The sequence below is a fragment of the Trachemys scripta genome, chromosome 24 (assembly GCF_013100865.1).
Source record: "Trachemys scripta elegans isolate TJP31775 chromosome 24, CAS_Tse_1.0, whole genome shotgun sequence".
In the NCBI taxonomy this organism is placed as follows: Eukaryota; Metazoa; Chordata; order Testudines; family Emydidae; genus Trachemys; species Trachemys scripta.
In genome coordinates, this window is record NC_048321.1 from 4,899,446 (window position 1) to 4,967,983 (window position 68,538).

A 68,538-nucleotide genomic window follows, 5' to 3' on the forward strand; every position below is an offset into this window, starting at 1 on the left:
CCCTGACCCTTCAAGATCAAGTATTCTCCATCCTCCCACACATCAATTCTATATGCTAAGGGTAGGTCTATGCTTAAAACCCTGCAGCAGCCGCACTTCAGTGTAAATACTCACTATAGCGCTGGGAGGGGTTCTCTCGACACTGGAGATAATCCACCTCCCCGAGAGGCGGTAGCTCGGTCAACAGAAGAATTCTTCCAGCCGTCTAGCTCTGTCTGCACTGGGGCTTAGGTTGGCATAGCTACATCTCTGGAGTGGGGGGGAGCGGGGGTGGCGCAGTGGATTTTTCACACAGCACATGCCGCCCCCCCAAAGAGACCTAGTTTTGCCAATGCAAGTTCTGCATGCAGACCAGCCCTAAGCATGGTCAGAAATGAGACATTTTTTTATTGTTATTGGGGAGGTTGTGCAATTTTTTTAATGTGAATAAGGGCTCACCCAGTGAAGAGGCTCAGAAACACCGATCCGTACAAAGACTTGTTTAGTATAATATGAAACCTGGCTGACCCTGAGCAAATTCCACTCTTGCCTTGCTGCCATCACAGACGTCCCACCCCTTATCAGTACGCCCTGTACTACATCGGAGGAAATGCTAGAGAGCTCTCTTTTCCAGGAGTGGCTGCAGAGAAAATCCCCCGTGCAGAGGTGGCTGAGGGGCACCCAGTATGTTACAGAAATAGCAGGCTACAGCTGGAAGCGTCAGATTCAGCTGGAGAATGAGGTGGGGTAGCAAAATGACCATCAAATCTACCTCCTTGAGAGCTGAAGAGCAAATGGATGGGGTCCCAGATTCCCAGGGGAGGTGGGGGAGATGGAGTGAATGGGGGAGTGCAGATATTTCCCCACCCCGAATAAAGTGCCTGAACCCCCCTGCTGCTATCGGGGGCAGGGGGAGTGACTACATTTGGAGCAGGTGAGACACTGGGCTGGAAGGTGAGACAGAAAGTAGAGTGGCAGCTTCTCAGACAGGTGCGTTAGCCAAGAGCTCCCCCAGGGCCCAGAGCGTTTCCATCCCAGCACCGGGCGTCAGCAGCAATGGGGCGACGTTGCAGCAAGGAAGCGAAGGAAGAATCCTCAGGGCAAAGCCAGCTGCTGGGCGTGGAGGGACAGACACCAGCCCTCGCGGAGTCATTCCCATTTCACTTCCCTTCCTTCTCAGACCATTCCTTGTAGCCGCCTGCGTAGTTACGGGCCCTGCAGAGACAGGAAGTGACATGTGGGTCAGAATGAGAGATGGGAGGGACTGCCTCTGAAGTGGAAGAGAGAGACCCAGCCCAGCTGTGACTGCCAAGGGGCCAGAAACCCAAGTTGGACCAGAACATCAGAGGCGGAGCTGTGCCCAGAACTTTGAGAAATAACTTGCCCCCAGCACAGGGTCATATGGATGAAATTGAAGTACCCTGAGGAACCAAGGTAGCTGTGGGAACATCCCCTATGGGGTTAGCTAGGAATTACTCTGTCCTCTCTCTCAGTAGCTAACCAAGTCTTTGTCTCTGTGGCCCTGGTGAGAATGTGGAGGATCACCATCCCCTCCAGTGGGTTTACTTCAGAATACACCAGTATAAGCAAGATCGGTGCTGAGGGATATCTGAGCCCTCTCCTCCTCCACCAGACCCAATGATTTCTCCATTAATAACCCTATACATGAGAGCTTAGGGGGGCACTCAGAAGGGCTGGAGTCCATAAGACCCAGGGCATTTTAAGCACCTACAGCCCTTGCCTCCAAACCCACAGAGCCTGTGGTACATTCACAATCTCCCTGAGGGTCTGGTGGCCCATGGTACAAGAGCCCGGGGGGAGGGGAGGGGCAGGCTCACTTGGCATAGCCGAGGGTCATGGCGATCTCTGTGGCTTGAGCCCCTCTCCTGCCCATCTGACAGTGGAAGATCAAGTTGTCGTCATCCATCCGTGGCTTGTCCACGCCATACTTCATCTTAAAAGTCTCAGGGTCCATCTTCAGGGCTTCCTCGACTTCTGTCACTGGGTGTGGGAAAGAGAGAGATGATCGCGATCAGCAGTGCTGGTGTATCACCCTGGGGAAAGGTGTGTCACATCCGCACTAGGTGGGGATGTGACACTGGGGATGTGACACTAGCTGGTCCACTAGAGGATAGAAGCCTACTGCTGCTACTAGCTAATGGAGTTACTCCTTTAGCTCAAGTGGTAAAGGTCTCTATCTTGATGCTGAAGTTGTGGAGCTAAATCCTGATGATGATGATTGTGGGCGATTGCTACACTGCTCCATAAATACAGGCGATGATGCTCTTATGTTTATGCACGCAAGTCCCACGTGCTTTACAAAGGGACACAAGCTACCACTTTTTCCACTCCTGAAATGCAGCACCCTCTGTGGTAGAACACTGCAAATGAGTGAGACACGGAAACTCTTCACATCCATTTAGGACAGGAAGTGAAGTAGAAGCCTGCATCCATTTAAAACCACCAAGGTAGTTTAAGGAAGAAGAGACAATTCCCCGAGCTGGAATTTGGCCAGGGTTACACTCTGTTAGGAGTGATAATAATAATGCAGAATTCAGGCCTGTATTTTTGCCTGAGATAGAATTTTAGGTCTTATTTGCTCATTTAATTTTTGATACATTTATATTCGTACTAATATGTGTAAACAAAGGACAGACACTGTGCATATTGCTTCTGCCTAGCCAGATACGTTTGTTAGTATAATGGGAACAGTTAAGAACAGTTAAAGTGTTACTGGGTATAATGAAAGTATACTATAGGAGTGCACATGTTAACACTGCCTCAACCTCTATCTTAAGGGAAGGTCAAAGAACCCATTGGGAAGGGCAGGAGGGGATTGAGGGGAAGATATAAAACACTGAACGGCAAAAAAAAAAAAAAAAAGGGCCCGTCCCTGACCATAGCACAACCTCACTCCTTACCCCTCCCATGGGATACAAAAGAGGTGGGACAAAACCCCCAGACTCATGACCCCCAAAACGGAACATGACCATCAATTGTAAGGGGGGGACCCCAAGTGTGCATTGCAGGTATAATTCTGCCTGCTAAAGTGGGGAGAGAACGGAACACTGGGGAACAAGGCTCTGCAGTGTCAGAGTTATTGACATGTTGCCTTAAAACCAACCCCAATAAACATCGCATTGCCTGCACTTCGGACTTCTGGTCTTCTGCTTTCTGTCTGCGTGACAAGAACCAGGGGAGGGGGTGAAGGGAAAGCCCTCTACACACCCATCTGCTTGTGCACACCTTGGGTCTTTAATGATCCAGCTTTGGTCTCACATCACTTCCCCAGCACACTGGAGAGCAGGGAAAAAAGAGCGCCCCCTGCTGAGTTACTAATTCCACTTTCTCCAGGGCTCTAGTGCTACGTATCAGGAACGATGGGCCTGGAGTCCTTGCAGCTGACCTGGGGTTGGCTGGCTCAGCTCTCAGGCAGGCTAATGAGCCCAGCTGGGCTGTGGCAGAATCGCCTGATTGGCTCTTCCATTGGCTGCAAGGAGACTACGGATCTGCACTTAAACTCAGTGGCAGGTCGCTGACCCCTCCATGCTTCTGCCCGCAGCTGCAATCACTCCTGTGCCCGCCTTGTTTCCAGTCCTGCTCCAGCCCTGCTCAGTTCCTGACTCCAGCTTTGACCTTTGGCCCTGACCGCTCATGCCCTGGTCTGTGACACTACATGTTGCCCTCTGCAGTGGGGGGGGGGGGACGCTCGCTCTACGTGCAATCGAAGCCCTGGTTGCTGGCACCCACAGCAACCCCTCACCTGGAATATTGACCGAGTTGGCGATATGGCCATTCGCCACCTCCCCCGGCAACCGCACATCGATAATCTGAGCCTTCCCGCTGTCGACCAGCGCTTTCATGTCCTTGTGGGAAATGACGTTTCCTTTGTGGAAAGCAGAAACCAGCAGTCACTTCTTCCGCTCCCCTCACAAGCCTCCTCCCCCAGTAACCAGGGGCAAACCCCTCTGCTCCCCCCCATCACAGGGACAGAGAATCGGGGGGTCATCCACAGCTGCAGCAGATCAGGTCTTGCAGCCCCTCACATGGTCTAGTCTCCTCCCCGTGTGAGGCCCTGTACACTGCTCTCAGTGAGTCACTGCACTTCACACCACCAGGGCCAGAGCCGTATAAAAGGGTCTTTGTGTAAATCAGAATTGTGACAGATATGATAATCTCTTGGGCAAATCTGGAATTAAGTTAAACCCGACTGACTGAAGTTTAAGTATTTTGGGAGTCCAGGGTATTGACAATGCCAGTGTTTGTGTTCTATTATGGGATTGTACAGCACTTCTCGGGGAGGATGGCCTTGACTAATCCAATTTCTGGACGATATTAGAAACTTCAGGGGATGTTTTGGGACAATACATGGGAAGTGGATTTCCCAGGGAATACTTGGAGTCTGAGTCCACCTCCATCTATCCTTTAGAAGCTGCACTTGGAGCAGAGATCCTGTTGTCTGGCGGGTTACCTGTTCAAGGTCACTTCAAAGAACCCAACTGGATAAAGGAGTGACTCTTAGTGTTCTCTTCTGAACAGAGAGCGGGATGAACTTGACACCGCAGGGAAACCCCTGGGCAAGGCTGGGAAGGGCTGCTCCTACCAGAGCCTACATTGGAGGGGGTGATCTCTGGTAAGCTTATTAGCAGGCGTGTAGGTTTTTAAATTGTTTTTTCATTTTTTCTCTGCAACGCTGTTACCTTAATCAATAGGCTCGTGTAGGAAGAACTGCAGTGCCTAATTCGTGCCAGGGCTTGCCGGGGCTGAGCCCCGGCACCTGTGGGCATTGGCTGTTCATAGCCCCAGCACCTCGGGGCTTGCTGCATTAGTTCTGAAAGTAAAAAAATTGCTTGGGGTCTGGTATCTAATTGCTTGAGCCCCGGCACCTCTTGCATTACAAATTAAGCACTGAAGAACCATGCGGTAACTTATAATTGTAGCAATTCCACTGTTATTAGTCTCTGAGGGGAAAGCCAGCAGGCCTGCTTGGGCAGACTAACCCAACACAGGGAAGGCAGGGAGCTGCAGCAGTCTGGAGAGACTCCAGCCAGCAAGGAGAGAGACCCATGTCTCCACCCTAGAGAGATGAGAACCGGGGGAGCTGGAAGTCAGAGCGGGGGCCCTTGCTGGGCCAGTGAGGTGCAGGTGCCCTGAACTGTGACAAGAATCAGGCCCCTTGTCTTTAGTCAGAGTCACTCGTAGGCAAAATCTGGCCCCTATAAGGCAACGGCTGAGCCGGGTTGTTCCTTTAGCCATTGATTTTCCAGACACAGGATTCATTTGCTCCTGACATGCTGGAGCAGGGTTCAGGCTGTGCAAGACACTGGGGGGGGGGGTGAGGGAGGTGCGCCAAATTCTGCTCTCGTTCACACACTGTAAAGTTGGGTGCAACCCCTCTGACTGCTGCGGGCTGTATTCAAGGGCACACACACACACAGAGACCTGGATACAGAGCGTGAAGGTGAATTTTCCCCACAGCCGGCCCTGGGCCTGTAGACACGGCCGAGTCCAGCACTGAGGTTATTGGGGGGAGATCTCCCAGCATTGCTCCAGTACCTGCAGCTTTGTCTAGACGAGGGGGAAAGGTTTAAAAAAGGCACGGGGGTAACTCAGCCCATTTGAAACCCCACCCAGTGTGGATGCAGCTTACCACCTCCACAGTCACATCAGCAAGTCGTGCTGTAGTGTAGCCCTTGTCTAGCCAAGGGGCTCTGTCTACACACAAGCGTTGTCCCAGGATAACGATGTCAGTACAGGAAAGGGAATAAGTCACCCCAGTCTGAGGCACCCTCACACCAGTATAACTGCATCCACAACTGGAACTGTGGCAGAATGACTATCTGTAAAAATAAAAATCACACCTCCACTCCCACACCGCCTCACAGCAGTTATACCAGGACGGACGCTGTGTAGATAGGAAAAAAACCCACTGTTTTCCCTATTGAGTTTAACCCAACTGAAAACCCCATTTAGCACCAGTGTAGACACAGTCTAAAGCCTTCAGCTCAGTTTGAATAGGTCAAGTTACAGCCTCAGCTTTAACCCAACCAGTTCTGCATGTGCTACAGGTCAATTGCTTTGGCCTGGCTAGACCGTTAGACAGAGTTAGTTCGACTGAGCCAAGTAACTCAATCCAACATCCCATCTGGATACGGCCACGGGGGGATCCACCACGGAACGCAGCCCTGCAGTCCCACCCTACACACGGTTGTGATAAGCTTTGTACAAAATGCCGTGCGAGGTTTCATTGGAAAACTGATAACTCGCTGCTTAATGACATGGTGAAATGTGTGTGGCAACATTATCATGAAATCCCCCCAAGGAGATTATTAGCACACTTTCAAAACCAGCCAGCCCTGCCTAGGCAACGGTTGTTGAACAGGTTTGTCCTCAGAGGAATGAATGTTTACCTCAACTTACCTATAAGTGTGGGGAGGGATAGCTCAGTGGTTTGAGCATTGGCCTGCTAAACCCAGGGTTGTGAGCTCAGTCCTTGAGGGGGCCACTTAGGGATCTGGGGCAAAATCAGTACTTGGTCCTGCTAGTGAAGGCAGGGGGCTGGACTCGATGACCTTTCAAGGTTCCTTCCAGTTCTAGGAGATGGGATATCTCCATTAATTTATAAGTAATCAACAGGGTCCTTGAGACAGCATGGGGGGAAGGGGCAGGAGACTAAGCAAATTTAAATCTCAGCAAACAGAGATGAGTAGAAAGGGCTCAGAACCTCCTTCGCCCTCAGACTCCAGGTCGCCACCTTTACTGTTTGAAAAAACTTTGCTTGGAGGAGTAGTCATCAGAAGATTGATGGGACTATAAAAGAAAGGGGCAGAGAACCCCAAGTTCTCTCTCTTTCTCTTTCCACTAAGACAAAGGCACCAGCACCTTCTGGCCTGGGGGAAGAGATCCTGGCCAAGGAAAGGGTCAGTCACCATCTGGCTGGAAGACTGGGGGTGAGAGAGGCCATCTTAACACAGCCTTGAACCAAAACTTAATCTAGTAAATTTCAGGGAGACAAGGTGGGTGAGGTATTGGACAAGCCAGACCTGAAGAAGACGCTTGTAAGCTCGTCTCTCTCACCAACAGAAGTTGGTCCAATAAAAGCTATTACCTCCCCCACCTTGTCTTTCTAATACCCAGGGACCGACCCGGCTCCAACACCGCTGCATACACCAATGGAAGATGAAGTTTTAGATTGGATGTGCGTTTTCACTTTTATTTCCTTGTCACCATCTCCAGCTTTATCGCCTGTCTTTGAATTCACTTACAATCCTATCTTCTTTTGTGACCAGACTGGTTTTATTTTTTAATCTCAACCAACCCAGTTGGCTTAGTTTAAACTGAACTCTTTGGCAAGTCCGGTGAAAGTAGCACACTGTTGAATATTGACTGTACAGGAACAACGCAGTGTTAATATCTGAACTGTCCAGGAGAGGGCTTCGCGGTGCAGAAGACAGGCTTTTGGGGGAAATTCAGGACTGGGAGTGTGCTGGGGGCACCCATGGCGTACTAAACCAAGGCTGATGGAAGCCAGAGGGTGACGGGTGTGTTGCTGGCAGGCTCTTGGAGCAGGGCTGCAACTATACACACACTCAGGGTATGACTTGTAGGCTGGTAGGGAGCAGCCCAGGCTGGGAGCTACAACATCAAAGCATTGTGAGGCAACCCCAGGTTGCACAGCAGGTGGGTAACACAACCCCTGACCGGTCTGGATTGCATCCCAGGATCATAGGGATACTAGGGGCAAAACTGCATCTACACTGGTGTTAGATGGTGTTTCAAATTGAGCTGGTTACCCCAAGGCAGCCAGCCCCATTTATAAAAGTGCCTTTTCCCCTAGTCTGGACAGGTGCAGGTATAGCCCTCACAAGTATTTTACAACTGGGTCATGAAGCCCGGCTTTGCACAGGGTTAGATGAGGTGACCGTCTACACTCACGCCCCCCACCCCCATGGCAATGCACTTCTCCTTATCCCTGGAAAGCACCCAAGGAATGTTATTGTTTCATTTCAAAAGCCAAATAACCCAGAGCTAATTACTAGTTACAGAAGAAAACAGCAATTCCCAGCCGTGGGTGACGCAGGTGACCACTCAGTGCCTCTGATTTTCCATGGTCATTACTTACCGGCGGGATCTCCCGGCTGGAACATATAGCACACGTGTGTGTGTGTGTGTGTGTGTATTTGGGTCCCAAATTAATGAGCCCGCTCCAGCCCTGTGCCTGCCATGAGTACACTCACCAGCAGAGCCTGACAACTGGACCCAAACCCGACGGGACCTGACTACCAGGGTTGGGTCTGAAAACAATCTGACCCCGTGGGGCTCAGGTCAGGCAGTCTCTGATCACCTCCTCCCGCCTGTGGAGTCAGCACAGTGGCGCCCGCATGCCCCACTCCTCTGCCACTTGGCTGTGCTGTGTGCATGCTGATGAGTCAAAACGTCTCTCACTCCACCACACCCACAGCGCAGCAAGGCAATGGTGGCCGGCCGCAGCAGGGAATGTAGCCACAGCTGTGCAAAGTCCACAGACAGGAGATGGGAGACAGATCACAGGCATGGGAAGCAGGAAGTCCCCACCAGACCAACCCGCAAGGACAAGGTGGACATGATGCTGCCAGAGGTTTGGGGAGAAGCATCAGGTTCAGGTTAGGTGGAGTCTGAAAATGACTCAAGTCAGGTTCGGGTCAGCTGAGCTTAGAAGCTATGCCCTTATCTGGGCTAGGACCTAAAGGGGTGATGTTAGCACATTAACTATTATGTTTTAGAAGTCTAGTCTAGACGAGGCAGTGTGCTGGCTTTAACACGTGTTAGCCTGATTGCATTCAAGTTTAGGAGGGAGGCTAGGGTTAGAATCAACCGGCTAACACGTGTTAAAAATACAGCTTGCCTTGTCAACACTAACATGCGTTAGTTGGCCGATATAGCTTAAGTAACACACTTTCTCTCCTAGTGAAGACAAGGCCTAACTCGGCCAGTTTCACACACACACTGCTCTGTCTAGAAAAGACGTTTTAAACGTGCTAGCGAATACCATGCCTGTCGACTCTAGTCTAGACAACACCTGTCTTGCATTAAAAAAAAGAGCAGGAAATTTGCACTCAAAATGTAATTAAACGGTTTACAAAGCTTCATTTTAACAGAAGAGTTTTTTAAAAAAATTACGTCTATGAAAGTGGCGAGGAGGGAGTGTGTTTGGGAGAGCAGAGAGCACGAGCAAAGGGCTAGCTTCTGAGAGAGCCCCACATCAGAGTGCCCCACAGTTCAAGCATCCCCATGAGAAGTTTAAATCCCGTCTCCCCCTCAGGTGGAGGGGGGACTTGAACCAAGGGTCTCCCGCATCCCAGATGGGTACCCTAACCGCCAGGTCAAGAGTCATGAGGGAAGTCATTCTCCTCCTCCTCCAGCCCTTAGCTCACCTAGAGGGGCCCAATCCGGCAGGCAAGGTCTGAGCACACATGGGATTGGGCCCTGCGGGTGAGTTAGGTGTAAGACATCTCTTGTGCATAAAGGCAGAAATGTAGGCACCTAGGGAACATTTACTGCAAACATTTCTGTGCTAAGGGCGTCTAGGCACCTACAAGGTTCAGAGACGTCTGAGTGGGGGGGGTTATGAATCCCAGCCTGGCTTGACTCTGGGATTTAGGCACCTGAAGTGGCAGTTTGGTGCCTAAGTACTTTGGTGAATCTAGCCCCACCGCTATGGGGAATGAAAAAGGCCCTGAGGTCAGGGGGATGAAGCAAATGTGCAGATTCTCCTCCCTCACAAAGCCTTGGGCTGCCCCCTGTAAATAACACAACGGATCCCGGGTGAGCGGCTGGGCAGGAGTTTGCAAGGTCGTTACAGACGGTCCAGCCCAGCCCAGCCCAGCCCCGTGGGGGTGGAACCACGGGGCCGGGGTCCCCGCCAGGACCGTGCACACGCGATTCCCTACCCATGTGCTATGGGGCAGCTGCCTCCAGGGCTCTGCCCCCCTCCAGGCCCAGCTCCGGGGGGGGAGCCTCTGGCGGCCAATGGGGGGGCTCCCTTACCTCTGTCCATGCTGCCCGGCGCTGGGGTGCTGCTGACTCGTGCCAGCCCCAGGGACCTGCCCGCCTGTCCTAGGAGCTTCTGCAGCTGAAACACGGGCCGGCTCAGCGGCATTGCTCCATTCACCTGGCAGGCGGGGCTGCCCGGCAGGCACCGTCCACAAACTCCTCTGCCGCCACCACCACCCTGCAGCGTTGGTGGCTGCCCAGGTTCGATGCCGCGCCAGGGACAAACCTCGTCCCAGCCCCCCACGGACCCGATCCTGCTCCCCCCACGGGACGGGAGGCCGTGCCGGGCTGGGCCCCTCTGGGAGGCTCTCAGGTGCTGTGGCCAGGAAGAGAACAGAGCATCATGGAGCAGAGCCCTGCTGGGGCTAATAATGAGACCACAGGGGCTGATCCCTACCGCCCCCCCCCACACACACACACACACGCTGCCCCCCACCCTGGGTTCTCCCCCAGCCACGCAAGGCGGAATGATGGGCACCATCGCCCTCCTGGCACCATCATTTACACGAGCATAACGCCAGTGTAGTCCCGCTTCGCGATGTGCTGAGACAGGGAACAGGGACTCCGGCCCTGAGCCAAGGTGGAAATCCTGACTGGGATTTTCAACCGAGCCAAAGGGAGTTAGGCACTAAAACCTCTTTGAATCGGGGCTCTTTACTGCCCAGGGGATGGTTCGTTATGTAGACTGTAAGCTTTTTGGTGCAGGGATTGTCTGCTGCCCCCTGGTAATATAGTGATTGGCACAATGGGGAGCCAGATCTCAGTGCGGGTGTCTGTGGTGACTAGCACTGTGGGGGCCCAGATCTTGGTTGAGGTCTGTGCGGCGTCCGGCACAATGGGGGCCCGGATCTCAGTGCGGGTCTCTGTGGCGACCAGCACTATGGGGGCCCGGACAGAGCTGGCCTTACCATGAGGCGAACTGAGGCGGCCGCCTCAAATGCCAGACTGGGGGAGGGGGGGCGCCACTATGACCCAGAATTGAGACCTTTCAAAGTTTTGGCCCAAGCAAGGGGCCATCATTTGAGCTCCCCGCCTCAGGTGCCAAAATGTTGTGGGCTGGCCCTAAGCCTGGTTCTCGGTTGGGGTCTGTGTGGCATCCGGCACTCTGGGGGCCGGGATCTCGGTCGGGGCCCGCGTGGCGTCCGGCACTATGGAGGCCCGGAGCTTGGTCTGGATCTGCGTGGCGTCCGGCACTATGGGGGCCAGGATCTCGGTCGGGGCCCGCATGGCGTCCGGCACTCTTGGGGCCGGGATCTTGGTCAGGGCCCGTGTGGCGTCCGGCACTATGGGGGCCGGGATCTCGGTCGGGGCCCGCGTGGCGTCCGGCACTATGGGGGCCGGGATCTCGGTTGGGGCCCGTGTGGCATCCGGCACTATGGGGGCCGGGATCTCGGTCGGGGTCTGCATGGCGTCCGGCACTATGGGGGCCGGGATCTCGGTCAGGGCGCGCGTGGCATCCGGCACTATGGGGGCCTGCATGAATGAATGCTGAACAATTATTAGGCACTTTAGAAAATCCCAGCTTAGACCCACCCCTCAATGCCCCTTGGCACCGTTATCAGGGGGTGTAAAGTGAGTGACCCGGGCCGGGTGAGCGCTCAGCACTACCAGCCCCCCAGCCCTGCAGGGGAGGGGGAAGTCGTGTCAATCCCTCCCCACCGGGGCTGGATCATCCAAGGTCGCCTTTGCCGTCTACGTTTGCAGAAGGGGTTTGGAATTTTACCCCGGTCCCTGAGGGCTCCTCCCCTTGTCCGTCCCAGGAGGCCGGGGCTGCGCGAGGCGGGACACGGCTGATGAGCCGGTTCCTCCCGGGTGATCAGGGCGGCGCCACCAGGGCTGGGCGGCCCCTGGCCCGGGCGGCCCGCAGGCTGCTTTGCCCACCCTCCGAGGGGGTTGCCCGAGTCTAAAGCAGCAGGGGACCGGTATTACCCGAGCCGGGGAGCTTGGCACAGGAGAGCTTGTCCCGGGATACGAGCCAGCGCCTGCTAACCCCTTCCTGCATCGCTTTAACTGAGCTGCTGCCAGCAACAGCTAAAGAAGGAGCGTGGGCTGGTCCTCAGGACTCCTGGGTTCTAGTCCCAGCTCCGCTGTGTGACCGGGATAAGGCCCTTCCTCTCTTTGTGCCTCAGTTTACCATCTCACCCTGTATCAATTTCAATTGAGTTCTTTGGGGGCATGGACTGTCTGTGCAGCGCCAGGTACCAGGGGTCCCCCTCTCACTGAAGCCCAGACCTGCTCCTGATATACAAATAATAATCCTGGCTCTAATCAGTAGATCTCAAAGTGCTTTACAAAGGCAGTAAGTATACGTATCCCCATTTCACAGATGGGGAAACTGAGGCATAGAGTGGGGCAGCAACTCACTGAAGGTCACCCAAGCAGGCAGTGGCAGCGTTGGGAATAGAACTCAAGTGTCCTGCTTCCCTGTGTTTTAGTTATGGTCAGTGCATGGAAATCTGAGAACCCCAGCTGGGCCCTAACCTCCCTTGTAGAAACAAGAGAGCTGGGTTAAAAAATGAACACCGCCTTCGCATCAAAGCCAGGCATGTTAGGGAAGGGCTGGCCCTTTAAATGGGCAACAAGAACATTGACAAGTGGTAGAATAGAGAACTGGACAGCTAATGGGTTCCAGATACACATCAACAGTATCTATCTATCCCCATACACCCCCTCTATCTATCTATCCATCCCCTTACCCCCATCTCTCTCTCTCTCTCGCTGTCTCTCAGTGGTTCTCAACCAGGGTACACGTGCCCTTGGGAGTACGCAGAGATCTTCCAGGGGGCACATCAACTCATCTAGATATTTGCATAGTTTTACAACAGACTACGGACTAGCGAAGTCAGTACAAACTACAATTTCATACAGACAATGACTTGTTTATACTGCTCGATATACTATACACTGAAATGTAAGTATAATATGTATATTCCAATTGGTTTATAATTATATGGTAAAAATGAGAAAGTCAGCAATGTTTCAGTAATAGTAGCTGTGACACTTTTGTATTTTATGTGTGATTTTGTAAGCAAGTCATTTTTAAATGAGATGAAACTTGGCAGTCAGCAAGACAAATCAGACTCCTGAAAGGGGTACAGTAGTCTGGAAAGGTTGAGAGCCACTGATCAATCAATCGATCTATCTACCTTCCTATGTAAAGCATTCATAAGGGCTGAGGTTTTCTGATAATTGGTCTTTCATTATAAATACTGTGGAATTATTTACCATGCACACCAGAGGAGGGTAAATGAGACTCAGGCTCTAATGTTACCAGTTTTGCTCGTTACTTTGGGGTACGCTCATTTATTAGGGTTACTCTTCTGGGTGTGGGGGGGGGTCTGTATTTCTATCCATGTACTGCTTGTGTCACTTGTGTTCTCATACGGAGCTCTACTCCTCCCTTCTGCAAGTCCCCTCCCAATGGCGCTATCCTGCAGGCCCTAGGTTCCCCAGGGCTCCGTTCTTCCAGCCCCTGAATCAGCTGAACACCCACACACACACTAACAGAGCATCCGAAGAAGTGGGCTGTAGTCCACGAAAGCTTATGCTCTAATAAATTTGTTAGTCTCTAAGGTGCCACAAGTACTCCTGTTCTTTTTGCGGATACAGACTAACATGGCTTCTACTCTGAAAACTAACAGAGCGTGGCTGAGAGGACCGGGTTAATCAGCACTCCCAAGCTGGCCCCTTATATGTCCCTGGACTCAGCAGGCTGGCTCGAGCAGCACTTCCAAGCTGTCACCCTCATATGCCACGGGCACCGCAATAGCGTACGTCTGAGCAGACTGGGTCGAGCAGCACTTTCAATCTGCCGCCCTCCTATGCCCCAGGTTCAGCACGTCCCTATCCCCACTTTCACGTTCCAATTGTTCTGGTCGTAACTCACTTGATGAGCAAACCCCACAGGATTTTTGGGTGCTGCAGGGATCTTTACCTTAGGTACGAGGAGTGTTGCTGCTAAGGTGACCAGATGTCCCATTTTTATAGGGACAGTCCTGTTTTTTGGTACTTTTTCTTATATAGGTGCCTATTACTCCCCACCCCCTGTCCCGTTTTTTCACAGTTGCTATGTGGTCACTCTAGTTGCTGCAGAGCAAATGGGGAAGCCAAAAAACACCTGGGAGAGAGAGAAGCAACCAGCTTAACCATGAAAGTGATTTACTGCCAGGTAATAACCACAGGGGAGCCAAACAAACAAAACAGTTATAATATTAAATCTAACTTAAACTTGATTATAAAAGTCAGGTTTAGAAAACTGTAAGTGATCACACAAGTCAGGGTCAGAAGGCTACACCTAGAGAGAGAGAGAGAGAGAGAGATGGGTTCTCACCACTCCATGAAGCTTGAATCAATCGGGGTTACCACGTGGTGGTGGTAGCAGAGAGTCCAGAGTGCTGGAGACAGGCAGAGCCCCCAGCACGATCAGTCAGGAGAAGATGAAGTCCCAGTGGAACTGATGCAGCTGTTGGATCCAGGCATCAGATCATTGACTTGAACATGGGTAGGGGTTTTTTGTAGGGAAACAACAATGGTTCAAGGGAGAACACTAGATTTGTTTATGTGCAAACAAGGGAGTATACCAAAGTTGTTTTGTTCAGGCTAGACAATAGAAACTGCTCATTCCTGGCTATGGGCGGTGTTCCTTCCAGGGAGCTCACAATGCAACTAGGCAGCTTCAGTGCGACGTTATTGACATGAACTGTGACCATATAGATCATTGTTGCAACCAACGTCCTATAGTTGCACCAGATCTTGTACAAAGGAGGTCCAGTAAGGTGTCTATGGAAAGGTTATGATTTGCTGGTTATGATTATGCTGTCTGTAAGTGTGTGTCATTTTTGTAGATGAAGTTATGAATATTGGCTATGTACTTATGTATCAATGTGTTTTGATTCTACCTAGCCTCAGTGAAGCATTTGGTCAGCTTCTTGAGAGAGGACTATTCTCAGTAAGTGCCCAATCAAGAAACACTTAACTGACAATGAACTTCGGGAGATGCCAATCCATATCTGAGCTTTCCTGGGAACTAATATGTAAACAATGGCTTCGGCCTGTAAAGAATTGAGTCATGCATGGACATGTGACTTGCCCATGTGACTCCAAACTCCATCTTGTTGCTGTGATTTTGCACAGGAGAACCAAGGGGTTTCTGCCCACAAGAGAGAGAATATAAAAGGCCCTGGAAACTCCTCCATTTGGTCTTCAATCCTGCTTCTTACTTCTGGAGGAACCTTGCTGCAAAGTGAAGCTCTGAACGACCCATCCCAGCTGTGGATGTATGCCAGAGACTTGATTTGAATTGGTCTCATAACTGCTGAGCTGGGGGCGTGCAGGCATGGGTTCATTAACATCTGGAGCAGAGATCCCCCATCATGCAGTGCTTCCCTGCTTTTCTGGTCCCAGAGTTCAGTGTGGTTCTTGCCTTGGAATCTCTGTTCTCCAATCTGTCTGCTAATGGGGATGCCTCCCTGTCCCATCCTTGATGCAAATGCGGCTAGGGGAGTTGCCTTAATCCTGTCACCCTTGTCCGGAGGGGTTTAGGTGTGTCTCCCACGGCCTTTTCATTGCTTTTTCTAAGTCTTTCTTCTGATCGGCTTTGGTTCAAGCGGAGGCTGTGGGTGTGGGGGAAGATCCTTCGTGAGTCAGCCAGGCTGGGTACTGCACCCTGGTTCCCCAAGCGCACAGAGCTGACAGGTAACACTAAAGTTAGGCATACACCAGAATTTTTACTCCAGTGTTTGCTAAATGCTAATCCAGACACTTGTAAACATTGGGCCAAATCACAGTTAGGCCTTGTCTGTACCCAAACATTTAACTACTTTAACGGTAGCAGACGCTGACTCTGTGGCAGCAGTAGAAAGCTGTTATCCTGCATATGGAACTAGAGGGGGACATGACACATGCTTTACAGCTGTGTGTTCCACCACACACAGCAGAGAAGCGGGCCTTGTACCACTTTAACTACCTTGCTACCACAGGTGCTGACTTTCCAGTGTGCTGGGGGGGTACTCAACCCCCGGCTCCGCTCCAGCCCCGGAGCACCCATGCGGAAAAAATGGGGCAACCTCCCTATCAGAACCTCCCCCTCCCCCCAGCTCCTCCTGCCCGCCAGTGGGACCCGCCAGTCAGCACCTCACTGCACCTCTCACCCACCACAATCAGCTGTTTTGCGGCATGCAGGAGGCTCTGGGGAGGGAGGGGGAGGAGTGAGGACACTGTGTGCTTGGGGGAGGGGTGAAACGGGGCAGGAAGAAGCGGGGCAGGGCAGGGGTGGGAAGAAGTGGGTGGGGCCTGGGGGGAAGACATGGAGTGGGGGGGGGCTTGGGCAGAGCCGGGGGTTGAGTACCCCCCCAGCACACTGGAAAGTCAGCACCTGTGGTAGCAAGGTAGTTAAAGTGGTACAAGGCCCGCTTCTCTGCTGTGTGTGGTGGAACACACAGCTGTAAAGCATGTGTCATGTCCCCCTCTAGTTCCATATGCAGGATAACAGCTTTCTACTGCTGCCAGCAAAAAAACTCGAGTGGGAGAGGCATGTGCAGCCATGCTGAAGGGCGCAGGGGTTCAAATGCTACTGCTGACCCCGGGGGAGTCATCACACACATACGACAGGGGTGGGGCCTGGAGAATTGGGAATGGGAGCCGAGCCTTTCACTTCCACGTCAGAGGAGCTCCCCCCCCCCCCCGACAAAAACCCCCCCCGCAGCTGGCATGAAGGGTCACCCACACTGGCAGCCTCAGTGGGGGGGTCAGGAACGGCTTGAGCTAAGGAAAGTCATCTCTAGGGGGGGTTCCCTTAGGTCCAGGGGGACAGGTGGGATGGTCTGAAGAACCCTGGTGCTGGCACCTTAAATCCATGTCGGCAGGGCCCTGGGTCTGATAGGGAGGGACTCATGAGATGGCTGCTACAGGGGGAGGGTCAGGAGGAAACTTCCCTGGCGGCAGGGTATCCTGGGGTCTCTTCCATGCTGGCGATGGCCTGGAGGCAGGATACCGGGCTAGATGGGCCCCTGCTGTGCTCCACTCTGGCAGTAACTGTCCCTATTCTCTTTCCGTAAGGTGTTAGTGACTCCCCATTAAAACGGGGAGTGGGGGGAACTGGGCCCTGGCAGCTTGTGCTGAGAAGGGGGGTGGGCACCGTCGATTGTGCTTGTTTCCATTGAGCCGTGCCCTGGATTCGGGAGAGGGAGGGGACTAAAGGCGAGTTCAGAAGGGAACAGACAGAGCGAGGCGGGGAGCTGAGCACAGCATGGGATGGACGCGCTGATCTAAGTGCCACAGCCATGGCCCCGAGGGAGAGGTCCAGACCCCGCGGCCACCCCATCGCCCCCGCCAGCCTGTGGCTTCTCCACTGCTACCTGTCAGGTACCCTGGGGGCACAAGGGGAACCAGATGGGGCAAGGGAGAGGGGACAATTCCTCCCGTGGGCGGGATGGTGACCCCACGCATTCGCCTCCAGCCCCTTCTGGGCCTGATCGCTACTCAGGTCAAAGCCCCTGCAGATTGCGATCAGCGGGGTGAGCAGGGCAGCCTGGGGGCTGGAGGGAGGAGGTTTTGCCCAGCATGGGGCAGGGGTCAGTCTCGGGAGCTGGGCGCCGGGAGGAGAGATGGACTGGAAGTCCCTGAGCTAGGTGCCAATCCCAGATCTTTCACCACCACCCCCCCCCATGCCCATGGCCAGGGATCCCTGCAGCACCTTGCACGGAGCTCTGTCTCATCCCCTCGGGCTCCTGGTGATGCAACCAGCTGCAAGGGAGCTCTGGCGTAATGCTTCCAAGGGGTGTGAGTAGGGGTGGCACAGGGTGCCCCCGGGGAGGCAGAGAGGTGACACACACTGGCATCCTGGATGAGGGGCTGGTTATGCCCGGCTGGCCCAGCTGGGTGCTAGTCCCTGCTTTGCCACAGACTCCTTGTGTGACCTGGGGTAAGTTGCTTAGCTTCCCGTGCCTCAGTTTCCCCTGTGTACAATGGGGATAGTCTGGGCAGGGTGACACTGCTATTTGCCCTGCAACATTCGTCCAGGGCCTGCTAATACTTCTCAGAGGGGGCAGCAAGTCTAGTGGTTAGAGCAGCAGCGGGGGAGGGGCTGGGAGTCAGGATTCCTGGGTTTGATTCCCAGCTCTGGGAGGGGAGTTACCTAGTGGTTAGAGCAGCAGCAGGGGAGGACTGAGCACCTGGACTCCTGGGTTCTATTCCCAGCTGGGGGAGGGGAGGGGAGTCTGAGAGCGGGGCAAACTACAAATCTGAACTCCCGAGTTGTATTCTCACCTCTTTCTTACCCCCTTGAGTTACCGTGGGCAATTCACATAATCACCGTGTGCCTCAGTTTCCCACCTATCAGTTACCCCTTGAGCCCTCCAAGTGGCAGATCTGCCATAACTGCCTTGCGTTACCAGGCTAAATCACGGTCCATCCATGACGCCTGCCTGGCGCCTTAGAGCTGCCGCGGTGCAGTGGCCTTTCCTAGCCTGAGAGGCTTCTTTGTTCTGGGTCGCTGACACGGGGAGGGAGGGGGGTGTTGATGACACCCCACGGGTCCAACCACAAACCCATCCCCCAGCAACACACCAAGGAGCTGGAGACGACCCATGGGCTGGGGAGAGGCGGGAGCCCAGCTGACTGGAAGCCCAGCGGAGCGGCCTTTATGGACGCTGGTGTGGAGGGAAGTGTGGACTAGTGGTTAAGACACAGCCGGGGCACTCAGGATGCCTGGATTCTAGTCCCGCCTTGTGGGCGAGTTGCTTTCCCTTCTCTAAGCCTCAGCTTCCCCATCTGTCACATGGGGCCAGCAAGCTTCCCCATGTGCACAGCTGTCTGGGAAGTGCTTGGAGATACTAAGGGCTATGAGGCAGCACAGTCTTTCTCATGGGGGCCTCTATCGCCCCCACCTGGAATGGACAGGAACCTCTCACGGGGGGCCACTCTTTCCAGGCCGCCTTTGGGGGCCCATTACTGGTGTTTGCTGCACTGTGCTGGGGAGGGGCTGTCTTAGCCGGTGGGCACCTTAGTGACCAGGCCAGGGCCCCTCAGACATGGCATTAGCGCGGCTGCCGGTCCCATGGCCCCTTGCACAGCGCTTCCTAATTAGTGCCAATTACCCTGAGGAGTTGTCATGCCCCCCCCCCCCCCCCCCCATGCCTCCGTTAATTATCTAGCATGGGAATAGGGCAGGCAGATGGTTCCCACTTTGTGCAGTTCCCTGGAGCAAGTGTCCACAACAATCCCCTCCCCGCCTCTGCAGGACAGTGCCCCATTGTTCAGCCCCCCACATCTCCTGCATCCAGCTGAGATCCCGGGGAGGGGGGGTGAGGTGGCGTCCCAGCCTGGAAAGGGTTAAACAGGCTGGAGCTGATGTGTGACAGCTCCTAATCGCTCCTCCGGCCCCGAAGGGGTTAACCCAGCCAAGCTGGGATCGAGGCAGGACAGGAGACAAATCCATGTTAATTACCGAGTGGGACTAATTACTATTGATGGTTCTTTGGCAAAATGAATTGGCAAAACATAGTTGCCCGGTGCAAGCCAGACAGACACACTGGCTGCTGCTCCAGACTTATTCCAACTCCTCAGTCCAGAAATCACGCCCCAAATCTCTTGTGCGCTGGCTGCCCCTGGCGTGTGGCTTCGGGCCAGCCTGGTCGCTCTGGCTTGGGAATCCCCCAGCCAGCCTTGGGCTAGTTCGGTTTCCCCGCAGTCGGCCCAGCCTCAGCCCTGACTTTTTCCTCCTCACGGTTTCTCCAGGGTTCCTCAGGTTGGAGCAAAGATTCAGCCAGGGTGAAATTCCCCTCGGCAACCAGGGATAGGCCCCACGTACCGCTAGGCCCCGTGTAATGCCCAGCTCTGCCTGGGGGACCCTGCGCGGGTGAGGGCTGCGTCTCTGGGAAGCTGGGTGGCTAATGCGGGCCAGTGGGGAATGCAGCTTTACGTGGACTCTTTGTTCCTGGATCACTTTGACAGTCCCCACGGTAACAACCACTGGGCTGGCACAGGCCGGATGCTAGAATTGTTCTGGCCCAGCATGGTCAGGAACCGTTCCTGTGCCCAGCTCTAGGCCGTGCCAGTGTCACCCCACTGCCTGGGGGTGTCAGGTGCCCTCACACCGGAGGGTGGAGGCTGTTTCAGCCACACAGGCCCTTAGCTCTGGTTGTCCCTTGTCAGTCCCTGCATTGGCTGCTGGCAGCCATCGCGGCTGGGGGAGCTTGTCTGTTTTTCACTCCTCTGGCTCTGAATCTTGGCCAGGCGTCCAGCTTTCATTGCCAGGATCCTCCGTGCTGACTCCACCCGTTGTGCCTTTTCCAGCAGTGGGCGCGGTGAAGGTGTCGGTGGGCGCTGCCAGCATCCAGGTGGCGAGGGGAGGGAACGCGCTTCTGCCTTGTAACTTCCACACCACGGCCTCGCTGAGTCGCCTCAACATCATCTGGACGGTCACCCCGCTGGCGGAGCCAAACCGGCCCCAGCAGGTAGGTGGAGCGTGGCCCTTTTCCTTCCCGTCTGTTGCTGGAGGGCGGTTAGCTTTGGTACAGTCAGGGATTGAGGTCCCAGTCAGGGATCAGGGCCCTCGGAGGCTGCGCACTGTCCCTACCCAGAAACCTCACAGCCTAGGATGGTGGCCAGACAAAACAGGTGGGAGAAAGCAACGGAAGAGAGGGGGCGCGAAAGCAACAGCTGGGGGGGAGGGGGAATCAACGCACGAGGACAAATTAACTTGTGATGCCCAGTAAACAGCCATCCCGGTTCACCAACTGCTGTCAGATGTCAGAGTCTTGCAGGCATCGCAAGAGAGAGGCACTGTTGTGAGCACGCTGTGCAATTTCTCAAAACTGGGGCACCATTAACCTGTGGAACTCCTTGCTGCAGGATACTAGTGAGGCTAACAGTTTAGCAAGGTGTTGACACACAGGAATAATAGCAGCAGCTGCAGGCATGCTGTCTGGATAAAACAAGAAGGGGCAGATTTCAGGGTGGAGCTCGCTAAGGAGTCATGGAGGAGTTCTGCTCTCCCACACCCCGCTCTGCCCTGCCCTGCCCCCATGGGGTACTGCTACATTGCTGCTTAGGAGCATTGTATGGAGAGGGCAATGAGCCACCTGCCCCTCTCTCACATTGCAGATCACAGCCTGGCCTCGCCTTTCAGGCCACCAACCTAAACAGTGACTTTAAAAGCAGCCTCCTCTCCCTGTCACGAGGGGGAAGGCAGTGCTGGGGCGAAGGGTGCTGCCTGGAAGCACCACCCTAGGATGCACCCTTGAACAGACCCCTGTTGGGCTTCATCCTCCTTTTCAATAGGCCCAGCCCTGCTCCTGCTGACACTGGGCTTGGCACTAGCCCCTCCAGGTATAAGAACATACAAACGGCCACTCTGGGTCAGACCAATGGTCCAGCTAGCCCGGTATCCTGTGTTCTGACAGTGGCTACTGCCAGGTGCTTCAGAGGGAATGAACAGAACAGGGCACTTATCGAGTGAGCCCCAGAGCATGAGGTTGTGTCCCTGACTATCTTGGCTAATAGCCATCGATGGACCTAGCCCAGCTAGTTGGTGGCAGAAGTGGGATTTGACGTAGGCACTCCTGGCTCCCAGCCCAATGCTTTGCCCACTGGCCCACACTGTCTCTGCGAGTGCAATGGAAGTGCCCTGTGCTCAATGAGGGAACAAGGGGAGGCGTCTCTGGCTCATGGCTGGGTTCTTCCCTCCCTTCCCCTCCACCCCAGGTCCTGGCTTATGAGCAGGGAGAGGTGGTGGAGAGTCTGTCCCAGTACACGGGCCGCGTGGGCTTCGCCTTCCCACCCGCCCAGAGTGCCACCATCTTCCTCAACAAGACGCGCAGCTCGGATAGCGGGACGTACCAGTGCAGCGTCATGAACCCACCCGACCGGGACACGCCCAACATCGGGGTCATCCAGCTCTCCGTGCTCGGTACGTCCCACCCTCATGGGGAAGAAGCCCTGCCCCCCCCCCATCCCTGCCTTTACACTGTCTACTGGGTGCTTGGCTCAATATGTGTGTGTGTGTGTGTGTGTGTGTGTGTGTGTGTGTGTGCAGGTCTTGGGGTGGATCTGTCTGTCTCTGTGTGTAGCTCTTGGTGTGTGTGTCTGAGTGTGTGTGTGTGAGTCTTGGGGGGCCTGGTTGTGTGAGTAGGTCTGCCAGAGTGTGTGCAGTTCTTGGTATGTGTGCGTCTGTATGTCTGTGCAGGTCAGGGGTGTGTATCTGTCTGGGTCTTGGGGGTGTGTGTCTGAGTGTATGTGTGTGGGGGGAGGATTGGGGTGTGTGTGTCCCAGTGTGGCTGGGAGTGAGTGCTAGTGTGTGTGTGCCCCTATCTCAGTGGGTGCATGTGCACACACATCTGAGCAGCTGTCTGGGTGTGTGTTGTGTGCACACTTTGCTGTGTGCCTCTGTGTTACTATCTGTGATATCATGAGATTTAGTGTAAAGTGTGCACGTGGGAGTAAAGCCTGTGTGTGAGCACGTAGCGGTGTGTGTGGCGCCTTGGTCTGACGCCTGGGTGTGTCTGTACCATGAGGGTGTATCTGTGTGTGTGTTTGTGTGCATAGTGTTTGCACTCAGCTGAATTGTCTGGGTATTGTGTATATATATGCTTGTGTGTGGGAGTGCACAGGCATTGTGTGTGTTCATGTGCACTGTGTTCACTGTGCAGTGTGTGTGTGTGAGTGCATGTGCACTGTGCCCTGTGTTGTGTGTGTGTGAGAGAGAGAGTGCATGTGCACTGGGCTGTGTGTGTGAGTGCAGGGCCGGCTCCAGGCACCAGCCTGGCAAGCAGGTGCTTGGGGCGGCCACTCTGGAGAGGGGCGGCACGTCCAGCTATTCGGCGGCAATTTGGCGGACGGTCCCTCACTCCCGCTCGGAGCGAAGGACCTCCCGCCAAATTGCCACCGCAGATCACGATCGCGGCTTTTTTTTTTTTGGCTGCTTGGGGCGGCCAAAACCCTGGAGCCGGCCCTGTGTGTGTGTGTACATACCTGAGTGCATGGCTCTTTGTCTGTAGCTGGGTCAACCCACCCCCCAGCTCTCTGACGAGTGCTAACAACCCCCAGTGCCGGGGCTCTCAGTAGCTGCTGTGGGCACTGGGAAACCCAAGGGCCCTGGGGGGAGCGGATGTGTGTGGGGGGACTGTCCTGTCCACAGCAGGTCCCCCTGACAGGGCACTGGTCTGTGTCCCTGCAGTGCCCCCCTCCAGCCCCGAATGCTCCAGCGAGGGGAGTGGGGAGGAAGGGGGGGACGTCCACCTGTCCTGTGCTGTGCGGGAAGGCGTGCCCGCCCCTACCTTCAGCTGGGAGAAGATCCCCCCCGACAAGCAGCCCCTGGTGATGAGCTACACAGGTACTGGGAACGGCGGGGTGGGGGGGACAGGGTGGGGGAGGGGTGCAGCATGGAGAGGGGTCTGGGTCCCATCAGGGATTCGCCCCTGAGCACATGAGCCCCACAAGTACCTGTGCCAGGGTCACATGCCACAGTACCTATGTCGTGCACACAGGGCAATGTGGCATACACGGTGTTGCACCCAGACATGCAGAGTGTGCCAGATGCCATGTGACGGGCATCTTCTGGCAGAAGAAGCCAGTGGGGAGTGGGAGGGAGTGTCCAGTGGCTGGACCCACAGAGAGGAGAAGAGTCTTGTCCCACCACCGGCTAGGCAGTCGTCCCCTTTAGCCCATGTGGCAGAGGCCCCTGTACTTGGCCCCCAGGGAGCTGGGTTCTAGCCCCGGCTCCCCAGCTGGCCTGGGGGTGGCTCCAGTGTAACCCGCTCCCTCTCGTTTGTCCCCTCGCTCTCCGGCTGGCGGGGCAGAGGCGCGCCGGGCCCTGCTGACCCTGCAGAACCTGACGGCCGCCACCTCAGGCCTGTACCGCTGCACGGCCTCCAACGCGCTGGGCTCCGGCTCCTGCGCCCTCCAGCTGCGTGTGCGCCTGGGTGAGTCAGGGCCAGGGGGAGGGAGGGGAGTGGATCCCTCTCATCAAACACTGGGCACTGATGGAACACTTGCCAGTGCCGGTGCCCAACTGGAGAGCTTGACACCAAACTGGTCCCAGCTGTGAAGCCAGCCCAAATGCTCCAGCCATGGCTTGAGGCAGAGCATGTCCTGCTGGAGCCAGCTGCCCACAGTACCCCGCCCTGTCCCTGGGGTAGGGCCCTTGCCTGGTTCACTAAACCTGGATCAGATCAGAGCAGCTTGCATTTGGGGCTGAAGCTCTAAGAGGGGAGATCCCCACAGCCAAATCCAGCATCTCTGTGCCTCTAAATCCCTGTGGCTAACGGCTAGGCCTGGTCGGAAAGGATCCGTGGGAAGGTTTCTCTGTCGGAAAGGGCTGATTCGTTGACAGCAAAATGCGTCAATTTCAATTTGAATATGGAGACGGCCAAGACGCTCCAGGTTGGCCCGTTCCGGATGGGAACGTCTCGACTTTTCATTTCGAAGCCACATTCCGTTTCAGGATTTCTGTCCTTGTACAGTAGTAGGGGGGGAAAGGAACCTTTTTAAATAATGAAACTGGAAGGAAACATTTTGATCAACCCAACGGTGTCTTTTTTATTGCCTGGGAAATGTGGAAACTGTTCATTTTTGTTCTGTGCCGGAATTTTTTTTTCAAACTTGCGGAAAACCTGATTCCCGCCCATCTCTGCTGACAAATCCCGCACTGGGACCGTCTGCTTTGGCCAGTCCAGGTCCTCTGCACCCCCTGCTACCAGGATCCGCCTTTCCTGCCACCCGACCATCGAGGCAGCAATTGGCCGCCGAGTCGCTGGTGACCTGTCGCTGTGTTTCAGCCCCACAGGGCACGCTGGGCATCGTGGTGGGTGTCACCGTCACCCTGACCATGGGGCTGGTGCTGCTGGCTCTCCTAGCCCTGGTACTCTGGTTGCACCACCAGAGCGTGCGGAAGTGGCCGGAGGAGGAAGTGGAGGATTCGTACAATGAGATCAGGTGAGCTCAAAGGCGGTGGTGGTGGGGGGAGGGAGGAGGATGAGAGGAGGGGTGAAAAAAAGCAAAGAGAAAGGCAGAGCAAAGCGGTGGGAGGAGGCATGAACTCCACTCCCAACAGGGGCACGTAGCTGCTTGATCTCCAGGGGTTCAGAGGTCTTGGGAAAGGGTGTGGGCAATACGGACGCTCTTCGAGAGACAAGGGATTAGACTGAACCCCGCTATGGCTCCTCTGCACCCCTCAACTGTTGGGGGTGCTTCCCCTTGCACCTAATCTATTATGATGGCTGCTGTGCACTGCTCCAGAGGTGGTTACATTTCAGTGCTGGGTGAACTGATTCTCGATGTAGGGCCTAAGTCACATTTCCACTAAGGCCCCTACACCGCACTCTAGCAGCATACCCGTTATCCTGAAAGGGCCTTAGAGTAAACGAGAATCGGGCCCCTTGGGGACCGTCTCAGAAGAGCTCAGAAACGCCGGGGGCGGAGCTCTTGAAAGTCTGGCTCCACAGTGTTCGTAACATCCTTTAGCTCCAGGCAGGGGGGAGTGCCAGTAGGTTCAGGGTGCTGGAGCCGTATCAGCTCCCGGAAGGATCGAAACTCACAAGTCAGGCTCCCAAAATCCCGAGATTGTCTGAAAAAAACCATGCGATTTGATGACAAGTGTGTGGCTCTTCTCCTTCTGATTCCTGAGCCTTTCGAGGGCACATTTCCCGGCTTTTTCCTGAAACCGGCCATTTCTGTAAAACGTAAGCCCAGAGTGTCCTGGCCACAGGACTTCCAGGGAAACAGCAAAGAGCTGGGAGTCCTTTCCACGCTCAGGCTGTGTGAGTATTACCATGGACAGCGAAAAAGAAATTGCACCAGAGCCTCTGAGCTGCCCAGCCCTGCTGTGAGTGCCTGGGAGAGTCGGTCATTTGGATTTTCATTTACACCACAGCCTGGCAGCAGGATAGAGACACAGCAGCGAGGAGGGATAGTCCAGGAATGAGCAGGCTCTGGGGAGCCAGGACTCCTGGGTTCCCACCGGCTAGTGCAGGGGTTCTCACAACACACTTTTTGGTGGCCTCAGAGTGTGGCCACCAACCCTTGCTGGTGGCTGCTCTGTCAAACCGCCTCCCACGGCCCTTCATCCAGAGCCGGCCCCGGGGAAGATGGGTCAGGAACTCAGGAATCCCAGGCTCTCCATGCCCCGGCCAGATGGGAGTGGGAGAGCTTCCCAGGGGTGCGTCCCAGCGACCGAACGCCGCAGATGCCTCCGCTGACAAGTGCTGCCTCCAGCACCGTGCAGGCCTCCAAAGGCACTGCCTGGAGCCCCCCAAGAGCTGCGAGTCCCTGCCACCTGCCCTCGGTAACAGCTCTTCAGGACCAACTGCTGGGGGCTGCAGGGAAGGGCTTTGCTCCCCCCCAATCTCCACCCATGCTTTGGAGGCTGTCGTGGCTGTGAAAATCTCCACTGGTGGCTGCATTGGAGAAACGCTGAGCTAGTGACTCTGGGCAAGTCAGTTTCCCCACTTTTTGCCTCGGTTTCCCCATCAGTACAATCCTGTCCCAGTGGCCAATCCTGCCATGGGGTGTGTCTGTGAAGGGTTGTTGGTTGGCCAGTGTGCATGCTTGTGAACACACGTGCACACGCACACACAAACACACCCTCCCCAGGTGGAATCTGTGGGCAAAAGCAGCTTTTATCTGGTGTTTAAAGCCTTCTCCCCTCTTTTGTGGAAGGCTGGACAGGATCAGCCTGGCTCTGAGATTTCTGTGTGTTGCCTGATTTTGTGCTGAACTGTTTGCAAAGAGGCCTGGCTGAGAAATGCACCAGGGACTGGAATAGCATAACAAACCAGGGTAAAGCAAATGATACGGGCTGGATGCAGGATTCGGGGGGGCGGGGGAGTGCGTCTCCGGCCCGTACCGTGCAGGAGGTCAGCCGAGACGGTCAGAGTTGGGCCTTCTCTGGCCTTAACATCTATGGCTCAGTTACCTCCCTGCTGCTGTTTGCAGCCTCTGCCCTGTGTTGCCAAGTGAGTCTCATGACATGTGTTTTTCTTAAAGCCCCAGCAGCCGGAGTCCTGTGATTTTAGGAGACACTGCTCAGCTTTCACTGGGGCAAAAAAGTACATTTCTGGCTTTTACAGTTGTGTAGAAAAGCTGGAAACTGTGACCCTGAATGGCTCAAAATCTACAAACAAAACCTGATACAGATGATTTAAAAAATATTGTATTATTATCATTACTTATTAGGTGTATTACGGTAACACCTGGGATCCCCAGTCCTGGACCAGGCCCCCTTGGTGTCAGGAGCTGTACAAACACAGCCCCCTTCCCCAAGGAGCTTCCAATCTGCAGGGAACAGGGTGGGGGGTCTTAATTAGGGGTGCTCTCCCCTTGCAATCAGTGATGACCCCAGTACTGTGCTAGGGGAGCGAGGTTGGGGGGGGGACAAGGAGAGGGTGAAAGTGGGGTACAAAGTATAAGCCAAGAGCCAACAGCTGGCGCCCAACAGACCGATGGGGGTGTACGACACCAGGCCGTGTTCTCCACCCAGCAGCAGCTTAGCTGGGGACAAGTGTTTTGTGGAAGGCTTTGGAGGTGTTTACAAGGAGCGTTCCCCACGTGAATGGGGCAGGAGGGGAGCGAGCATGAAGGAGCTTGCTTGGAAAATCTCAGATTTGAAGCAGCTGTGATTTTTTCAGGGGGAGGGCGGGGGATGTGATTTTGGCACACGTGGCGGGTGCCAACGGTGCTGATTCGGGGATCACTGCGGGAGGTGCGCTGGCCAGTGCAAGCCAGGAGCTCGGACGGCATCACGCTGGGGCCGTCTCACCTTGGCAGCATGACTCTGAAGTGAAGGAGGGGCAAGGTGCTGCAGAGGGCGCTGGCCGGAGGCGGGCAATTCTCATCCACACACCTCCAGGAGCTTCCCCCAGCCCCAATCCCTGACGCGCTCCTTGAAAGCCGTGTCCTTGTAATAGAGCTGGGGGAGGGACATCCCGTGATGAGAGCCCAAATGGGGCGCGGGGCGATGATTAGCAGGAGTCCTAGGGTGGATGGCGTTTAACAGGCCACCACATGGCACAGCTGTTTAGGCCAGGAAGTGAGGCAGACGCATCCAGGCCGCTGAAAAGCAGGGGGACTTTGCGGTGGTCGCGTGGAGGGACCTGAGCTGCAACGTGGCCAGATCTGGAGAACAGGGCTGGGGGAGCTTCACCGCTGGCAGGCAGCCGGCCAGGCTGGGCTGAAGGGGCCTGACTTAGTGCGATGCTGGGGTCAGCACTGACTGGGAGGGGAGCATGTCCCCCACTGTACTCCCGCCCCACCCCCTACAGCACAGCACCCCTTATTGCATCCACATCCCACCCCCTGCAGCACAGCGCCCCCCCCCACCCTGCACCCGCAGCACAGCGCCCCCTACTGAGCCCACACCCTGCCCCCTTCCACACAGCACCCCCTCCCCCCCCCCGTCCCTTGTTTGCCCTTCTCAATGGGCACTGCTGCTTCTGTGCTGCCGTCACGCCCAGGGCAGAGGCTGACGTTGCTGTGCACAATGTCTCCCCAGAGTCGACAGCCTCTCACCGCGGCGTCTGCTCGTAGCCAAGACTCTCGCCAGCGACATCCCCATGGCCAACCAGGCTGCAAAGCCCCTCTGGATCTTCACCAGCTCCACCCCCAACACCACCTACGCCAAGCGCCAGCGCGGGCTGGGCGAGGGGAGTCAGGTGGCACCGCCCGGGGGGCTGCGACAGCCAGCGTGGGCAGCGCCCCGGGGCAGGAGGAGGAGCAGCAGCAGCCTCTCCGAGGAGGGGTCCCTGCCAGGCAGCCAGGCAGAGGAGGAGCCAGCCTGGCACCCTTCGTGCCACCGAGAGCCAGCCCCAGCCAAGGCGCTTCCCCCCAAGCACCGCAGCTTCCTGGTCTAGGGGCAGCGGGTCCAATGGGCACAGAACGCGGGGGCCAATGCCGGCAGCCAGGTCTCCCTGGGCAGGCACATTGGCCTCTGTGCACATGCAGCAGCCTTGGGCCAAGCTGCTCCCACCCTGCCATCAACCCCCCGCAGCCAGCCCCATGTCCCTTGGCACTCAGCCCCCAGGCCCTTTCCCTTGGGCAAAGCCCCCACGCTGGGTAGCCCCTCTTCTGGGGAGGCAGCCGGCCAGCCCCCCAGCACTGGGGCCAGTCAGGTGTCAGCCGTGGAGGCCTCTGCCTTGAACCCAGGTCACATACAGACTGGGCAGACGCAGGGTTAGCTTCCCCGTGCTGCCCCTGCATGGCCTCAAGAGCCCCCCCTGCCCCTCCACATAGCCCGCTGCAGATGCCAGATCAGATGGGAGCAGCGACCTCACCAGCAAAGGCTATCTTGCCTGGCCCATGGGTCAGTGCCCTGGTCCCGGCTCAGCCCCCCAGCACCTCCTGCTGCTGAGGGGCCCTGTGGCCAGTCACGAATGCCCCCAGGCCTGGCGAGCTAGGGAAGGGGACGGGCTGGAGCCAGTGTGGCCAGAGCTGTTTGGGTTCGGAGCATCCCCTGTCTCGGGCTCGTGGCTATTCATGGGAAAAGGCTGGAGAGGCTCAGGTGATTCGGGGACATTCGGCCAGGGCCATCTGGGCAGGGGAGGGGATAGTCGTGGGCCCCTTTGAGGGGTCTCAAGCTGGGCCCCTTACATCACACGTCATTTCTGAAGATCTTACCCTGAGCACCCCCACCGCAGCCCCCATGCTTGGGCCCTAGGCAGGGGACAGGAAACATGAAACCACAGAGGAAGGAAAAGGGAAGCGTCTGCTCATGGGGCAAGGGAGAGAACAGAGGCAGTTGGGGAAGGGCAGGGGATCCCCAACATTCAGGGGGTAATCGCCTCTGTGAAGCCAGGATGTTCTTTATCTCGGCCCCCACCCCACAGGGATGAGCCAGGACCAGACACTGGCTACTGCTGCATCCTCGGCTCCCACCCGGCTCCCACGCAGAAGCTCTCCCAGAGGGGGAAAGTCAGGTCCTACATGGGGATCCTCCTGGGGAAAGTTCTGGGGCCTGTGCACTGCAGATCAGTGATCGAAGTGGCCCTACAGGTGAGCTGGCCCTGTGCTTCAGTAGCCCAGCCCCGGGGGCTGGAGGGGGTAGCAGCAGGGGTCCTGCCCCCTCTCCCGCCCACCCCTTCCAGAGCTGGATTGGGGGGTCCCTGCCAGTGAAATAAAAGCAGCACCACATGGAAAAACAAATCACTATTTTTATTTATTCTGCTTTTTAAATTCAGAGAATTAAAAAAAGTCAGAGACCAGCAGAACCAGGCAGTGCCAGCCATGGGAGGGGATGGGGGGGGGCAGGGGCTGCCCCCGGTACAACGTCATCCGCCTCCCCCACAGCGAAAGGATCAGTGGCTCAGCTGACAGCACCTGCAGGGAAGGCCAGCCGGAGACAGGCTAACGCACTCCAGGCACAGCCGGGGAACAGCAGTGTTTCCCCAATGCTGGTAGCTGCCCTCCCTGGCACATGCTCGAACAGCCCAGGCTGGGGGTGGTGAGGGCACCAGGGAGGAACGGCTCAAGGCAGCACATGGGTGGGGGCGGGTGCCGGAGCCGGCTCCGGGAGAAGTGACCGGCTCCCTGTAGGAGCAGGGGGGGAGATGAGCCGGGCTGGGGAGAGGAAAGTGTCAAGGCAAGGGGTGAAACGGGACAGAGTGTGTGTGTCTGCTCAGCCGGCGGTGACGAGGACGTGACAGCACGCGGGAGAGAGGATACGCGTGGGCGGGTGCGTGGGGCTGATGGGTGGACGTGCTACTGGGCAGGCCTGAGATTGTGTGCACATGCGCGGGAGAGCTACCAAGGGGAGACGTAGCTGTGGGCGAACACAAGCATGCGTGGCATCGTGACTGGGCACAGAGGCCCACGCGCGCGCCCTGCCTGGCTGCCCACAAGCGGGGGCCATGCCGGGAGCAGAACACCAGTTCGTTCCACCACAGCAAGAAAAATACTTTTTAAAGAGACAGCGTCAGCTTCTTTATTCAAACCAGCTCCGCCGGGGAGGGGGGCAGCAGGCCGAGTCTCTGGCCCAGGCTGGGTGGGAGCTCTAGGGGGAGGCAGGGCAGGCGGAGGCTCTGGGTCAGGCTCGGGGGAGCTCTGAGGGGAGGCCCGAGCGCTGGGTTCAGCCCCAGGACGCCGACGCTGCTGCTTTCGGGTCTGTACAGCAAGAGCGAGGCGCTGCAGTTCAGGAACATCGGCAGGCGAGAACGGTCTCCTGCGGGCAGTCGTGACTGGGGGGGTCCCTCCTCGCCTTGTGCCTTGGCAGACCCCGAGGCCGGGGGTTCAGCCGCTCCCCCCACACCCCTCGCCAGTCAGTGGGTGTCGTTCTTGATGATGATCTCCACCCCGTGCTGACGCAGCTGCGCCCGCAGAATCAGGTTCTTGTTCTTGAGATCTTCCACCTGGAAGGGGGAGAGGGCGTCAGGCTGGGGACCTGCCCTGGCCCTGCCCTAGCCAGAGGTGGGTGCTGCCTCCTCCTTGGCTAGAAGCTCCTTCCCCAACCCATCCCCTTCAGCTGTCCCGGGCACACGGGGTACAGGAACAGTGCTGGGCTGGCTAGCCTGGCACAGCCCCTTCCTCTGCCCAACGACAGGATAGGCTCTGCCTGACGCTGGGCTGAAGGCGGAGCCCAGTCCCTGGGGCCCATTCAAGTCCTGGTAGCTGCCAGGCAAGGAGGCCAATGAGCAGCAGAGTCACCCGACCCCTAGCCATGGCACACCAGGCAGGTGGCCGCTGCTCCCAGCCCCCCTCCAGCTGGGCTGGATTGACTCTGGTGGCCGAACGGGGACGGCTGCCCAGGCACCAGGGCCAGCTGGCCCCCAGCAGCACCCCATACTCACCTGCTGCCGCAAGACGTCATTGTCCATCTGCAGCTGGTCGAGGCCCTGCAGCTCCTCGGAAAGGCGGTGGTTGCTCTGCCGCAGCTCCTGGATGTAGTCACAGGCTTTGGAGAGGATCCCTCCCTTACTCTGCAGAACAGAGACACGGCTGGGAAGGGACGGGGGCCAGAGCAGCAGGACATCGCCACTGGGGCTGGCTGGGAACCATCAGCCTCGGCCCGTGCTAAGCTGGGGTTTCCTTACCCCTTTCACCAGTGCAAGGCCCTGTGTGGAGGCTCCCGTTCCCAATCAGCAACGGGTTTAAACCAAACTGAAATAAGCGTTCACACTGGAGCTAAAGCAGCACAAGTCTGGGTGCACACACGGCCTCAGACAGCTCCTCGCTGCACCTGCCCCTTGCCAGCCCCAGTGGCCAGGAGCCCAGCTCCTAGTGACAATCACCCCAGCCAGGGATTTGCTTCGGCCCGAACTTGGGAACAGACGTCTCCACAAGTCCTGAGCACGCAGGAAGGGGGCTGCACTCGAGCATGACCATGGCCATGCTAGGCTGTGGGCTGGCAGGGGACAGGGCTGCACAGAAACATTTGCCCCCCAGCTACAGTTAGGTTGTAAATTGGTTTCATCAGAGCAACGCAGCCCCATGTGGATGCAATGAATATGATTTAACCCCCACCCCGAGCAAGCTAGTGCTGCTAGGAATCAAGTGACACCAGACGGACGTGAGCCAGGCTGGAATGAATCCTGGGTCCAGGCAGGGATCTGCACCTGTTGAGGTCAGTTAGCTTCCCAGCCCTTAGTTAATCTGCTGCAGCGGGTGCATAGGCCGGGCTGGATTCATTGATCCAGATTCCCTGTCACCTGGTCCCTTGTGCAGCCATTTACACCAGTGCAAAGTGAGTGTTGCACACAAGGGGCAAGGGCCCGTCCCTACAGGGGGAGGCGCTGAGTGCAGAGCTACGCACCGGCTTCGGCGCACTTTGTGAGCACTTAAACTAGTGCCTTGAGCGCACAAACCACCACCTGGGAACGAGGCGCGGTGGGGGTGGGGCGATGCTATGGGAGGGACACGAAATGGTCTTGCCAGGTAGCCCAGAGCCCAGCACTGCGGGGGGGAGGGGAGTTACTTCCATACACTAGGACCCAGAATCCTCCTCCCTCCGTCATTCCAGAGCCACCTGGGGCTTAGAGCAATTCTCCTCGCTCTTCAGCTGGGCGGCTCTCTCCCGCTCGCCCTTTCGCCCAGCATGAACATCGCCCTCTACAAAGCGCTGCCCAGCCGTCAGCGAACACCGCTGGGCATGGAGCTTCCTGCCCTGGTGCAGCCAGGGAGAGTGAGGCAGAGACGCTGTGGCCCTGGGCAAGGAAACGCGGCTGCCGACTTCAGGGCCAAGAGTCAGTTGCTGCTTTTTACCCTCTTGCTAATGCTGCACAGCCAGCCTGGGGAAGGGGGAGGGAGCTGGAGGAGTCGGGGGAAGTGATCCCCTCTCTGACAGCCCACCAGGGCCAGCCTGGCCACGGGGGAGGGAGCTGGAGGAGTCGGGGGAAGTGATCCCCTCTCTGACAGCCCATCAGGGCCAGCCTGGCCATAGGGGAGGGAGCTGGAGGGATTGGGGTGGGGGTGACCCCCTCCCTGTCAGCCCAGCAGAGGCAGCCTGGGGAAGGGGGAGGGAGTTGGAGGGGTTTCTGCTGACAGCAGTGAAACAGTGACCGTGATCTTTACAGCTGATATCATTAGGGTTCAGTGTTGACATCCCTAAGGGATGAAGAGGGCAGTTGACGGACCTGGCACCAGCAGTTCCCACCTGGTTCTAGAGAGAGGGGCTGAATTCAACACTGGAGTAGGGAAATGCAGCCAATGCAGTTTGGCCCCCTTATGCCGGACTCTGGACCGTGACCAGTTCTTCCAGGGGGGCTCGCTTACCTGCCCTGACTTGGTGTTCTCCATGGAGCAGTCTGGGATGATCTTGGAGAGCTGCACAATCCAGTTGTTGATCTTGTCCCTGCGGCGGCGCTCCACTGCGGTAGGGAAAGAGGGGATGGAATTTCAGGAAGGTTCCCAAGCTTACGGCAACCCCAGCCCCAGGGCCTCTGGGACTGCAGACAGCTACCCTCACCTCAGCCCAAGTTTCCCTAGAGAGAGCGGTGCTCTGAGAGCTGAACACCCCCTCCTTGACAGATGTCTCTACACCCACCCTGGCCATGGCTGGAGGCAGGATCCTGGGAGGAGAGAGAAAACGGGAATGGGAGTATGGCGGAGAAGAGGATCTGGCAGGGGTTGGATTGCAGAGGGGAAGGGTGGAGAAGGTAGGATGCAGGCTGGAGATGGGACCCCGGGCTCATTGGGGTGACACTGCTAATTAGGCTCATTAGGACAAAGAGCCCAATGGGTGGGGCAGGAGTGATTAATCCTTTCCCTTGCCGGGATGCTTCCATGTCTGGTGCAGTGGGAACAAAGCCCCCTGTCTAAGGGGCAGGCACAGCCGCTTTGTCGTGCTGGGAGAACACTGTCATTGGAAACCCGGAGCTGAGGTTAAGCTTAAGGACCCAACCCTTTGACAAACAGGCAACGCACAGGCCAGGCACCCAAATCACCTTAACTCTGCCCCCTAAGCCTGGGGGAGGAACCTGAGGCACCATATCTGTCTAGAAGAGTGGTTCTCAACCCATTTACCATATGCGGTCCACAATTTGTTATGTGGGCTGCATCCAATACTATCTGGGTGGCCCTGAGGATGTCACATGGGCCGCAGCTGTGTGCTGATTGGCCGCAGGTTGAGAACCACTGGTCTAGAACATGCCACTTCCCTGAACGCAGACATTCGAGTCCTTTACTGGGATCGCAAGCTCTGCCCTTCGTACAGCCTTACGCTGTGCGCAGAGAGCCGGGGAGAGCCTGATGAGGCCTGAAGGTCCCCAGCCCCTGCTCTTCACTAGAATGCCCTGTGCTGCCGGTTACACTGAGAGCTGGGCACGTGCACATTCGAGCCCCCTGGGCCCACCTCGGGCAGGAAGGCCCTGCCCTGGGAAGGGAAGCCAGTGCGACAGCAAAGAGCCTTCTTATTACCCACAAGGGCAGCAGCTCATCCAGACGTCCTCCGAAAGGCCTTATGCCGAACGATGCTAGGGATGGGACGAGGACAGAAGCGTGGCCACATTTAAGATGCCTACAGCTGTAGCCTGAGCGTCTTCAAACCCTTGCTCCCAAAGTACCATCTTACAGGGAGCCTGCAGAGGTGGGGAACATACAGGGTTTTCAGGGTCAGCCCTAGCTAGGAGGGGAACTACGAAGGGATGGCTGGAGGCAGAGTTAAGGCCTGTTTGGGTGCCCTACCTGTGCACTTCCAGATTTTCAAAGGACTGAGTTGGTTTTAAGTTTAAGCTTCTTAGCCACGGATTTCCTGGGCTGATAACTACAGTGCTCCCACTGATATGCGCTTTCCATCTTAACAGAGCTTTTCCATCTGGGTGGGAACAGATCAAGAGTTAACCAAGGGAAATTGCTCCCTACATCTACCTCTGAAGGCAAGATTCCCCTTGGTCTAAAGCTACTGTCAATGGAGGACGCTCTTGCTTCTCCCCGCCCCAAGCCTCCCCACCGCCCAGGGCCCCTGCCCCTACCTTCATTGTGTTGTGCTCGGCGTTTCTCATCCCGGGTCGTCCGAGGAGCTTCGGACTTCCTGAAAAGCAAACAACCCCACCAGACAGTGTAACGCAGACACTCCGCACTAAACAACGAGCCCCATGGCACATCTCAAAGCGCTTCACTCAGGGTACAGGCAACATCAGCCCTGTTTTACAGGGAGGGAAACTGAGCCAGCAAGCCAGTGGGACAGCCAGGAACAGAACTGGGAAATCCCGACTCCCAGCCCCACAGCTGCTCCCCATAGCAGTGGATCAGAACAAAGATTCCCAACTCTCCCCACAAGTGGGAGACATAAGAAAGAAGGCTACTAGGGAAGGAGGAGGAAAGCGGGGTTAGAAGCCGCGCATGGGGCTGGACAAACACTCACGGAGAGTAGGGGTGATTCCTGGGCGCGATAGATCTCTGAGCTCCGCCCTGCAGAACTTCCTGGGGTGACATCATCACAAAGAACTGCCCTGAACAATTGGAAACACAAGAGACGGGATCACAAGGGGAACGTTCCCACAAGATAAGCGAGAAAGCCGTACGCGTGGGGCGAGGGAGCACCGCTGACCCATCTCTGGGGTGACCGCACTGGCTTCATGCGCTGCCAGCGTATCTGGACACAGGAGGGAAATGCATCTGCAGCAGCTGCTCTGGATGCAACAAACAGGGTTTGTTTAGGTGACGCTCAGTTTGTGGCCTGGTTTTGGGAGGTACCAAGCAGCCACAACTCCCAGAAGTCAGTGGGAGGCAGCAATCCTCAGTACCTCTGAGGCTACGGATTTGTAAGGGGCAGGATTTAGGAACAAGAGGGGACGAACGGAGCCAAATCAAATCAGCGTTGAGGTGTCTTCTCTGAATGTAAACCTCCCCATTGCTAGGAACGGCTTTGGGAAAAAGCAGAGAGTGAAACCGAGAAGCAGCAAAAGGCAAACGGACCAGTTTAGAATCAACCTCCCAGCACAAAGCAAGCGAAACCCCACTGGCGCAGAGCGACCCCGCTCTGATGTGCTCTGTGCTGGCGTAAACAGGAGGAGGCCCCTGCTCTCCAAGGCAGCCTCCAGGCTGGGCAGCCCTGCAAGGCACACCAGGGAAGCCCATCGGCGTGGGAGCAGCAGAAGGCTGCACCGCCAGCGTCGAGGACTCCACAGCTAACCCCGTCGCAGCACGCTGCACAAGTCACAGGAGACAGGCCCCGAGAACGCAGGCTGGGTGTCCCAGCCCCCAAGTCATCCAACCTGTACCAGTGGGTGTGGCCTGCCCCAGGAGGGCCTCTGAGTTCTGGGTGGTCACCACCGCGGTGGCCGTGGTCCCCGCACCGGCGGAGGTGCTGGTGTCTGCCACGGCTGTTGTGGGGAAGTACGTGTAGTGGGTCTCCGTGGCTGTGGCTTCTGTTTCAACAGCATCTTCGCTGGTAAATGCACCCTGGATAACAGCCTAGAGCAGAGAGGGGCAAAGGAAAGCAAGATCTAGAGCAGAGGTTCCCAAACTGTAGGGAGTGGGTCCCCAGGGGCAGGACGGGGTTATCAGGGAGGCGCAGGACCCAATGGGGCCACACTGCAGGGCTGGTGTATGGAGGGGGCGCTGTCTGGCAGGGGAAGCAGGCTTGGCTCTGTGTGGGTGGTCTCAGCTGTCAGGTCAGGCTCCCTGCCTGCCTCACTCCCACACTGCCACAGCCCCCAACAGGCAGTTCCCTTCCTCTGTCAGCGAGGCCGGTGGGGACTCTGAGTGGGCAGCAGAAGGCTGCACCCCAGGAGTACTGACCCCCGAGCCAGACACAACCTCCTCCCGACCCCAGCCCTTCAGCACAGCACCAGGCACAGAGCCCTGCATGCTGCCCCTGCCGACAGAGCTCCCCCATCCCTCCTCCACTGTGGCCGCAGAGCACAGAGCCCCGTGTGCTGCCCCTGATGACACAGCCTCTTCCCCCTAGTCCAAGAGCTTCCCCCCACCCAACCCCTAGACAAGGGACGTGAACAGGGTCGTGCTGAAGGGCTGAGGTCCAGGGCGGAGCAGTTCCCACTGGGTGCAGCTTACAACTTCCTCTCCTGAGCCCAGCCCTTCAGCACGACCCCATCCGCTTCTCCTGCGCAGTGAGGGAGCGAGATGGGCAGGAAACTGGGTCCTGGCAGCTGAGACCCCCCGGACTGCTGCAGGAGCGGGCAGCTGTGGGGGTGGTGCACAAGGGACGTGAATTTCCAAAGAGGGAAATTCAGGAACAAACCATTGGGCACCTCTGGTGTAGAGCGACCCCTCCCCCAGATCCCGTTTCGCACAGCTCAGTGGAGGGACTGCCCTGCGGACCGCAGTCATCTATGCGCTCACAGAACGGCCAGGGCCGGTGTCCAGCCCCCAAGGGCTCCTCCTGCCCTGGAGGGATTCCTGCTGGAAGGGAGAGTTTGGCCTGGATGGCCCAATCGGTGCCACAAAGAACTGGGCCGAGAGCCACAAACGGGATCGTGACCACCCCCAGGAGAATGACTTGGGGTAACATAACCTGGGCCAGACTGGAGCTGGGAGCTGAGGGGTGAAAGGCTCCACGTCCCATGCCCTACCCCCCAAACCATCCCAGCCCCCAACACTGGTTAGCCATCTACTACCAGGAGCTCTGGCCTGAACGCGGCGTTACCAAGGCCTTGGATAGACGTGACGAGCCCTGAGTGAGCTGCAGTACAGGACTCGGTGCATTGGCACCTCCCCAGCCTGCCAGACACCTGCAACGCCACCTCCTCCTGTCGCCACAGCGGCTCCTTCTCAGCGCCACTCACCTGGGTCATGGACTGTGCTGCAGGATAGCCGCTGATGGCGCCGGTGCCCTCTGTCTGCCCATCCAGCTGCCCCTCCGCCACCTGTATCACCCTATACATCACCTAGGGGAGAAAGCCAAAGGCTGTTCATGCCCTGGGTCTCATTGTCCGGGATGGAAAAAAGCCAGCCCTAGGACCTCCCCCATCTCCACTCCGCCCTGCAGCGAGACGGACAAGGGAGCAGGGCGAAGGGAAAGCCCTGATTGGCACATGTGCGCGCACACCTGCCCGAACGCGCCCCGGTCACCCTGGCTGATCTCTAACGTGTGCATGAGGCTTCGCTACGAACACGCGAGCAGCCACCTACTGTGGAACCCGTCCACTGGCCTCACAAACCCTCCTGCCCCGGGGTCTCGTGTCCCTCCGTAAGGCAATGGGAACGGAGAGCAAGGACGGCAGGCTGGGGCCGAGGGCTAAAGCCCCAGCGCCCTGCAGTGGCATTACAGCACTTAACCAGAATACACCCCCTGCCCATAGGGACGGTCCCTACTCGATCCCACTGCTACCCAGCCCGAGTCCCTGCCAATACACTCCATGCCCAATGCCAATCTGGCCATCAGTCTACCCCGGTGCTTGACCCAGCAACTCCAGTGCCACGCAAGGCTGCTCACGGCCCAACGGTTCTCTGTGCTTTCATCAAAGTAAGTGCCCAGCGTCGCAGGTGGGGGGAGAAGCCTAGATGCCACTAACCCAGCGTGGGCAGCTGTCCCCAGTCTCAGCTTGGGACGGGGTTTGTTTCTACGCCTGGCCATGAACCAGTTGGTGGTCACCTCGTTTGCACAGATCATTACCCAGGTCGCCCTAGCCCCGTAGTGGGTGCCTGTAGACTGCAGCCAGACTCCCTAGTGACCTCAGGCAGGGCCTCAGACTTCCTTACAGTGCCAACCAGGTCTGGCCAGGGAGACTGTATCACACACACCTGCCCTCCCATTCATGGCCATGCAGAGCTCCTCCCCGTCCCTAACACCCGGGGCAATGCGCGACATGGCAGGGTGTATCATGCTTTTTTATCTGCCTTTCATGCAGAAGTGGGGGGCGCTCCCAGCTCCTGACAACGCCCAGAGGAACGGCAGAGGCTCAGCACAGAGCACCAGACCATGGACATTTCGCTTTTCTGGAGCTCTGCATTGTAGCCCTCGCTGCTCCTCCTTTTCCCCTGCCCATGCGTCTGTCGCTTGGTCCTCTCGTCCCACCCCCAACTGCATTGGTGGTTACCCAAGCGCCTCGGATATCCCAGAATCAGGAGACCCAATTCCCCCCACTTGGTGCACCGTCCCTCCTAGAGGCGCAGCAATCTGGCCCAGCACAGATGCAAACGAGGGGCCTGGCCTAGCTGGACTGGACACTAGGTTCTTGTGCACTTGGGTTTGCTCACAGAGCTGCAAGCCTTCCGCACTGGCTGGCATATACCAGCATACGGCCAAGGAGTAAACACGCGGATCACAGGGGTTGTGTTTCATTTCTTCATCCTGCACCCCTCCGGCAGGGCGTTGCCAGGTCTAGGAAGAGTCACCCCCACCCAGCCTGAGGGTGTCTCCCCCCAGGAGATAAAGAGACTGCAGACAGCTGCTGCTGCAGGGAGGCCGTGCAGGCGTACCTGAGTCCCGCCATTCTCTGTGCGAAAGACATACTTGATGTTGGGGTCGGAGAAAGTGGCCGCCGACTGGATGCTGGCAATGGCAACGCTGGTGGGATCTTCGCCTGTCGCCACTGCACCTTCAGGAAAGAAAACAGGGGCGCACATGACAGGGAAGAAATCATCAGGCAGCAGCCACGGAAGGTTCCCCAGCCCCCACCCCCAATGCCCTGTCCTGGCCAGCCAGTTCCCAGCTTCTATGACAGGTCCTGAGCTGCTGAGACCAACAGCTGAGCAAGATACAAGCAGGACCATCCGTTTCTCTGGAGATCAAGAGTGAGCAGCATTCCTGCTAACAATTCTGGAAGGATATTAAACCTCATGCTTCAGGACTTAAGCCAGTCTCTAACAGAGACCTAATGTGGGGGGCAGATTATCCCACCTCTGCTACAGCCTGGTTCTTACATCTGAAGCAGCTGGTACTGGTCTCTGTCACAGACCAAGCTGGCACTCCTAGGGGACTGATGCTATCACAGCTGGAACCCAATTCCACCAGGACCTGCAACCTCCCCTCCCCAGCCATCTGAAATCAATTCACAAAGCCTGCCAGACAGCCGTCAGATGGCAGAGAGATCCCGGCACCTCCAACGCGGGTTGCATTGGAAACGGTGACACAGCACCGCCAGTTCCCTGGGAACCCCACCCTGGGCCTCGGCAGTGAGAACAACAGTGCCGAATCGTGGCATTTTCCTAGGCAGAGCTTTTGCTGCAGAATGCCATGGGGAAGGTCTCCCAAGGCTGGGAATGGAGGTCGCCCCTCACCTTCCTGGATCTGCACAGTGCCCTCTTCAGTCTCAGCCGCTTTCTGCTGTCTGCAAAGGGAACAAGCCACCAGTGAGGCCAGAACACAACAAGAAGCACAACAAGGCTCCCGCAGCGGTGGCTGGTGACATGGGGTCAGTATCACAGGTGCTTTGAAAAGTGGAGCCCCAAGTGGAACATGATTAGCCAGAGGGGGAATCGACTTGGGGAAGAAGTCAATGACCATCTTTTCTGTTCCACATCTGGGTTGACTACAGTGAAAGTTACTTTTTTTTACTGCTTGTGTTTTTACATCAAAAATTCAGGTCTCGTCTACCCAGAAGACTTTCTTGGGTATGTCTACACTGCAATCAGGAGGCGTGACTGCAGCATGTGTAGGCATAACCACGCTAGCTCGCTAAAAACAGCACTGGAGCTGGGCGGCTAGTGGCTACGTTGTTATCTGTAGCCAGTTTGCTCGATTCAAGCTAACTCAGGTATGTCTACACATGCTGTCCGGATTGCAATGCAGGCATACCCTCAGAGAGAGCTCATCAACTGAGTCAACAGAGTGAAAGTTGAGCCACTGAGAGGGGAAGGGATTTGTAGACCACGTGTTCGCAGCTCTGTAGTTGCTAACGCTTATTTCATGTCAGTGGCAGAGTAACATTTGGACAACCACATATTGGTTAAAGATGCATCTGTCTCTCTGGTACTTACCCCTTCATCTCTTTGCTCTGTTATGCATCAGAAGGGCAGGTCTCAGAGTCTCCCTGTGCCTCTCACTTCACAGCCTTGTTTTCCAAACCCTGAGGGAAGGAGGAACACAGATTCTCAAAGGCAGGAGCCACACGCTGAGGACTGACACCCCACACTCCTCCTCCAGTCAAGAGCCTCTAACTGCCTAGCAATCTCTCCTCTTGGGTGCCCCACACAGAACTGATCGCCTTTCCTTCTTAGCCTTCTCGCTGCCTCCTCTGAGCGGAGATATCGAACAATCCTTCCACCTCTCAGCCTCACAAGCTAGCGCCGTTTTAGACTCTTATCTCCTTCTCCTCACCTATCTTGTCCGGCATCCTGTATAACTCCGGCCAGAGAACATCACACGGCACTTCCTGCACCCAGCCCAGTATCTTGGTTTTGCTTAGAAAGACATCCAGTCTTGACTTTGGCCTGGTCTACATGGGGGGGGGGAGGGAGAGGGGGGAATCGATCTAAGTTACGCAACTTCAGCTATGTGAATAACATAGCTGAAGTCGACGCACTTAGATCTACTCACCGCGGTGTCTTCACTGCGGTGAGTCGACTGCTGCTGCTCCCCCGTCAACTCCACCTGCACCTCTCCCTCCGGTACCGGAGTCAACAGGAGAGCGCTCGGCGGTCGATTTATTGCATCTAGACTAGACACGATAAATCGACCCCCGCTGGATCGATCGCTGCCCATCAATCCTGCGGGTAATGTAGACAAGCGCTTTCAGATGATGGAGAACCCATCACATCCCCGGGACGTTGTTCCAAAGGCTACTTCCCTTCACTGGTGAAAACATGCACCTTATTTCTAGTCTGAATGGGTCTAGCTTCAACTTCCAGCCATTGGCACCTGGTTCTGCCTTTGCCTGCTTGATCCAAGAGCTTTCCACTCTCAGGTCTCTTCTCCCTGCGTAGATACATATAGACCAGTGGTTCCCAAACATTTTCATGCCACAGCCCCCTTTGGGACCACCTCTAGCAATGAGATCTCCAGGCTGGGCCCAGGGGTAGACAGTGAGCCCACCAGCCTACCAGGGGTGCCCCCCAGAAGTTTCTCTCATAATACACTGATGGGGGAGACAGGAAGGAGGCTAAGTCCTAACCCCAGGAGGGGGGAGATCCTAAGGGGGGTTGGGTGCTGGAGTGGCTAGCTGGGCTGAAAGAGGCATTGGGGGGTTTGGGAGAGTAGGGAAAGGGACTTGTTGGGGTCAGGGGGAAAAGCTCAGGCCAGGCTCAGGGAGAGGCACCGATACCAGGTGCAGGCGGTGCTGAGGTGGGTGGAGGGTGCATACTCGTGCCGCAGACGGCTGCTCAGCCTGCCCCAGTATCAGAGGCGCCTGCCTGGCCTAGACAGTGCCAGGTACCAGTAGCTGCTGGGGGAGAAGGAACAGGGGATCCGTGTATTGTCCCTGTCACATGGTGCTGATTCTCCTGCCCCATGCAGGAACACTGGGATGGGTCCCCCCTGCCAGGGGATCTCACCAACATGACCTCGAGGAGTTACCCATTGAGCCTCCCCAAGGGTATTGGTGCCTCTCCCCAAGCCCGGCCAATAAAATGGTACCCACCACGCGTGATATGTGTACGGCTATGGGCACCACACAACACCATGAGGGTCTGGCACACCCACCCCTCCGTAGATTTTCAGTGTCTGACCACCCCCCTCTGGTATCCTTTGGGTCACAGCCCACAGTTTGGGATCCCCTGAGAGACTAATCAAGTAGCCACTCAGCCTTCTCTTTGATCATCTGAATAGATGGAGCTGCTTAACTCTCACTCTAAAAGCAGGTTTGCCAGGCCTTGGATCATTCTTGTAACTCATTTCCGACCCCACATCAATTTTCAACCTCTAGGTCTGGTCTCCACACTTTTAAAAGAACCCACTATTCCTGAAATAGTCACACTAATGCCATAGACAAAGTTACCACCACCTGCCCAATCCTCCCCAACGTTCCCCTGCACGTTAGCTCTCGTTGCCATGCATCATGGTGGAAGCTCATGTTCCTTGGTTTCCATCAGGGTCCTTAGGTCCTTTTCAGTGCCTCTGCTTTCCAGAACACAGCCCCTAAACGTAGGTAAGTGTGACCTGCGTTCTTTGTTCCTAGATGTAGGATCTTCCATTTGCACTCAGTTTACCAATCAATCCACATGGCTCTGTGTACGTGACATGTCATCGATTGCCACTCCATCAACGTGTATGCCACCTGCAAACTTTATCAGCAAGGATTTTATATTTCCTTCTAGAGCGTCGACAAAAAGAATAAGCTGGGCTGGGCTAAGACCCAATCCTGCAGGGTGCCGCTAGAAACCAGCCTCAGCTGATGATAATTCCCCATTAACAAGTACATGTTGAGATCTGTCAGTTACACACTTTCACCCCCTTTACCATGCGCTACTTTTATCTTGTATGAAGCTCAATACCAAATGATGTATGTCCAGTGCTCCGTGGTAAAACCATCTCCTCCTCCTGCCTCCTCGAATCCCATTTAATGACTTTTAATGTGTCAGCCATCCCCCTTCTCCAGTTGGTGGCCTGCACCCTCTCACCCTCCATACACCTCCACCCATTTCCTCCTGCTCCTTCTCCTCTTCTTGGTTTTGCACCTTCTGTTCTGCCCCATTGCTTAGGATAGCTTTCCCTCTGCCATGACTCCTTCCTGCTCACACCATCCCAGACCCAAAGTACTCTTCCTGCCAGAGACAGGACCCTGTTCTGTGCTCTGAGCAGCACCACAGACAATTAGAGCTATCTAGTAACAAGGTTCCTGCTACACCTGAAGGAGACACCTTTGGGGGCCCAGATCCAGTACCAGGTTTACCATGGCGCCAGTGGTGCCGGGCCCAGAGTCGGAAGGGGCCCCAGCCAGCCCGATCCCCAAGAAAGCTGCCTCTGGCCCCGCCCTGCCTCTTCCCCAAAGCCCCCGCCTCTTCCCACCCCTTCCCCGCCTCTTTCCCACCCCTGCTCCGCCCCTGCCCTGCCCCCACTCCAGCCCTTCTGCTGAGGACTGCAGCAGAGGTCGGGCACCTGGGTGGCGGTAAGTGGAGGAGCAACCCGGCCCCAGCCCCCTCTGCGCTGCCGGCTCCCAGCTGCGCCACCGGTGAGCGCTGGGGGGCGGTTCCCCCCTTCCCCCCAGTCCCAAGGTTGGGAGCCAGGGGAGCAGAGCGGGCTAGGGCCAGGTCACTCCACTTCCCGCCACCCCGTGAGTGCGGGAACGACCCGCCCTGCAATCACTGGGCGACAGGAAGTGGAGCAACACAGCCCCAGCACGCTCTGCCGGCTCATGCTGGGGGGTGGTTCTCCCCTGTCCCACAAGCCTGGGGAGGAGATGGAGCGGTGGGGAAGGGGCATGGGATGGGGAAGAGAAGGCGATAGGGGAAGCGGGGGCCTAGCATACAGATCCCCTTGGCAGCAGCTGGGGCTTCCCTGTTAAACAGGCCCATCAAGCCCTCACCCTGACAAGCCCCACCTCCCCTGCATCTGTACCACCCCAATGAGCCCCCCCAGACACCCTCCCCACTGAGCCCCTACCACCTACACCTGGACCCCACCCAAATGAACCCCACCTCCCCTGCACCCAGACTCCCTCCCCCGCCCCCCCAGTGAGCTCCAACCACTTTCACTTGGTCCCCCCTGCAGACTCCCATTGCCCCTGCACCTGGCACCTCCCTGTGCATCCAGATCCCCCACTGAGCTGCCTGCACCCAGACCCCCCCCCACAGAACCCTCCTACCCCCATCTGGATACCCTCACACTAAGTTCCTCTGCATTTGGATCTCGCTGCCAGGCTGAGTCTCCCTGCCCACATGTGGTGAGCCTGGCACAAAAGGGGCAGGGCCCCAGGGTGTTTTTGTGGCAGGCACAGCCCTTGTGCTGTGTCAGGGTCAGGTTCAGCCTCACTGCTGAGTCCCTGTCCCAGGAGGGTGGGGGAGGCTGCAGGGTGTTCTCCCACTTCAGTGGCCTGTGCTCCCCACTGCCATGCTGGAGCTTCCACATTTATTTATTGTAAAAAATAAAATTGCAGAATTTTAAAATATTATGCACAGAATTTGATGGAGAATTCCCTCCGGAATATGGGGTGCTGTACAGCTGTGATGGTGGGACTGTGAAGGGGGTGCTGGACAGTCGGGGATCTGTGGGTGGGGGACCTGGGCAGGGGGTATGGTGTGCAGGATGCTGTGCAGTTGTGGAGGGAGGTTAGCAGGAGGGGTCCCTGGGCAGTGGGTGCTGGGCATAGGGATCTGTGGGGGAAGTCTCTGGGTGAGGGGGTGCTGGGCATAAGGGCAGGGGGGCAGCTTGGAAGGGGCACGTTGGCAGTGCAGGGCTGGGCGGACCAATGTGCGTCTAGCAGTTTGGGTTTGTAAACAGTGCCCTTGTGCTGGGCCGAGCGGGGCCACTCCCTCTGTGCCTCATTGCCCCCAACTGGCCCCTCGCTCTGCAGACCGCCCTCCATCACAGGCCCTATTTCCCCAATGGGGGCCCACAAATATGTTTGGCACCGGGCCCACAAAAAGCTAATCTGGCCGTGCCCAGATTATTAGCGGTAACCCCCCATCACCTGCCTTACTTATATCTTATCCCCATCACTCACTGTTCAACCAAGGATCTTCAAGTGCCTTAGAGACAAAATTTTGTCTCCCTGCACCGCACAAAAGCAGCAGTTCCACTCTCTGCTACAGCTGCCTTCTCTTCTCACACCCGCCACCAACCCCCCAATCGATCCAGGATCCTCCTCCTTGTTTTTAACACCCTCTGTGGACTTGTTCCACCTCACTTCCTGGACCATGTCTCTCCACTGCTGAGCTGACTCGGGCCTCCTCTGCCACCAGGAGCGAGAGTGCCTTCTCCTCTGCAGCATCTGTCTCTCCCCACCTCGCTGACTCCTCAGCTTGTTTCAAATCTCAGCGGAGGCTTCCAAAGCTGCCTCAGGGATTTGGGTGGCCCTTAGTCCCCACTAAAATTAACAGCACAACTTTGTCCCCTTTATGTCCCCCTCTGCTATCTTTTTATGCGACTCTAATTAGACAGAACCTGCTTCTACTGCACTCGGGGTAGAGGCCCTCCGGGGATCAGGCAGCAGAATAAAAGCCCCAGTTTGTTTCAGCACATACTGATTCTGGGATAGCCAAATCTCGGCTTGAAGTGAACTGAAGGAACACCATAAGGAGAGCTCACTGCATGTAGCTGCGAGAATACAGTTTGGATGAACACACAAATACACCTCGCCTCCCTACAGCCTTCACCTCGACATGCTAACACACACAGATGCTACAAACTGCCTTGTCTTCACTAGGAAGCTACCACAAGTCAGGAACACATCTTATTTCCAACTGAAGACTTGCCCCAAGTGCCCTGCTCTGAGCACTAGAGAATAGTGCCTCCTTTTACAGTCTGCTCTCAACTCTGCAGGCTCCCTGTCTCCACAGAGAAACTGGAGCAGTAACTCAAGTGTCCCCTCTGCTCCTCATCCACCCCGCCAGCCGTCTCTTTAGAGCTCTGTTTCTCTTCTCCTCCTAGTCAAGTGTTTTGGTTGGCAGCTGCCTGGCCTGCTGTTTATTTTAGGCTTCTTGCTTCCATGTTGCATAACAGGGATCACCCCTGCTCAGTGTACTCTGCACATGAATCATCCATTAACATGCCACTAAGCAGGGAAATGATTGATTTTACCCTCCAGCTGGCAGAGTCCGGAGTCTCACGGTTTGTTGTAAGGGCTGTTGAGTTCCCAGCCTTGGAGAGAGGATTTTAATATGGGGGGCGGGGGAAGCTAGTTTTTGGACAGTGCTGGGGAAGGGAGATGAACTGACTCTCTGGATACCGAACCCCTCTGGTTTAGCTGTAGGAAGGTGACAGCATGGACGGCAGTTGTTCGAGCTTCCTCTCCAAGGCCCTAGCCTAGAAGAACCTGCTCTAGTTGATTAAAGAGGGGCCATCTCCAGGACCCCATTCTTTGCTTGGCTCTTCAGCTGAGATAGCCAACAGGGGGCCGATAACATCAAATAGGGGGCCACGTCTGCGACGAGGACATGAGTTCCACTAAAAAACAGGCTGAGACTCGGCATCTCCGTCAGCAGAGGCGCAGGATTGACTGGTGGCTAGAGCACCAGCCTAGGATGTGGAAGAACTGGGTTTAAGTCCCTGCTCTGCCACAGACTTGCTGTGTGACCTTAGGAAAATCCCTTAGCTGATCTTTGCCTCAGTTTCCCATTGGTACAACAGGAATAATAGCCCTGCCCTGCCTCACCGGGGGATTGGGAGGATAAATTGTGAGGTGCCCAGATACTAGAGTAATGGGGGCCAGATATGTCCCTTAGATAGAGGATGTGTCACACAGTCATTAGATGGAAAGGACTTAAGAGGGTAAAGATTGATTTAGCTTAAGTGGGCAAGGGGTCGATGCACGCTAAAAATCAATCTAATCAAATAAAGAGCGTCCACCCAGAATTCTGTACCAGTTAACTACATCAATTCAAAACCAAGTACCAGGTGAAACCCTCCCACTTCGTGTTTAGTCCCTATTGTTGCGAGGTCAGAGTTTATCCCAACACCCTGAGCCAGCTTAGCGTCTTGAAGACAAGGATCAATTTGGCCCCTTATATTATTGCTGCCCTTACTGCAAGCAGCAAATGCCAGTTCCAGGATTGTAACAAAAAAACAGACAAAGAAATGTCCCTAAACATCTCAAATAAGATCACCACAATGGGAATGCTCACCCCAGCATGTAGATCGGGGGTCGGCAACCTTTCGGAAGTGGAGTGCCGAGTCTTCATTTATTCACTCTAATTTAAGGTTTCGCGTTCCAATAACACATTTTAAGGTTTTTAGAAGGTCTCTTTCTATAAGTCTATAATATATAACTAAACTATTGTATGTAAAGTAAATAAGGTTTTTAAAATGTTTAAGAAGCTTCATTTAAAATTAAATTAAAATGCAGAGCCCCCCGGACCGGTGCCCCCCGGGCAGTGTGAGTGCCGCTGAAAATCAGCTCGCGTGCCGTGCATGCCATAGGTTGCCTACCCCTGATGTAGATGCTCACTCTGGGTTTACACTGTTCAACTGGCAGGGGACAGAGACAGGCCATAGTTTTGCCCCAAACTGAGGTACTGTGAAGGATTTGGAGCTGCCCTGTGATAACTTATGAATACTGTATGTTGGCCTGGTTATTGGGGTGTTTACATGACTTTGGGCTGGTCTACATTGGGAATTTACATTGGCATAGCTACGTCTCTCAGGAGTGTGAAAAATCCACAGACCCTGAAAGATGTAGGCCTGGTCTACACTGCCTGGTTAGATCGACATAAGCTGCCTTGCATCATCCTAGCTATGGAAGTGGCTTCACTTCAATGTGGCTCCTGCTGATGTAAATGCCTCTCTATGCCAATTTAGTAACACCATGTCCCCAAGCAGCGTAGAGTCACGGTCGATGTGCCAACACAGTGTCAGTGTAGACATTGGATTGCTTACATCGACTGGTACTAGCTTTCAGGAGCCATTTCACAATGCCCTACACTGACAGTCCACTCAATACAAGCGCTCCTGGTTAGGACACACGCTGCTGACACAAGAAGTGAAGTATGCACACACACAAGTGATCTAAAAACAGTGGTGGCTCAATGCTGATGTAAATTAGGTTGACATAACTTTGTAGTGTAGTCATATCTGTACTATGATGATCTAACCACTGGTGTATGGTGCACTAGGCCGATGGAAGAATTCTTCTGTTGACCTAGCTATCGCCTCTTGGAGAGGTGGTTTAACTAGGCCTGGTCCACACTAACCCCCGACTTCGAACTAAGGTACGCAAATTCAGCTACGTTAATAATGTAGCTGAATTCGAAGTACCTTAGTTCGAACTTACCGCGGGTCCAGACGTGGCAGGCAGGCTTCCCCGTCGATGCCGCGTACTCCTCTTAACGAGCTGGAGTACCGGCGTCGACAGCGAGCACTTCCGGGATCGATCCCAGAAGATCAATTGCTTACTGTCGGACCCGGAGGTAAGTGTAGACCTACCCCTAGAGAGATGGGAGAATGCCTCTTGTCATTGTAGAGGGCACTGAAGTGCTGCAGTTGTGCTACCTTAGCATTTTAAATGTTGAGATAGCCTTATCTTGCTGGCCTTAAAGATAAAACACCAAATATCATGAGACGCGATCAAGAGTTGGCAACACTGCTAGGAGGTCAGAGTAGATGACCTAGTGGTTCCTTATGACCTTAAATGACATGAAATGTTTCCATGAAACATTTATATTAATCCCCTGAAAACATTTCACCCCACTATATCAATATGCCCCTGGGATGCTGGCAAGCCAAACCTTGAAAATGCAGTTAACTAGAATTAGAAATGAAACTGACTAGTTCAAATGCATTGTCCAAGCTGGGTGGGTAAGTTAACTACAAGCAAAAGGGAATGGAACGGTAATACTGCATTTTAAAAGTTCCACTTTAATAATCTAAGGTGTTATCAGTGAGAAGTTTGCAGATAGAGGCAAAAGGCAGCATCCCTTTAAGGAAAGGATCTAACAAAACCACTGGCTTGTCCTATTTTTATGGTCTCTCTCTCTCTGGTGATATTTTGGAATGATCTTTCACAGCTGGAAGAAGGAAGTATGAGCAAGCTAACGACAGCAACTGACAACAAGCTTTTTTCTTTAGCCAACTCACTGAACAGGAAATAAATGACCATTAAAGTGAAAAGCTGGGGCATATTTTGTAAATAGACATTTTACTGAAGAAGAGGATGCTCCTGCAGTGTTAACCCCTATTTCTCTAATGCTATTGCAACAATTTAAGGAATAGACCCAGAAAAGAGACTGTTGGCAGCATGCAGAACTTTGTTTGAACTCTCAGGGTACGTCTACACTACCCGCCGGATCGGCGCGTAGCGATCGATCTATCGGGATCGATTTTATCGCGTCTACACTACACGCGATAAATCGATCCCCAATCGCTTTCCCGTTAACTGCTGAACTCCAGCTTGGCGAGAGGCGGAAGCAAAGTTGATGGGGGAGTGGCAGCCGTTGATCCCGCGCCGCGAGAACACTGTAAGTGATTCTAAGTCGATCTAAGATACGCAACTTCAGCTATGAGAATAACGTAGCTGAAGTCCACGCATCTTAGATCGATCCCCCTCCTCCCCCCGTGTAGACCAGGCCTCAGAGATCCCTGATGAAAGGAGCCTCCCAGATCTCTAGCTGCAAGACATCCTTGCTGTATATGGATTCCTGCTGAACATGGATTCCTTCCAGCTCTTACACCCATAATAAAGACAAGGCTTGAAAAAAAGGTACCAGTCATCTACTAGCCCGAGAAAACCTACTAGGCCAGAGTCCAACATAAGAGAGGGGGTGGCACTGGCAAGATCCATGCGAGATACCTGTGGAGGGGTCCGACACTTCTACCTACCAGACAACAGATAGGCCTGGGAGCGGGGCTGAACTCCGTGCTAGGCATTATAGGCCCAGCTTTCGTTCAGAGAATGTTCCTAGCTCTCACAGACACAGGAGAAGATTGAAAACCTGACCAAAGCGTAAGTGGTGCCTGCCAGAATCCGAAGACACCCTGGAATAAGAGCCAAGAGGGGTGAACTGCCCCATTCATCTTAAAGGCAAAACCTGTTGACGTCATAGAGAAAGGCAGAGCCCCATGCGAAGTGTACTTGGGTCCCAGACTGGGCAGCAGACAAAGTCAGGACTCCAGCGTTCAAATGCCAGTTCTGCTATTCATTGGCTGTGTGACCTTGGGCCAATTATTACATAAGAACGGTCAGACTGGGTCAGACCAAAGGTCCATCTAGCCCAGTATCCTGTCTTCCAACAGTGGCCAATGCCAGGTGCCCCAGAGAGATTGAACAGAGCAGTAATCACCAAGTGATCCATCCCCTGTCACCCATTCCCAGCTTCTGGCAAACAGAGGCTAGGGACACCATCCCTGCCCATCTTGGACCTATCCTCCATGAACTTATCTAGTTCTTTTTTTAACCCTGTTATAGTCTTGGCCTTCACAATATCCTCTGGCCTCAGTTTTCCTATCTGTAAAACGGGGATGATTGCACTCACAGCTGTAAAGCCCCTGGGGATTTATGAATGAAAAGCTCGGTATAAATGAAACACTAAGTGTGCTACCAGCTTTCATGCTGGCTCCAGCTAGGACCAGAGTGTGTGATATATTTGCAGTCTAGCTTTCCAGAGGAAACAGAAGGAAGGTGCTCTTTTCTCCCCTCCTCCTGCCCCCAAGATTCATGACTATGTGGGGTAGCAGCAGCAGGAGGAGAAGGTAGCTCTAGCCCTACCTGCAAGAGGATGGCGGTCTCTGTACAGTACCCCTACCCAGCATCTCTTCGGAGTCCCCCTTTCCTGTACGCCTGCTCTAGTGCTACTTCCACGCATAACTTTTCCAAGCGGCAGATGTGACAACTCTTGTCTGCGGCTACCACGGGGCTCTGCCCAGCTGCATGAAGAGTGACCAGTCTCATTCATTTTGCTCCAATCCTGCTTGGGCAAGCTACAAGCGGCAACAAGGACAATCTGCAAACTCAGGCCAACGCAAGTGCTGAGGGTCCCATTTGAATGATTTCCTCTGCAGCCAAGACCAAAATCATTCAAAAAATTAAACATAACAAAATCATGAGCTAGAGAATTCTACAGAGGTTGATGCCTTAGCCTCTCTCACCACCCTGCTCTCCAGGGAAAGCTGCCAACTCACCACCAGCAAGCAGACTTTGCCAAGCCCCAGATACAGATTTTAAAATACCCACTGTATCATTATCATTTATTGTTTGTAGCACCACATTTTAATAAGCTGAGGCGTTATGAGTAGGAAGTTTGCAGTCAGAGGTTAATAAATGGTTTGGTAACTAGACAGTATCATTTAAGGAAGAGACCAATCTATCAAACAATTGATTAACCCCTCGAATAAAGACTCCGCAATCATCTGCAGAAGATCCAACTCTCACAGCCGTATTCGCTCTGCAGAGTAACAGGAGTGAAAACTCAATGGGTGTGATCTTTTTTAGATTCACTTTTCCATCTTCCCTTTCTCCTGCCGAAAAAAACCCCCAACATTTTAAAAATAATCTTTACCTCCCAAGGGTATTTTGTTATTTACATTTTTTAAACAAAGTTGAAGTTACAGAGTCAACTTCAAGGATCACACAGAAACAGGAGTTTATCACCAAAATCACTTCAGACGTGGAAAAAAAATCTTAAACTCAAACTTCTGACCCCTCACCTTCTGTTTCCTTCAATCATCTCTCCCCACTTGGACACTGGATGCCAGTTTCACTTTCGCATTCTTGATAGTGCAAGGCTTGGGTTTCAAACAGGGCAGGGGAACGTCTATTTACCTTTGAACAACTGTTTGCACTAGACCTTTTTTCAAAACACTTGAAGCATTTCTATTGGGCACAGGCTTGTTTGAGGTTTTTTTTTTTAAGTTATGGGCCAAGTTTAACATAGCAGCTGATTTTGTTTCAAGAGCAACAACTTAAATGTATGCAGAAGCTAATCTTACCACAATATCTATGTGCTAACAGCAGAAAGTTCCTCGGCAGAGGTCTGTGAATGCTCTTGCTAAATAAAAACAGCACAGCCAGTGGGGAACTCACTTTTGTGCACCTTGCACAAACACACAAGACTGATTTATTTTTAATGTATCAACAAGCAGCACATGATTAGGCCCTGATACTGCAAGCAGACCCCTTACATCCAGGAGAAGCCACAATGCCCACTGTAAGAGTCCACCCACACCGGGCAGATTGCAGGATCAGGGCCTTAGATATTTGGAAGACTTTCCACTAGTGCTAGTACAAGGATATTTTAATGAGCATCTTGTTGATTCGGGGAAAGTCCATAGAGAGATTTGTTTGTAAAGCTCTCAAGTTTAGGAGCGTGCCTAGAACAGTTAAGCATTACTCACCTCTCCAGTCTAGAGCTACTGCTAAAATCACCACCAGCAATCTGCTGCTGTCAACACCTACCCCTACTTCACTGGATTCTCTCACCTGAGTCAAGTTCCACATCCTCACATTTAACACTTAACCGGAGCCTGACACTGGCTATATCTCTGCTCTTCCCCTGCCTCTGCATTTTCTCTCACCTGCTCCCTTTGTCACCTTGGAGACAGACCTGTCCTCGCTTACAGACAACCCCCCAACCTAAAGCAAATACTCACCAGCAACCACACATCACTGAACAAAACCACTGACCCAGGAACCTATCCTTGTAACAAAGCCCGATGCCAACTCTGTCCACATATCTATTCAAGTGACATCATCATAGGACCTAATCACATCAGCCATACCATCAGGGGCTTGTTCACCTGCACATCTACCAATGTGATATATGCCATCATGTGCCAGCAATGCCCCTCTGCCATGTACATTGGCCAAACCGGACAGTCTGTACGCAAAAGAATTAATGGACACAAATCTGACATCAGGAATCATAATAGTCAAAAACCAGTGGGAGAACACTTTAACCTGTCTGGCCATTCAATGTCAGACCTGCAGGTGGCTATCTTACAACAGAAAAACTTCAAAAACAGACTCCAAGGAAAGACTGCTGAGCTGGAATTGATATGCAAACTAGATACGATCAATTCAGGATTGAATAAGGACTGGGAATGGCTGAGCCATTACAAACATTGAATCTATCTCCCCTTGTAAGTATTCTCACACTTCCTATCAAACTGTCTGTACTGGGCTATCTTGATTATCACTTCAAAAGTTTTTTTCTCTTACTTAATTGGCCTCTCAGAGTTGGTAAGACAACTCCCACCTGTTCATGCTCTCAGTATGTGTGTATATATATATCTCCTCAATATATGTTTCACTCTATATGCATCCAAAGAAGTGGGCTGTAGCCCACGAAAGCTTATGCTCTAATAAATTTGTTAGTCTCTAAGGTGCCACAAGTACTCCTGTTCTTTTTTTGGCTTCACATAGTTTCCATACCACTCCCTGTGCTCAGACCAGTCATACATGCAAAGCACCTCACCTCTCCACCTTCAAACCCAATTCCTGTGCAAAGCCTTCCAGTGCTGGTATCTTCACCACAATATCACTGCACAAAATGGCCTGAAACTGTCAACCTGTGCATTGTATTTGCCTGGTCTACTAACAAAATTGCACTAAAGGTTTTTTTTTTTTTTTTTTTAAACTGATTTAGTTAAACTGGAGCAAAACTCTGCATAGACATTTTAAATTTGATTTAAACCTGGTTTATGTTGTTTAGCTTGTGTCAGTAAGTTTACATGCACAAACTACACAGATATATTGGTTTAAAATTGGTTATAAGCATTAAATGAGGGATTTACATCAGTTTAGCTTTACTCAAACTTCATTTAAAAAATGATTTAACTAGTGCAACTTCTGCAAAAGATTATAAGGCCTTGTTTACACACGGAACCCACATCAGTTTAGAGGCCAATTTCAGTTAAAACAGTGCAAATCCTTTCGTGGACACTTCTATCACTTTAAAACTGGCTGCATGGTTTAGCTCACACCTGGCTGTTTCCTGAGGGAAGCTAAACCAATATAAGCCAGGTTTAAATCACTTTAAGAGCATCTATACAGGGTTTTGCGTCAAATTTAAAAATCACACCTTTAGTTAAACCAGTGTTACTTTGTGTTTAGACCAGCTGTAAGCGCTTTGTCTGTTTTGTGTTTGCAGCAATCTAAACATTAGACCAGAAAAGTAAACTGTATGTGAGGCCCACATAAAAGGGAACAATAAATCAAGCACAATCATAACAGATCGCCCCTGTGCAAACCTGGATGTCATGGCTGCAAGACAGCGCAAGCAGCACCCTGTGTATTCTCTGCACGCACACGCACCATCTCACCACAAAGACTCAGCACAGAAACGCAAACAGTTCTATTCCCCCAGCAGGGGTGGTGGTGCGATATGAGATGATAACAAAAGCCTTTATTATTGTGCGGGGAGGAAACAGGCGGCTAAGCAGCTCCTGATAAGATGTGGCTGATGAATGACTGATGATTACAGAGAAAGGAGGGTTCAGGTTCATCAGGTTAGTGTAAACAGGGGCACTCAGAGGAGGGGATGGACCAATCACACCTGGCAGGGGAGGAGAGAAGAGGTTTGCTGTCTGACATGCACCAGACAGATTCCCCAATAAAATCTTCCCTCCAACACATGCAGAAACCCAGCCAAGGGACAGAGACCAGGGGGGGATGAGGCCAAGCCAGTAACAATAAGGCAGTGAGCTATGTCGATTGCTGGCGATGATACACTGGTTTTACTAGTACGGTCCCTGCTTCTCGCATTTGCTTCTAGTCTATCCAGGGTCTTACACCCTGTTCATCACCGCAGCATCTGTTGTTGCGATGCCCAGAGCACTTCAGAGCAGGGAGTGGGCTTGCAGAGCGCCCGGCAGTGAGGGGGCAGGGGACCACCCCGATAATCCAGAAGAGAACTAAGGGGGCCCCCACGGCCTCTCACAAAAGGGGGCAGTCAGGGGGGCTACAGCACACTTGGGGCAAAGGGGGCAACATGCCCTAGCCAGGTGACAGGGGGCTGCACCCCCCAGCCCCGAGGAGTCCCCAGCTCACCACACTCCCAGGTGCAGCCAGCACCGCCCCGAGACCCGAGGATGGGAGGGAGCAAAACCAAGCCAGCCCCTCCCCCAACCTAAGTCCACCCCCGGCCCGGCCTGTACCCCCACCCTAGGGCCACCCCCAGTCTGGGCACCTCCCAGCCAGCCAGCTGGGCACAGGGGCCGAACTGCGTCAGCAACATTTAGCGCCTCCCCCCCCACGGCCCCATTACCTGTTTTTTCCCTTTATCCCTCTTGCGCTCTCACCCCCTTTTCTCTCCATGGAGATTTGCACATGCGCACTCGCCCAACGCCCCCTCCCCCCGCACCGCCGCTGCTGCCGCCATTACCGTGCAGGGCGGAAACAGGGCGGTAACCCGGCCCCGCCCCTCCCTGAGCCGCCGCTCGCCGCCATCTTAGTAAGGGGCGCTCTGCGCAGCTCGTGTCCCCTCCCCGCCGCCATCTTAGTGCCGGGCACCTTGCGTCAGGGCTCCCGAGCGGGCGCCATCTTAGTACGTGGCGTTGTGTTCCGTTGTTTCCGGCGGGCGCCATCTTAGTTCGGTGCGCTCGCCATGCCAACTTCCGGCGGGGCTCTCTTAATGCCCCCCCGACTTCCGGTGGCGGGGAATGCCTTGGGCCAAGCGGCGTCTGGCAGGCGCCATTTTGGTTGAGGGCAGAAGACAGTTCCGGCCATATTTGCTAGGGGCAAAGGGCATTCCTGCCCCTTGGGAGTGGGGTTAGTTTACTGCCCCCATAGATAGGTGGGGCCTTGGGGGTGTTGCCCCATGCCCTTTTTACTCCCTTCTTATAGAGTTGGGAGGGTTTAACCCCCCCTTAGGGTTTTACTCCTCTTTAGATTTGGGGGTTTAACCCTTCACCCCTCTATTAAGGTTCCCCGCACCTGATATTGGGTTTTACCCCCTAGGGTTTTTTTTAACCCGCCTCCCCCATTTTCCGTGGCTTCTCCATTACTGGCGATTTGCAACCACGGCAGCCCGTTCTGTGCTCCTCCGCAAATCCCTTTGGGAGGGCACCCTGCGGGGTACCACATCATGCACCCTCGTGTCCTTCTGCCATCAGCTTTCCCTCCCAGTGCCCGTAGGCACACAGCAGGCGTCGCTCCCCCAGCCTCTTATTAGAGTTGCCAGGCGCCCGGTTTCTGACCGAAACGCCCAGTCGAAAAGGGACCCTGGCAGCTCCGGTCAGCACTGCTGAACGGGCTATTAAAAGTCCGGCCAGTGGTGCAGCAGGGTTAAGGCAGGCTCCCTGCCTGTCGTGGCTCCCGGAAGTAGCAGCATGTCCCCCTCTCCGACTCCTAGGCGTAGGGGCAGCCAGGGGCTTCCGCGCGCTGCCCCGACCCCAAGTGCCAGCTCCGCAGCTTCCATTGGCCGGGAACTGCAGCCAATGGGAGCTGTGCTTTAACCCCCTGACCCAGCGCTGATCACCCTCCCACTTTCCAAACACCTCAGCCCCAGCCTGGAGCCCCCTCCAGCACCCCAAATCCCTCATCCCCAGCCTCACCCCAGAGCACACACCCCCAGCCAGAGCCCTTGCGCCCCCACATCCCAACCCCTTGCCCTAGTCCTGATCCCCCTCCTGCCCTCCGAACCCCTCAGTCCTAGCCCTGAGCATCCTCCTGCACCCCAAACCCCACATCCCCAGCCACACCCCAGAGCCTGCACCACCAGTCGGAGCCCTCACACACCCCAACCGCCTGCCCCAGCCTGGAGCCCCCTAGCACATTCCACACCCCTCAGCCCCAGCCTGGAGCCCTCTCCTGCACCCCAAATCCCTCATCTCCAGCCATACCCCAGAGCCTACACCCCCAGCCGAAGCCCTCCCCCCCTCCCCCGACCCCAACCTCCTGCCCTAGCCTGGAACCTCCTCCTTTGCACCCTAAACCCCTCCTTTCTGGCCCCGCCCCAGAGCCCACACAACCAGCCCAAAGCCTGTACCCCCTTCCACACCCCAACCCCCGGCCTCAACCCGGAGCCCCCTCCCATACGCCGAACCCCTCGTCTCCACTTCCCAGCCCAGAGCCTGTAAAGTGTTGTTAGGTTTTTTTTATATATATATCCTCTACTAAAAGGATTTGCTTACTTCCCCTTTATATAGGCAGTTGCCTAGTGGCTAGAGCACTGGACTGGGACTCAGGAGACCTGGGTTCAATTTCTGCCTCTGATCTGCTGGGTGACCATGCCTCCCTGTGCCTCAGTTTTCCCATCTGTAAAATGGGGATAATGTTACTGACCTTGGCATAGGGGCTGGCTCCTGAGCAGGTGAGGCACCCAGCTTATCTGTGACAAACTCCACTAAGGGGAATGAGCCAACCCAGATCTACCTGTGGTGAGTTAATAGCCTCACTAGCTGGGCAGGCAGTTAATTAGATAAGAAGCTGTTGGGCTTATGAGGACTTGAGGAGGAATTTAGCCCCAGAGCAGAGAAAGGTCCAGAGGACAGAGACTATTCAGGGGAGCTGGTTCGGAAGTGACTATCAGTGGTGTCTCACCTCGCTGGAGAAGCTCAAGTTCAAGGCAGGGAATCCAGCCTGAGAGTGCTTTGGGGCTAGAGGGGTGAAACATAAGACTGATTGTCCCAGGGTGGGGATCCGGTGGAGCAGCTGCATGAAGCTTTCAGTTATGCCTTTGTGTTGTGCTTTTTCATTAAATGAGTGAGTCCCTCTGAAGAGGACATTCCTTAATAGTGGAAACCCTGCTTGGACTTGTTTATGCCCCAGGTGAAGGGAAATTGAGGCAGGAGCTCACCTGTAGCACCGTGCCTGACCACAGGGGACGTGCTGGGGGACCACCCCCACCGCCCTGGGACAATCAGTCTTATGTTTCACCCCTCTAGCCCCATAATAGACCTCATTTGGTTTGGGCCTCAGACCAAAAAATAAATCAAAACAAAACCAAAAAACTGCTTGGCTTGAACCAAAACTGAATATTTTTATTTTTTCTCACCAAAGCAAAACAAATCGTTGGTTTGTTTGGTTCGACCTGAAATAATTGTCGTCGGTATTTGGTGTTTCAGGTCATTTCAGGTTGTTTTCACCCCTTTTGTTGTTTTCGTTTTAGGAAATAAATCAGCTAAATGAAACCCTGCCTCGAAACAAACAGCTGAACTGGTGCCTTTCCATATGAACGGTTTCCACTTGTTTGATTTTTGTTTTCCTTTTATCAAACCGCTTTGCCCTGAATTCATTCATAGGTTTGGTGCCCTGAAAAAATGCATTTTTCAGCAAATTTACTATCTCACCCACACACACACACCCCACACCTCCTCTCCCCCCACAATATTCATCCTGCTATAATAGGGACTCCCTCCTAAAATCCAGACCCAAGTACCGAGGTAGGGTCTGATTCTCATTTATACTAATGCCCTTTAACTCCACTGTGGCAGGGCCTTAAAGCGGGTGTATGTTACACTGCAGCGGGGTAGACAATGCTGCTCGTTGATGGCTCCGTTCCTGTTTCTGGGCTGAATGCTCTTCACCTCATGGGAGGTTCTGCAGGGGTGCATTTTGTCTCCCCTCCTGTTCGGTGGGAATGTGGGGCCGTGGGGAGGGCTAGGAAGGAGGCATGGGCTGCAGTGCTTTCGGGATGCTCAGTATCTGATCCAGCCAGTGCTATTAGCGGTCTAGCCCAGGGTCTCAGGGAGATGAGAGCCAGCTGGCTGAAGCTCAATCCTGGATCAGACTGAGGTGATGCAGGTAGGACAGGGAAAGCAACTAGAAGGGAAGGCGAGGCTAGTATCTCCCACAGCGAGGCTAGTATCTCCCGCTCTGACTGGGGGCATGAGCCCACCACCCGGGACCTGGGGTTCGCAATCTGGGGGTCGTAGTGGATCTCCAGCCGCAGCGGGATGATCTGATAGGAGCAAGACCGTTTTTCCCCTCTGCACCTGACCAGGAGATTGCAGCCGTTTCTTCCAGGTGCGGGGGCCACGCAGCGTAATCCAGGTTTTGGCCAGCTCGAGCCTGCGTTGCTGCAGTGTGCTCTCCACGGGGCCAATCTGGAGAGTCAAGCAAGTGCAGATGCGGCACCCAGCTCCCTAAGCAGTGCTGCTTGGGGGCAGCACGTCACTGGTGCGATGTGATCTGCGTCTAGACTGACTGTGAGTGGCTGAGTTTGGTTGATAAAGCCTCAAGGGGGCTGGGACTTTGCTGGCAGAGAGACCATCCTGCCGCAGCTGCGATCAGGGGAGACTGGCCTTTCCCCCTGGCCTGAAATAGCCCAGGTCTATTGACCTTCAGGGCCTACTGCAGGACACATCTGTTTACACCAGCTGCTACAGAGCGGGGTTGGAGAGACATCAGGCGAGGGCAGTGGGGGATCTCATCTTCATAGAATATCAGGGTTGGAAGGGACCTCAGGAGGTCATCTAGTCCAACCCCCTGCTCAAAGCAGGACCAATCCCCAGATAGATTTTTGCCCCTGATCCCTAAATGGCCCCTCAAGGATTGAACTCACAACCCTGGGGTTTAGCAGGCCAATGCTCAAACCACTGAGCTAACCCTCCATTTTCTCAATTATAGCAGGGGTGACTAGAGCCTTAGACAGGGCTTCTTTTAAATTTTTTTTGTCTAAACCTAATCATCTTTCCCCTTCGCCTTAAGAGTCCTGTGCACTGCCAGAGGAGGGGGAACAGGTCTGGGTGGAAGGAAATGAGAATCAGGCCCATCATTTTTAAAACCTCACTCCTGCCCCACAGTCCTCACCTATTCCACCCCGGGGCTTCACATAGTTCTGCTGGTGTTGAACCTTCAGTGAGCCTAGCTCCTGTCCAACTAGCTCAGCAGGAACACCTACTGCCCGGCCTGCGCCATTCCTTGCTACTCTAGTCTGGCTATCCCATGAGCACCTCGGCCCAATGAGACCAAGCATTGGCCCTGATCCTGCAATGGGCCCCTGTGCCCATGCAGAGCCCCATTAAGTCAACAGGGCTCAGCACAGGGAGCTGGGCATGTGGAGCTCCTTGCAGGATCGGGGCCTGAGTGGTTTTGGTGAGGCGAGCCAATGGGGATGAAGGCCCCAGCCCTTACTGGGTTGGGCATGGAGAGTGCACCCCCCCCAGTACACACACACACACATTTTCAAATCAGACAGGATTTGAACCCAGCTCTTCGCCTGCAGAAGGCCTAGTTGGCAATGCCTTTTGAACTCATTTCATTTGCACACCCTTTAAAGTGACATGAGCCCTTTCTGCATTGTATCGCCAAGGCACGACATGGCCCCGTTCGGCCCAGTTCACCCCAAGCACCCGCGGTGCCCTACTCTGGTGTGGTGTCTCTGGATTGCCCATTCAGGACTCAGCAGCACAGGGCCAGAGGATCTCGTTTTAAAAGCCACCACCACAACAGCGCGGATTTCTTCCAAACTATCTTTATTAGTCCGTGATAAGGTAGAGTAGCTACGAATCGTTGTCAAACCCAGCCCAGCTGCCATCTCAGATTAACAAGGAGTTGGAGAACCCCAAGAGACCAATGAAATAAGGCTACTAATGGAGCAACGTGGAGAGAAAAGTGAGTGGAAATTCAAGGACTCGGCTGCCGCTTTCATAAATGCCAGGCAGCAGGAGGATGGATGTTAGAAGTGGACATGGACTGTACGTCCCACCTAGCCCAGCAACCAGCTGATTCAGGCTCATTTCCTACAGTAGATTTTCTAGGGCTTTAGGCAGTGTCCCTGCATAGAAACCTGCCATCTGCCCAGAGAAAAGGGACAGGCTGGGCTGCAGAGGTGCAAGATCTCCTACATATGTGCTAATCGTGCCCCGGAGGGGGCATCAGAGAGGAGTCCAGCCACCGATAGCTGATTCATTCTTTGGCCTCTCTGTTGAGCCTGGCGACCACAAATAAGGAGGCCGAGCAGTGCCAGTGATTTCTCTGAAATTACAAGGAGCTGACTATAAACAGCTGATTGTCCTACCTTCTTTGAGGAACAACCATCAGCTGCTGCTGTTAAGTTTCAGAGGGGTAGCCGTGTTAGTCTGAATCTGTAAAAGCAACAGAGGGTCCTGTGGCACCTTTGAGACTAACAGAAGTATTGGGAGCATAAGCTTTCGTGGGTAAGAACCTCACTTCTTCAGATGCAAGTTACTCCACGAAAGCTTATGCTCCCAATACTTCTGTTAGTCTCAAAGGTGCCACAGAACCCTCTGTTGCCATTAAGTTGTAACCCGCCTGGGCAGGCTGAAGTTTAGCAATGAAAGGTTCTGTGACCTACCGGGCTGGTCCCTGCCGCTAAGGGTTGCAGACTAACAGGAGGCAGGGGAAAGCCCTGGGGCTGAATTCAGGAGAGAGGAAACTTCCTTGACCTGTTTATTTCCTAAAAGCAAAAGAGGAGATGACTGCAAAGGGGTTGGGGAGCTGGGAGCAAGATTGCTGTGGTTTCAGCCCAGTGCCGTCTCTGGAGAGACCCTCCGCTGCTCTTGTTTTAAAAATCATGACCCCCGTGTCTCCAGGGCTGGTGTTCCCTCGCCTGGGGATGGAGATAGGAACTGGTGACCTCACTCAAAGGTGCTGCTGGCCCTCCCTCGCCCGGGGATGGAGATAGGAACTGGTGACCTCACTCAAAGGTGCTGCTGGCCCTCTGCAGCTCCCAGTGACCAGTGGGTTTTGTGAGTTCTGAGCACCTTGGAGAATCCAGCCTCGAATTATTGACAGGAGCACCAGCCCCATGGCTTTCCCCACCCACCCAATGCCAAGCTGGGCCAGGTTCAGCCCGGGTGGAAGTGGATCTAGCTGGCTGGAGCAGCCCTTGTTCTCGTCTGCGCTGCAGATGAACATCACTATTCTGGAGGAGACGCGGAGGGAATGGCTGGCTCAACGATCGTGTCTGAGCAGCGTTCGCTCTGGCTGAGGCTGGAGCTCATGTGGCCTATCGCAGTTCGGAGGGGTTGCTCCTGGAAAGCAGACCTCTCCCCTGCACCACACAAGCAGGGTTCTTCCTGCTGCACAACCCAACCCTCCCAGCCGCAATCGTCTGGTGCCAGCCACCCGCAGCAGGGCTAGACTCGGAGCAGCAGGTGCAGGATGGTGCATTAAGGCCGTAACCCACGTTGGTTGAGATTTGGCAGCCCACCAGTCAATGAGCATGGAACTGTCCCCGCCACTCCCTCACAACTCCGACCCTCCGCAGTCCCTGATTTCAAAAGCCAGCGACCGCCGCTGCTGCGGGAGAGGCCCCACTGCCTCTTCCATGTCTGACGGTCGCTGGCCAAGCCTGGGCATGCTCAGCCTGCTTCTGGCTGTGGGCTCCTGGGCGAAGGGCAGTGGCTCCTGGCCAGGCGCCAGGTGCGGTTCGCAGGCTGTGTCAGGCAGGGGCGGGTGCTTGCCCAGAGCCAGGGCGTCTGGAGACAGTAGCGCGCTGGTGCAGCTCAGCGGCCTCAGGGAGCGCTGGCCCACAGGCTTTAGGACAGGCCTGGGGAACGGCGGGGGCTTCTCCACCTTGGGAACACCGTGCATCTCCCGACCATCCCCCATGCAGTAGGTCTGCATCCTCCGAACCGGGGCCTGGGCCAAGTGCCTCTGCTTGGCCAGGGCCACCGCCGTGTCGAAAGACATGCTGCCGCCGTTACGCCAGCTGGCTCGCCTCTGCTTCTGGAGGGAGGTCTCGGCGGGCTCACGGCTCTCTGTGCTGCTGGGGCACTTCTCTACAGGGCTGGGCGGGGGAAACTCCTCGTTCGACTCTGTGCCCTCTGCGACGCGGCAGCACGCACCCAGGCTGACAGGGTGCGACTGCCTCTGGAGAGAGGCCCCCTTCCCCAGGCTGGTCTCCCCACCGCTGGAGCTCTTCTCCGAAGCAGAGAGCTTGGGCCACGTGGATGCTTCACCCAGGTGCATCTTCATCTTCACAGTAGGAGGCATCCTGGCAAACTGAGGCTTGGGGGGCACTATGGGGACGGATTTCACCTGCTGGACTCGGACGGTGCTGGAAGTGACTCTCATGGGGGCGCTCCCATCGGGGCGCACCCCAGCCGGTGTGTCAGGCTCGGGGAGAGCGGGAAGCTCTGTGGGCTTCAGTGGCCCAGATACCAGGGGAAGGCTTGTGGGGCCACTCCACAGCAACGAGGAAGCATCAGACCAGGATGCAAGATCCGAGCTAGTCTCAAGCAACGGAGCAGCCTCAGGGTCGCTCTCGTACCCAGGGGCGGTGGGGGCTTCATGGCCTGTCCCTAGCAAGGAGATGGAGACCTGGGGACCACTCTGATCCAGGGGGACAGTGGTGGTCTCGAGGCCTGTCTCTAGAAAGGGGGCAGTGGACATGGGGCCACTCTCGCATATGGGGACAGTGGGGAGCTCGGGCCCTGATCCCGGTGAGAGGGCAGGTGCGGTCTTCATTGCAAGAGGCTGAGGTGGGCCCTTTCCACTCTCCGGCTGTTTGGTCTCTGGTGTGGGAAGAGCTGAGCCCCCTTGGCCCTCCTGCGCTCTCACTTCCTCTGGGGCACATCCGTCGGCCTCCTGGCCTGGAGCACACGGAGCCAGCTCTGCCTCCCTTAGCCTTGGGGCCTGCACTTGCTCATCTCCGGCATGGCTGGCTTGGGCTCCATGGCCTTCGCTCTCCGGAGCCCATGTGCCCTGGTGCTCCCGCACTGGCGCTACATCAGTGGTGGGCTTAGTTCTGGGTGGGCCAGGGCCTGCTTCAAGATCATCTCCCCCTGTTACATTTATGTCTTCTTCTTGATGGATGGCTGGGCTGGACTCCACAGCCTCTCTCTCAGCCCCGTCCCCTTCGAGCCCCTCTGGCTGGCGAAGGGGGCTGTGGGGATCTTTGGCGGCTTCCTTGCTCCGACATGGCGTGGCTAGTTCTGGAGCATGAGGGCTGTCTGGCAGAGGCACCTTGGTGCTGCTGCCTTCTTTGGACAAAGAGGAGCCATTGGTGTCGCTAGCTAACGGCCCTTCCTCAGCAGGTCTTGGGGGCTGGTTGCTCAGCATCTCTTGAGCCATTTCGCCACCCAGCGCCCCATCTGGGAGAGGCACATCCCACCCGTGCTCCGTACCGAGCTGTCGCAGCTTCTCTAGGTCAGAAGCTAAGGGGCTGAGGTCATCGTAGGCGCTCAGGAACACGTCCTCGGAATCCGTCTCCTTGGAGAGCTCCTCAGTGTCGGAGCAGCCGGTGGCCATGTAGTACTGCTCCTCATTCATGCACTCCTCGATGGAGAGGTACTCCGGGGGCGGCTCCACCGAGAACTCCGGCTAGGGATTGAAAGCACGCAGAAGGGTCACTACGCAGGCTGGTCACACCACGACCGCAGGCGCTGTCACTGGCACGAGTGTGGCCTTGATTTGGCTGATGGAGGTTTTAACAGCCTCCAGTTTCCCTGGGGGGTGGGCACGGCTGGCACGGGGTTCTCAGCCGGGGCCCCTCCGCTCTGCATTCACTTCCCCACTGGGCCTGTCGTAGCCAGAATTTGCCTCTCTGGTTTCCCAGGAGTGGGAAGAGGTGGCTGGGGGGCGTGGGTGAGGGGCATTGCCCCCTCTTCAGGGCAGGGGTCTTGCCTCCTTCCCTAGCACCCTTTGGGTGCTACAGAGATGGCATGTAGTAATGAGGGGACAGCGTTCCTACAGGGGGGCTCAGACAATGGACCAATTTGTACCAGGTATGGAACCTGTAATTAATGTGCCTACAGGAAACAGTAGCTGCATAATACAATCTATCAGCTGGAGTGTCTGCCTGTCCGTCTATCTAATCTATCCATCCTCCTACTCACCCCTCTGTCTGTCTGTCCATCCCCATACACAGTCGTTTAGCTGTCCATCCAGCCATGCCTTCCTTCCTCTCCAACACATCCCTCTATTTATCCATCCCCAGCCTCATCCCTCTAGCTATACATCCAGCCATGCCTCTCTCCTCCCTTCCTCTCCATACATCTGTCTGTCTGCCCATCCTCACACCCACCCCTGTCCGTCTGTCAGTCCTCATACACACCCCTCTAGCCTTCTGTCTGTCCACCCCCATGCACACCCATCTGTCTAGCCATCCCTTTCGCTCTTCCTACAACTCCTAGCTCACTGCTTCAGTTTCTAATACACGGCTGGTGCTAAAGGCCAGGATATAGATTTCAGCACGACCGGGAACTTACATTCATGAACCTGCTCTCCATGTCGTCATCCATTCCTGGGAAGCCATCCAGCATGTCCCCAGCAAAATCGGAGGTGGTCTCTTCCAGCAAGCTCTTCTCTGGCTGGTCGCCTTCCGTGCCACAGTCCTGCCAGGTGTCCTGGTTGTCGAGAAATGAGAAGGAGTCCTGCACCTCCATGGACAGCCTGTTCTCCTCCAAGTCCAGAGCACTCGCCGGCTTTGTATCTGCTTCAAGAATTAAACACAGAAGATGGATTCAGCAAGGGGCCCCCGCAGCCCTTCTAGTGACTGTCGTTCTTCACAGGTCCGGACTCCAGCCCTGGGCTCAGGAGAAGACTAGGCCTCCCTGCCCCAAGACTGTTTGATAGCAGCCAGGAAATCAGCCACCACAGCCAGTTACCATGGCAAGAGTGGTACAGAAGTTACTGTGAACTATGCCTATTGGATGTGGCTTTCTGTCCCCCTCTAGCAGGGGCTAGGCCAGTTTAAGATTGATGAGCCTACTGCAGCCTTGGCTAAGTCTCTTAGTTCAGGCAATGGGCGCTCGCGCGTGATGAGTCTAGACGTCCCAGGTTCGATCCCCACTCCCTTTCTGTTGCCTAAGCAGCTCACTGGGTGCAGATGAAGGCAGAGAATCCGTCCCAGCTTTGCTCCACATCCAAAGGGATGGGGCTCCCACCACTTCCCCTCGGAGACTGTTCCACTGGCCAACAGACCTTCAGTGGGTAAATTCTCTCTTGGTGTAACTGGGTGAATAAATGCTACTGCAGTTCATGGAGCTGCACCAGCAGAGAAGTTTAGCCTAAATTCCCCCTTTCTTAACTTCATCACGTTCACAGGTTAGCCCAGAATAATTTGTCTCTGTGGCCACCGCACCCTCCGGACGCTTGGGGAGTGTCACCTTATCTCCAGGGCTCTGTATGCTCTAGAACAAGCTAGCTGGAAATTCAGTGGCAAGGTCCCTGGATTTGGGGGGGTGCTCCTGTGCAGCAGGTCTCTGGCGCCTGTAGCAGCTTCATTTAAATATCCAAAATTTGAGGGTTTTTTAATGAAATATGTAAAGGGGGAAGGGAAGTTTGTAGATATTAAGGCCCGAATGGACCATTAGATCATCGAGTCTGATCTGTAGAATTTGACCCCCTTCCTCCTGTGTTGAGCCCAGTAACTTGTGTTTGGCTAAAGGATGTCTCCCAGAAGGCACCTGCTCCAGATCTGAAGACATCTCAAGCTGGAGAATCCATCACTCCCCTTGGGTGCTTGTTCCGGTGGTTACCCACCTTCACTGTTAGAAATTTGCTTTATTTCTAACTGGAACGTGCCTGGCTTTAACTTCCAGCCACTGTGTCTTGTTCTAGCTTTGGTTGGGGGTGGGGAGCAGGAGACCATTGGAACCTTCAACAGAATTGGGGGCATTGGCTCTTTTGGGGGGCACACACTTGGCCTGAGAAATCCAGTTCAATGAGGGCCCGGGGCATCAAGAGCTCTGTGCTGGAAGGAAGCTGCCCAAGGGAGGGAAGGAAGGAAGGAGACATCCAGGAGAAGTGACTAGGACCAGCTCCATTGCCTTGAAGTTCTGCTCAGCTTCTCCTGTGCCTGATTCTGGGTCTGCACAGTTAGAAAATTGTTCCTACTCATCCAGCTGAAACTCCCTTGCTGCAATCTAAGATGATTCTTTCTTGTCCTCCCCCTTTGGTGAATATAAGAATGGCCCAACTGGGTCAGACCAATGGTCCGTCTAGCCCAATATCCTGTCTTCCGACAGTGGCTGGTGCCAGATGCTTCACCGGGAATGAACAGAATAGGGCAATTATTGAGTGATCTATCCTGTCACCCAATCACAGCTTCTGGCAGTCAGAGGTTTAGGGACACCTAGAACATGGGTTGCTTCTCTGACCATCTTGGCTAACAGCCATTGATGGACCTATCCTCCAGGAACTTATCTACTTAGTTTTGGCACCCAGTTATATTTTTGCCCTTCACCACATCCCCTGGCAATGATTTCCACAGATTGACTGCGGTGTGTGAAGAATTACTTCCTTTTGTTTGTTTTAAACCTGCAGCCTATTAATGTCATTGGCTGACCTCTGGTTCTTGTGTTATGTGAAGGGGTAAATCCTTATTCACTTTCTCCAGTCATGATTTTATAGCCTTCTATCATACCCCCATTGGTCGTCTCTTTCCCAAGATGAACAGTCCCAGTCTTTTAAATCTCTCCTCCTACGGAAGCTGCTCCAGACCCCTAATCATTTTTGTTGCTCTTTTCTGTACTTTTTCCAATTCAAATACATCTTTTTTTGAGATGGGGCAACCAGAACTGCACGCAGTAGTCAAGGTTGGGGCGTACCATGGATTTATATAATGGTGTTGTGATATTTTCTGTCTTAATCTATCCCTTTCCTAATAGTTCCTAACATTTTGTTAGTGTTTTTGACTGCTGCTGCATTGTAACCTATTACTTAAATCACCCTCTGTACTACATGAGGGAGGGTAGCTAATGCAACGCCTATCTTTTAAAAAGGCTCCAGAGACTATCCCGGCAATTCCAGGCTGGTAAACCTAACTTCAGTA

General features: G+C 54.9%; 4 protein-coding genes across 13 annotated transcripts in view; 1 reads left to right on the plus strand and 3 right to left on the minus strand.

Annotated features, from left to right (window-relative positions):
• Window positions 1-464: 464 nt before the first annotated feature.
• Window positions 465-10,139, minus strand: LOC117869505 (thiosulfate:glutathione sulfurtransferase-like). Of its 2 annotated transcripts, none has more exons than XM_034756393.1 (4): window positions 10,006-10,139; window positions 3,743-3,865; window positions 1,818-1,980; window positions 465-1,194 (listed from the first exon to the last, which is right to left on the minus strand). In XM_034756393.1, exons 1-4 carry the CDS (start codon window positions 10,115-10,117, stop codon window positions 1,140-1,142), a joined length of 453 nt encoding a protein of 150 aa, XP_034612284.1. In that variant the 5' UTR covers window positions 10,118-10,139; the 3' UTR covers window positions 465-1,139. The 2 variants fall into 2 exon arrangements, with proteins under 2 accessions (XP_034612284.1, XP_034612286.1); XM_034756395.1 differs by lacking the exon at window positions 10,006-10,139 and adding an exon at window positions 4,680-4,824.
• Window positions 10,140-12,870: 2,731 nt separating this feature from the next.
• LOC117869506 (immunoglobulin superfamily member 11-like) lies at window positions 12,871-29,215 on the plus strand. The gene is made up of 7 exons (XM_034756396.1): window positions 12,871-12,922; window positions 20,305-20,465; window positions 21,715-21,919; window positions 23,186-23,341; window positions 23,808-23,930; window positions 24,786-24,942; window positions 28,496-29,215. The coding sequence occupies exons 1-7, from the start codon at window positions 12,883-12,885 to the stop codon at window positions 28,851-28,853; spliced, it is 1,200 nt and encodes a 399-aa protein (XP_034612287.1). The 5' UTR covers window positions 12,871-12,882; the 3' UTR covers window positions 28,854-29,215.
• A 916-nt stretch (window positions 29,216-30,131) lies between these two features.
• On the minus strand, window positions 30,132-56,256 carry USF1 (upstream transcription factor 1). Of its 7 annotated transcripts, none has more exons than XM_034756401.1 (11): window positions 56,119-56,242; window positions 41,311-41,399; window positions 40,612-40,661; window positions 39,811-39,929; window positions 38,175-38,276; window positions 36,651-36,843; window positions 35,792-35,879; window positions 35,400-35,458; window positions 33,703-33,797; window positions 31,782-31,910; window positions 30,132-31,343 (listed from the first exon to the last, which is right to left on the minus strand). In XM_034756401.1, the coding sequence occupies exons 2-11, from the start codon at window positions 41,316-41,318 to the stop codon at window positions 31,254-31,256; spliced, it is 933 nt and encodes a 310-aa protein (XP_034612292.1). In that variant the 5' UTR covers window positions 41,319-41,399; window positions 56,119-56,242; the 3' UTR covers window positions 30,132-31,253. The 7 variants fall into 7 exon arrangements, with proteins under 7 accessions (XP_034612292.1, XP_034612288.1, XP_034612289.1 ...); XM_034756397.1 differs by having other exon boundaries at window positions 36,645-36,843; XM_034756398.1 differs by having other exon boundaries at window positions 31,254-31,343; window positions 36,645-36,843; window positions 56,236-56,256.
• Window positions 56,257-61,975: 5,719 nt separating this feature from the next.
• The window catches only part of ARHGAP30 (Rho GTPase activating protein 30), a 50,642-nt gene continuing 44,079 nt past the window's right edge, over window positions 61,976-68,538 (minus strand). The window contains exons 11-12 of one of the 3 annotated variants that reach the window (XM_034756817.1): window positions 65,972-66,195; window positions 61,976-65,084 (exon numbers count right to left, since the gene is read on the minus strand). In XM_034756817.1, coding sequence (XP_034612708.1) covers window positions 63,006-65,084; window positions 65,972-66,195 — 2,303 coding nt within the window. In that variant the 3' untranslated portion in view covers window positions 61,976-63,005. Of the gene's footprint in view, window positions 65,085-65,971; window positions 66,199-68,538 lie in introns of all 3 variants that reach the window. The other 2 variants (XM_034756815.1, XM_034756816.1) reach the window with 2 other exon arrangements.

Excerpts from the sequence above, each read along its gene's own strand:
- LOC117869506 (XM_034756396.1), top strand. The coding sequence starts at position 12,883 with ATGACTTGTTTATACTGCTCGATATACTATACACTGAAAT. Across the intron at positions 23,342-23,807 it reads CCTGGTGATGAGCTACACAG|AGGCGCGCCGGGCCCTGCTG; the intron begins GTACTGGGAACG and ends CTGGCGGGGCAG. Across the intron at positions 24,943-28,495 it reads GATTCGTACAATGAGATCAG|AGTCGACAGCCTCTCACCGC; the intron begins GTGAGCTCAAAG and ends ATGTCTCCCCAG.
- USF1 (XM_034756397.1), bottom strand. Across the intron at positions 38,277-39,810 it reads CAGAGAATGGCGGGACTCAG|GTGATGTATAGGGTGATACA; the intron begins GTACGCCTGCAC and ends TTTCTCCCCTAG. Across the intron at positions 36,844-38,174 it reads CAGCACAGTCCATGACCCAG|GCTGTTATCCAGGGTGCATT; the intron begins GTGAGTGGCGCT and ends TCTCTGCTCTAG.
- LOC117869505 (XM_034756393.1), bottom strand. The coding sequence starts at position 10,117 with ATGCCGCTGAGCCGGCCCGTGTTTCAGCTGCAGAAGCTCCTAGGACAG. Across the intron at positions 3,866-10,005 it reads GCCGGGCAGCATGGACAGAG|GAAACGTCATTTCCCACAAG; the intron begins GTAAGGGAGCCC and ends CTTTCCACAAAG. Across the intron at positions 1,195-1,817 it reads ATGACCCTCGGCTATGCCAA|GGCCCGTAACTACGCAGGCG; the intron begins GTGAGCCTGCCC and ends CTGTCTCTGCAG.